General features: G+C 45.6%; 1 protein-coding gene across 1 annotated transcript; it reads left to right on the top strand.

Moving 5' to 3' along the window:
- Positions 1–4093: 4093 nt before the first annotated feature.
- Positions 4094–31785, top strand: LOC311236295 (P2Y purinoceptor 14-like). The gene is made up of 4 exons (XM_084323980.1): positions 4094–4187; positions 26070–26233; positions 26862–27121; positions 30326–31785. Exons 2-4 carry the CDS (start codon positions 26090–26092, stop codon positions 31041–31043), a joined length of 1122 nt encoding a protein of 373 aa, XP_084180106.1. The 5' UTR covers positions 4094–4187; positions 26070–26089; the 3' UTR covers positions 31044–31785.
- The last annotated feature ends 28215 nt before the right edge of the window (positions 31786–60000 follow it).

The raw sequence follows: 60000 nt of genomic DNA, 5'->3' as shown, positions 1-60000 counted from the left end.
ACTCATTCCATCATGGGCCAAGTTTAAATTTTAACTACACATTGCACCAGGTGAGTTAGTTGAAGAGGTGAGCCAATTAGTGAAATCATCAGCTGGTCTTTAGGCAAGGCTGGAATGAAACCAAACATACACTAACACAAGGACCAATCAGCATTGGTATGGGCGGGTTCATTTTCCATTGATGAGGATTTGATTGGCTGTTTTTAAATAAAGCGCGGCCGCAGGATTAATAACTAATAACGTTAGTTCGGCCAGAGAAACAAATATACTAATTAAAATGGTTGGACATGCAAGATTTGTACTTTGTAGGTCTGCATTTTAAATGTAAGGAGTAAAAAGTATGTTTTTTTTCTCTGAAATGCAATTGAGTAAAAGTACAAGTATACAAACATAATAATACTCGAGTAAAGTACAAATCCGGTAGGCCGATAACATCGGACATCTCTAATAAAGGCAGCATTGATCCTGTAAGGGGAGGGTAAAGGACAAACGTATTCAAGAAAATTATTAATGTATTATGATTACACAATGTCATTATGCTGTTCTTCATACCGGACCCCCACAGCTCCGTCGGTCTGTAAAGGCCCTGAAATGAAGGCTACCCCACGTGTGACTAACTGTGTGAGGGGATGTCATGTCTGGTCAAAGCGCTGCTGTCAAAGGAGCAAAGGATCATTTGATTTAACATTATGTAAACCTGGGCGGCTGATTGGCGAAGTGGGCAAGGCGCTCGCCACTAACGCAGGAGACGCTGGGTTCGAGCCCAGCTCTCTGCATTGCTACCGGCTGGCCGGTTGTTCATACTAACACAATTGGCAAGTGTTAGAGGGTGGGAAAGCCGGTGGGTGGGGATCGGACGTTGTGGACAGCGACTCCTACAGGTCGGTTTGGTGACGCCGGTGCGGCGGAAGCAGGAAGTAGCAGGGGCAGCGTGAGCCTCCCACGCGTTACTCCTCGCCACTGAGAGTTCGAGCTGCTGCGGTGAAAAGATGCGACAGCTGCCTCCTCGTGTACCGGAGGGGACGCGTGATGCAAGGCTTCTGTCCTCACTACAACCGACCAGTGGGAGGCATAGTCTAGCAACGTTCAAGACAGTGGGGGGAAGAATTGGACAATACGAAATTGGGATGGGAGAAAAATTGAAAAATGGGGAGAAAAAGTGGATAAAAAAAACCATTATGTAAACCTGTTACATATTCAGACAAGATGACACACTGCTTCCCTGGAGAGCGCTGACAACATATCATCTTATATCAACAGGTCGGGCTTTGGTTTGACTTGCAAATACTAGAAGAGTTGCACCAACGACATGGTTCATTCTACATTTACATATAGTCATTTAGCTGACGCTTTCATCCAAAACGACTTACAAGTTCTATACAACAAGCAGGAAGGGTACAACTCTGGCAGTTAAGGGTACGTGTGTTTCTTCGTCAAACAGTGTTGAACTTGAGTGCATAGTAGTAAAGACCTATTAGCATAGTAGGTAGTACTATAGGCAAGGTAGATTCCTAAGTAGCAGAGTGCAGTACTAGTAAAATACTTTTTGGTAAATTTGTTCTTCTTCTTCTGTTTTTCATTAGTACAGAACAATGATGGGCACAACCTTTTCAAAGTCGGTTAGTTGGTGGGAGTTCTGAATGAATAACCAAATAGTTGCCGTCTCCCCACGTTCACAGGGGCTAGAACAGACAACTCACCGCAGCGCTCAAACATGCGCTCATCATGCTAGGCTAATTTGACTAGCTAGGTCCAGCTAGTCAAATTAGACGAGTCAGCCTTGTGGATGTGGTGCCACGGTAGAACAACTCTGGTCCACATGTCCCACACTAGACAAGAGTATCGTAACATTTTCTTGAAGTTTGCCACAGTGCTAATGCTACGTTGCAGCCAACTAGCTACTGAGCCAAAGAAGAAGAATAACAACAGTGCATGCAGGTGGCCATATTCAAACTAATTTACTATCAATAACTGTCAAACTAAATGCATGTGTGCAAAACTTTTTTTTCTTTTGTGTGAGATTATGTGCACCATTGTTTTTTGGTGAAGTACCCCTTTAAGTTAAGAGTCGGCATACTGGCAGGGGCAAATTCTAACGTAATTTATTATTTCTAGCAGGCGGAGCCGGCCTGGAGATCATGTTTTTGGTAGTGTTTGTGAGTCTGTGGATCTGCCAGCAGCTAATCTAGTGTACTACTTGGCTAATCAGCCTAATGTTTTCTGTGCACACTCCCACCCGCCTGTGTGTGCTGTGAGCTGCTTCATTTGTTGCGGGGCAGAGTCTGAATTATCTTTCTCGGCCAGTGATGCAGTGTTGGTGTTCCAGGAGAGGTCCTCTGTGATGTGCACACCCAGGAATTTGGTGCTGCTCACTCTCTCCACCACTGCACCGTTGATGGTCAGTGGAGGGTGCTGGGTGTGCGCTCTCCGGAAGTCGACAACAACCTCCTTTGTTTTATCCACATTGAGAATGAGGTTGTTGTTCCCGCACCACGTGATCAGTTGGCTCACCTCGTCCCTGTAGTGAGACTCGTCATTGTTTTTAATGAGCCCCACCACAGTTGTGTCGTCCGCAACAACGAGAGGTTGGTGTTGTGTATTGGTGTGCAGTCGTGGGTCAGTAGTGTGAAGAGTAGGGGGCTGAGCATGCATCTTTGGGGGGCCCATGGATGTTCAGGATGATGGTGCTGGATGTGTTGTTGCCAACCCAAACTGCCTGTGGTCTCCCGGTCAGGAAGTCCAGCAGCCAGTTGCACATTGAGGTGCTCAACCCCAGCAGGTCCAGTTTCACTATCAGCTGTTGTGGGATGATAGTGTTGAATGCTGAACTAAAGTCTATGAACAGCATCCTGGCGTATGAGTCCTTAGTGTCCAGATGGGTGAGAGTTGAGTGGAGGGCAGTGGAGAGTGCATCATCAGTGGACCGGTTGACCTGATATGCAAACTGGAAGGGGTCCAGGGAGGGAGGGAGGGTGGATTTAATGTGTTGCATGACTAGCCGTTCAAAGCACTTCATGATGATGGGTGTCAGAGCAACGGGACGGTAGTCATTGTAGCAGGCTGGACCGGGGATGGGATGATGATAGTGTCTTTGAAGCATGTGGGGACAGCGGCTTGGCTCAGGGAGGTGTTAAAGATATCTGCACAGTCTTTCAGCACCCGCCCGGGTATGTTGTCTGCGCCCCCAGCTTTGCGAGCGTTGATCCTGGAGAGGGATTGTCTCACATTGGCTGGGGACAGGGACAGCACCTGGTCGCCTGGGGGGGGTCTTATGTGCAGGAGTGCTGTTGAGGGCTTCAAAGTGAGCATAGAAGTCATTCAGGTTGTTCAGCAGAGTGGTGTCACTGTCGCAGGTCTGTGGTCGGGGTTTGTAGTCCGTGATGGTCTGAATCCCCTGCCACAGGCTCCTGGTGTCTCTGCTGTCACTGAATCGGTGCTCTATCCTCTTTGTGTATTGCATTTTTTATGCCAAAAGGCCACGGTATGGTGCTAGTAGGTGCTATAGATAACATTCAGCCACTAGATGTCACACTAGAGCACCAGCATGTCATTCATCCAATCAGGTGCATTCCACATGGGAACATGGGAAGTATGGAGTAAACATGTCAACAACAACAACAACAACAGGGCTTTCCCTAAACACTATGACAATGTGCCAACGCCACCATGTGTTTAAATCTTTTTTTAATACATATATATAATAATCTTTTAAAAATATATATAATATATAAAAAATTGCCTCCCACACGGGGGGGGGGTACAACCCCCCTCTGGACCACCCCTTGTTGCAACTCAGCACCACCTTGTTTGAAAATCCTGGGGAGAGCCCTGAACATACATTTTGGACCCGCAGAAAATCATTAAATGATAAATTCATGAATCAATATTTTTCTGGGGGGTGGTGTAGTCCTCTGCCATGTTTCATAAAGTTATTTATCTTCTGACAGCAAGCGTATAATCTCTCTGCCACATCTCTATGTGTGTCTGAGAGCAAGCAAGCGAGGTTTTGTTCTTCCTTGTATAACCACTCTGCAGCAGGAAGTTGTTGTGAGGTAGAGATATAACAAGCTTCTATCACGGAACACACAGAGTTCCTCACGCAGTGGCAGGTGAGTTCTGACTCTCCAAAGGTTCTGCAAAGTAGAGCCTGGGCACAAGTCTTAACCATGACCACAGCAGCCTGAAAGGTAAGATTTTAACACACCCAAGTCCTTATGTTGATGATAATGTAGCATGCTCTTAAGTTTCTCCTTTCAAGTGCCTAAACCAGCGTTTCTTAAATTATAGGTTCGGACCCATAATGGGTCACCAGTCTTTTTGTGGTGGGTCACCACATACTATAGCAGGCATTGTCCCTAATGTGGTGACAGCAATGCGAAACACAATGGCACAATCCTTGCAAATTATGTGATGCAATGTAATGTAATGTAAATGTAAATGTAAATGTAAATGTAGTGTGCTGTTCCTGGCTCGGATCGTCTCACAACCAGCATAGAACTCATATTGATAGAAAAGGTTACTCAGTTGTATTCTTATATTATATAAGTTATATTCTTGAACGGTCATTTTCCTGGTACGCCTTAAAACGCCTGGCTGTCAAAGACTTTGATTTAATATTATAAGACAAAATGAGGATTGGTTTGGAGTTAGAAAGCTCGTGTGTAACCATTACAAATGGAGATTACCATTTTGTTTAGTTTAGCTCATTTGACAATTATTGAAATACATGTTACAACAAGTCATGCATCCTACAATTATCAAGGATAGCACAAAAGTCACAGAGTTATTTCCATTGTGGTTCTTGGTCTCAGCAGCACATAGTATTTACATAAACATTATCAGCCTATAGTATATTGTTAAAAGTTAAATTAAATAAAGACAAGTTGATGTGAAAACATTACAAAAGGAGATTACTATGATACACTGGGAAGTATGAGAAAGTTGATGTGAAACCATTACAAAGGGAGATTACTATGATACATTCAGAAGAATTAGAAAGTTGATGTGAAACCATTACAAAGGGAGATTACTATGATACATTCAGAAGAATTAGAAAGTTGATGTGAAACCATTACAAAGGGAGATTACTATGATACACTTTCTATTTACTCCAGTTCTAAGACAGTTCAGTTTGGTGTGGTTAATTATATATATAACACTTTTATAGAGTGCTAGTCCAGTTACAATGTGCTGTAAGGGTCAATATCACCATAGAGTGCCTTTCAACCCTCACAATACTCAGAAATGTTTATCTTAATTTCCCATTCCCTTTATGTCTTATCATAAATAGTAGATACTCAAGTTGTAGAAATATATATAAGCTGAGCTCCCACACATATTTTCAGATAATTATGGGCATATATTCGCAGAATAAACCATGAGATATGTGAATGTCCACCCTGTCATGGACATAATACATTACTGTTAAATATGTTTTCATTGCAATATTAAGATGGAAATTACTTTTTCAGAAAGGTATGATGTCCCTTTCCTGAACAGGGTTATTTGTTTGCTTTAAATTATAAATAAATAAAAGATTTTATGTAAACCATCTGTTTTTAAAAGACACACATACAATTCGCACATATATATTTTATAATTAGGAGAAAACTGTGATATTTGGATGCAGTTTTTTATTTGCATATTATTGCCCCCCACTTAGCTATTGAACACACTAGATTATTTAAACATATCTCACAGTATGATTGAATTATTATTAAAAAATATCAAGATGACAGGGTGGACCAGCACATGACGGGGTGGACACATAAAGCAGAACACACAAAGCATCACAAAATATGAAAATGAAACATTTATTCAACTTTGAAAATGGGTACATTCTCAATCTATTTGAAATAAATAATTTACCATAGAACATACCACACACCATAGAACATACCATAGAACATATCACATACCATAGAACATACCACACACCATAGAACATACCACATACCATAGAACATAGCACATACCATAGAACATACCACACACCATAGAACATACCATAGAACATATCACATACCATAGAACATACCACACACCATAGAACATACCACATACCATAGAACATAGCACATACCATAGAACATACCACACACCATAGAACATACCATAGAACATATCACATACCATAGAACATACCACATACCATAGAACATAGCACATACCATAGAACATACCACACACCATAGAATATACCACATACCATAGAACAGGGGCGGCCAACCAGTCAGAGACTAAGAGCCACAAAAATTACTGTGGTACCACAAAGAGCCACACCATATACCAGCGTTTCTCAACCTTTTGTTTCAGTCACGGCACCCTTCATGTGTTTATAGGTGAGGGGCGTATCTCGACCCAGCACTTCAGTAGGGCACAGAAGGGCACCAAAAACAATGAAGAGCGTAGCGTAGCGCGACCGCAAAAAAAATTTGGCCGGTTTGTGGGCGAAAATGGGTGGATTTTGTAACTATTTTTTTAAAACTTTATTTCGGTTTTAGGGTTAGGTTAGGGTTATGTTATTTAATTATTTGGGGGAGCCAGCCCCCCAAACTCCTGAAATGCATAGAAATCTATGAAATAAATAAAACAATCTGACATTTATATTAAAAAGAGCTAGCCCCCCAAACCCCTAAAATACATAGAAATCTATGCATTTTGGAACAGTTACTATATATATAGTCAAGAAAGCATTTAGTCATACTTTAAAGTGCTTTACTTGCATTGAACATTGCATTGAACATTGAACATTGAGGAGACATCATTAGAAAGCACAATGTATGTTTCCATAGTTACGCAGATTACACACAATTGTACATCTCCGCTGAACCAAATGATCACACAGCTATAAACTCCATTTCCGCCTGTCTCTTAGCAATAAACAAATGGATGACGAACAACTTCCTAAAATTAAATGAGGGCAAAACTGAAATCCTACTAGTCGGTCCTATAACAAAAAGAGAAATGTTACAGAGCAATATGGGGCAACTTACTCCTTGGATCAAACCCAAAGTTACAAGTAAATAACCTACACTGGCTTCCGGTAACATTTAGAATTGATTTCAAGGTCCTCCTCCTTATATACAAAGTATAAACATTGCGATCATCTACTATTGAAGGTTCCAAGCCACAGTCTAAAGAAAATCGGGGATGCAGCCTTTGCTAACTATGCACCAAAGTTATGGAACACACTACCTATGGACATTAGGGAAGCTAGATCTCTTAATATTTTCAGAAATAAGCTAAAAACGTACCTCTTCACCATAGCCTTCTAATACACCCCGCTGTTGATTGTACTGTAGCACTATTTTACTCTGGCCATTCTATTGCATAATTTTACTATCTATTCTACTATTCTATTATTGCACTGTATTATTGGTGTGCAAACCAGTCAACTTACAAAAAAGAGCCTGTTGGAGGATTTCAACAAGATAAATGCGACAACATTGCAAAATATTTCACTATAATATTTCAAAGTGAAGTAAAAAATATTATAATAATTATTTGATCATGTTAAATGATAATTTGATCATGTTAAAAAAGGGGAAATAAAAAACATTTGTAAAAAAAAAAATCAGTGGGGCACAGATGATCATCAGTAGGGCACGTGCCCTACTGATAGTGGTCTAAATACGCCGATGGCCACCTCTGGCCTCTGAAGTTGCTAATGTCTTTTTTATTTGGGCCTCACAGTGTTAAAAGTACCCTGTGAGACCCACGGTTGCAAAATTACAAAATCACTTTTAGCCATTTAAAAAAAGAATGTTTATTTAAAAAATGTTAAAGGGGAACTATTTGACTATTTCTTTCACTATTTGGGCACTTTTACACAATTCCTGTGAGTCTATGGAACACCTAGGTTTTTTTCAAATGGTGAGGTAAGTACCACGTCCTTCCTTCCTCTAGATTTAACGTACGGTTTGTATTTCTAATCAAGTACTCAAAAACCGCATTTTTCTATCTCAAGATCTTAAGCCGTTTTGACTCAGGCTGGGCTCCAACCACTGTGTGGCCTGGTGCCAACTGCCACATCAACTGCCACATTATTATGCAGCTGAGAAATCTCTGACATCACAGATATGCAAATTTTCAGATGACTCAGTTCAGTGAGGGTGAATATTGTGAGAGGAGAATTGGAAGAATATGAGAATTAGAGACATAGATCATATTAATATAAGTCCACATAGCTAGGAAACAATGCTAAACGCTGAAAAGGCCATTTATAAGATAGTTCCCATTTAAGCACATGTATAGTCAATTGGTCCTGTTGTTCAGCCTCACAATGCTATTTGATAGTAAATGTGTTTATTATGTCCCACCCTCTGGCCTCTGAAGTTGCTAATGTCTTTTTAATTTGGGCCTCACAGGGTTAACCTCTTAAGCCCGAGATATACAGTAAAAGTGTATATTTTCAGCATTACGTTTGTTTACCAATTATTTTAACTGTTATTAGTGAAATATAAGATTATAGAAATCTCAGGGCATTGAGTCGGAAACCGGCGCATATTGACAGGAGGAAGTGGCACATCCGAAAGTGAGTGTAGTCTTTTGAAGGAAGAGACGCAGGGCTTTCAAATTTTGAAAAACGACCCTACCCAGCTCACACCAGCCCGTCAATCATCTGACTTCTGGATTAACTTTTTTATTTCTCTTATTTTTTGGGATTATCTCCCACAAACCTGAACGTTATTGCCATAAAACAGAACGCAGTTAGTTTCTCTACCTTTCTGTGAACGTCTTGCAAAAAACGGTGTTGCAATATGATGAAAAATGGTGGAGAAATTCCCTAGATTCAGATACCAAGAACATGCAAATGGACCATTTAAAAAAGAAATTAAATGTTTATTCTACGTCCTTGTCGAATGAGTGACATAAAAAAAAAAAAGTAAAAAAAGAAAATTATAATATTTTTTATTTTTATTTTTTTTTATGGATGGAAGAGCCGCACATTGACGGGCAAAGAGCCGCATGCGGCTCGCGAGCCACGGGTTGGCCACCCCTGCCATAGAACATACCACATACCATAGAATATACCACATACCATAGAACATACCACATACCATAGAACATACCACATACCATAGAATATACCACATACCATAGAACATACCACATACCATAGAATATACCACATACCATAGAACATACCACATACCATAGAATATACCACATACCATAGAACATACCACATGCCATAGAATATACCACACACATACCATAGAACATACCACATACCATAGAACATACCACATACCATAGAATATACCACATACCATAGAATATACCACATACCATAGAACATACCACATACCATAGAACATACCACATACCATAGAATATACCACATACCATAGAACATACCACATACCATAGAATATACCACATACCATAGAACATACCACATACCATAGAATATACCACATACCATAGAACATACCACATGCCATAGAATATACCACACACATACCATAGAACATACCACATACCATAGAACATACCATAGAATATACCATAGAATATACCACTCTCTGAAGGATCTCTCCTCTCATCGGTCTCGACATGACCAATGTCCCTCTTAGGACAAGTCCATTTCGCTCTGACAGCTCTGATTTCACTGGGACATAGGATCTCGCCTCGATAGGCACCTCGGCTAGGTGTTCAGGCCATCCCTTTTTGATGAGTCTGGCGACTGACAGCAGTTCGGCCTCAGCTGCTGTGGCCGCTCTGATCTCGTCCATCTTGCTTGCGGATGCTGGGATCCCCTCCATTACACTAACCACATAGCATGCCACCTCACGCTGTGTGTCCAAGTCTGCACCTATGTTGGCCATTGGGCTGCATGACAGAGTATCTGCGACAACCAGAGTCTTTCCAGGAGCATACTCTGCCACCGCATTGAACCTCATGAGCCTCATGAGGAGTCGCTGGCATCGGAGAGGCACATTGTCCAGGCTGCGAGTGTTAATGAGAGGTACAAGGGGCCTGTGGTCAGTTATTAGCTTGAACTGGTCCAGGCTACTGAGGTACCGGTCGAACCTCTTGCACGCCCACACGCCCGCCAGACCTTCTTTTTCAATCTGGGCGTAGCGCGTTTCTGCTTCGGTGAGGCATCTTGAGCAGTACGCCACAGGTTTCCACTGCTCACCATGAAGTTGAAGTAGCACGCCCCCTAACCTGTAACTGCTTGCGTCTGCAGACACGACGGTGGGCTTGCTCACGTCGTAGAAGGCGAGTACTGGTGCTGTGGTCAACATCTCTTTGATCCTCTGAAAAGCTGTTTGCTGGGCATAATTCCATGCCCATGCATTCTTGTGCTTCAGGAGCTCATACAGCGGCTGTCCTACTGTTGAGAGGTCTGGGACGTACCTGCCGAGATAATTCACCATTCCCAGCACCCTCCTCAGCTCCTGCATATCTGTTGGCGGCGCCAGCTGCCGGATAGCCTCCACTTTCCCTGGGTCAGGCCGGATCCCGGACTGGTCGATGATGTGCCAGAGAAACCGTAGCTGACTTTGCTTGATGGAGCACTTTTCTCGATTCAGCTTCAGCCGTCTCTATGCGCTGCATCACCTCCAGGCGACTGTCATGCTCCTTTTCTGTGGCCCCATAGACGAGAATGTCTTCCATAAAGATCTCGACGCCCTCTAACCTGTCCAGGGTCTCCATCATCTTCCTCTGGAAGATTTCAGGCGCGCTTGTGATCCCGAATGGCAGTCGCTTGAAGTTGAACCTGCCAAACGGCGTGATGAAGGTGGTGAGTTTACAGCTGTCTGGGTGCAACGGGATTTGGAAGAATCCACTGGCGGCATCGAGTGACGTGAAGACTGTGGCCCCGCTTAGCTTTGCTGTGATCTCGTCGGTAGTGGGCAGGGTGTACTGTTCTCTTTTAACAGCCTCGTTCAGCCTCTTGAGATCCACACAGATGCAGGCTTTGCCTGTGCTCTTCAGGACCGGCACCATGGGTGCACACCAATCGGTAGGCTGTGTCACCCTCTCGATGATGTCGTTCCCCTCCATCCTCTGGAGCTCTTCCATGACCTTCTGCAGCATAGGGAGAGGTACACGTTGCGCTGTGTATACAGCGTACGGCTGGGCGCCACCTTTCATCAGTATTCTTACTGGTTCAGTTTGTAATGTCCCATGCCTGCCTGCAAATGTAAATTTTTCCCGCTGCTGCTCACCATTTCCTCCACTCTTCTCACTAGATTCATTTTCACTGATATTGGCCTGCTGAGTAGGTTGTTTACTGTAGGCCCCCGGATGACATAAGCTGTAAGTGGGTGTGTCTTACCCTTGTAGGTCACAGTGCTCTGGATCTGTCCTATGCACTGCAGCTCGCCACCTGGGCTGTCCAGTGGTATTTCCGCAGGCTCCAGCGGTCTGTTTGGTAGGTCTCCTCACGAATGATGCTCACATCCGCCCCAGTGTCGATTTTGAACTTGACCGGTGTGGAACCCATCAACATCTTGACGGCCCACTTCTTTGGTGACCCACCTGCTTTACTCACTTCCCACATGTAGTACCCATCTTCTGACCCGGAGTCTGACCTGTTGTTGCTGCACTTCTTTTTGTTCTCTGACCTCACGTACTGCTTTCCTATTCCTACACACTTTGCTCCAGTGCCCTACTTTGTCGCAGGTATTACATGTGGACTTTTTAGCTGGACAGTTCTCATCTCTACTGTGCCACGCTTTCCCACATTGTCTACATTGTCCTCTGTCGCCCCCTTGTGGCTTACCCTGGCTGCCATTGCCTTTGTAGCGCTTGTTGTGAGTGACCTTGTGTATCGACCGGCCTCCAGCTGTCTCTCCTTGCATGCTGATCTGCGAAGCAACCTCTTCAGACTGCCTGACCGTCTCTATGGTCAGCGCGAGTGTCAAGTCCCTTGTCAGCTGCAACTTACGGGAGACTTATTCTCCGACTCGCTTCCCATAGCATATATCAGACTGCTAACCTGCACGGCACCATCTTTCTTATCCAACTTGGTAGCCGTTCTGAATCTCACAAAACGTTGCTTCCAATCGGGCCATTCTCCTGGTTTGTCGAAAGGAAAACTCGCCGGTGGGTGAAATTTTTCCAGGAAATTAAAAACATGTTGATTTCATGGGGCCTTTAACTCAATCAGCGCCAGACCCGAGGATAGTCGGGTTATCTCGTCAACCGTTCAGCGCCAGACCCAGAGTATAGTCGGGTTTTCATCGTTATTTATTTTATTCAATGTTTCTATTCATTTCAGGCACGGACCTCTGGATTAACATGGGGAATCATCCTGAGATCGCCAAAGTGCAATACCGGCCGCATCCTGCCAGGTGGCAGTATAGAGCACCCTTTGAAAACCTTATATCTTGGCCTGTGTTACGCTCAAATCCCTCCGGGCACAGTTTTTTTTGTCAGGCTTTGATCCAACCATGATTTCACATCGATCGCAACGTGTGTGTAATGTTACTCCACAACGTATGCCGTTGGTGGTGAGCAAAGCATCAAAAAAGCATCTTTTTTTATTTATATTCAGATTTGTGTTATACCACGCTCATTTCTTTCATTTGTAGCACCTCCTAGTGGTTGATTTGAATGCAACTTTCAGGATATGTGTACTTATGGGGACATATCCTGCACGTTTTGTGATGATTGGCCCAACGGTTGTTGACTTAGGTCTGTTTATGCTAAGCCACAACCTTTTCTTACACACACACACACACACACACACACACACACACACACACACACACACACACACACACACACACACACACACACACACACACACACACACACACACACACACACACACACACACACACACACACACACACACACACACACACACACACACACACACACACACACACACACACTGAACTAATAGGTGAAGCTAAAGCCCCCTGTTGGCCCCAAAAGACCAAACGGAGATAGGAGACAGATTCGGCTCAAACAAGGGACTAAACACGTTTCGCAATTATGCCACATCAATGTGGAACGCCCTACCCAAAGCTGTAAAGGAATGTGAATCACTACCCACTTTCAAAACCACTCTCAAAGAACACCTACGGGAGACTGCAATTCGAAACTGGCCCCTGTAAATGCCCTAACCCAACCCCCTCCAATGTACAGTAAATGACCAAGTATGGTTTTGTCAATATTCCAATGCACAGTTTTGCTTGTACAGTTGTACAGTGTTCCCCACCCACCCCTCCTACCCAACAACCCCCCACCCACCCAACCACCTCCAATGTACAGCCCCCCCCACCCACCCACCCCCCCCCACCTACCCAACATCCTCTAATGTACAGTTTTTAGGTCAAATGCATATACTCTCTTTTTTAGACTCTTTTTGTATCAAAAAAAGTACTGTATTTGTAAATCTGGTATGTCATAAATGTATAGATGTAGCAGTACTGTCTATCTGTATGTCATGTATGTCATATATGTCCTGATGAATTGAAAATGGGGGACCCTGATGTAAACAAGACGAAAGTCTTTCTCTGGTCTGCATCCCCTTAACAATTGTGTGTATTGAGCTGTACTGTATTGTACCCATTCTGCAATCTGTTAATAAAGTTTTCAATCAATCAATCAGACAAAACTTGTGCCCCTGCCAAAACCTGAGGGTAGGAGCAGGCTAGTATACAACCTCAGGTTACGCACTGTAACAGAGAAAGGGTAGAAGACCCGCTCATCTCATGCATAAAGGCATTGGGTCTCATTCTCGAACGAAGTTACGACAAAATAACTTGACAGACTGTGTTCTCATAGTGATTCCTTCACGTCAACGCTACAGGCCTCCTTGGAATTAATTACTTAATCATAATTAAAATAAATATGACAATATTTGTACGATAAGAAATTACGAATTTGATGTTGGAAAAATAAATAATATGGATTAATCTGATCACAGGGCAGCTGGATTAACCATATCTGAACCAGCTATTTTGGACAAATAATTACTCAGATATTCAAACACAATTATGCAATTATTGTGAAATGATTGAAAATAATAATAATTTAATGCCTTCTGTGGAATTTGTATTTCTTATTTGTTACACATCTGTTTTAATGATTAATTATATACATTTGAAAGAATGCAGGTCAACATGCAATGTATCCCATTGATTGGTATACAATGGGACAGACCTTTGTTTGATTGATTGATTGAAAACTTTATTAACAGATTGCAGAATGGGTACAGTACAGTACAGCTCAATTACATAAGGGGATGCAGACCAGAGAAAGAATTTCGTCTTGTTTACATCAGGGTCCCCCATTTTCATTTCAATTCATCATAACATATATGACACACATGACACAGATAGACAGTACTGCTACATCTATACATTTATGACATACCAGATTTGCAAATACAGTACTGTTTGTGATACAAAAAGAGTCCAGAAAAGAGAGTACATTTGACGTAGAAACTGTTGGAGGAGGTTGGGTAGGGATGGGTGGGGGATAGACTTACACTGTACAAGCAAAACTGTACATTGGAATATTGACAAAACCATACTTGGTCATTTACTGTACATTGGAGGGGGTTGATATAGCTATAAACCTGCATTCCTTCGAATATATCATTAATCAATTAAACTTATATTGAAATACACTATATAGCCTATACACCAACACTGAAATGACAGTGGATAAATAAATAAGAACTAAAGCTAATTGGTGGAAATAGACTGCATTAATATTCCATAACAAGTCTTGTGTGCGCCTACGAATGAACAGTAGCTATAGGCTTATGGAATAATAAGCCATCCTACTGCGTTCATTCATTACGCCCGCCGTGTATGTCATTCATTCATTCATATACAGTACTGTGCGCGCGCGCGCGCGCGCGTGTGTGTCTGTGTGTGCGCGCGCTGCGGCAGGTGTGTACCGCAAGCTGTATATGATGCAAATACATTAATCTAATCTAGTTTTGATGGGTGCAAGCGTGATAACGAAACCTAGCCGCATTTCTCGGAGACGCTCTCTGATTGGCACTGACTGACGCTAGGTTTCGTAATCACGCGGCTCGCAAAGCACTTCCGCCATTCCATTTCACACAGATGCGTCACTAGTTGCCTTATAAGGAACTATGGAGGCGTGTTTTGTATGCAAATGAGCTGAACGGGAACGCGCTTTGGAGTTTACGACAGAATGCCATTCTCCAAGCAGATATCAGATCATATAATTTTTGCGACCGTTTCAGCCACTTAAGACATATTACCAGCACGTTCAGGACTCAGAGTGTACTTGTCATAGATTATGTCTCAGTGGTTCCAAGATAAGTCTTCCAGAATATATCTTTGGAAAATTTTCGGGAATGAGACCCATTGATCGCTGAGAAGAAGAAATGCTCTCAGTCTGCTACTCAGGATGTCCTCTTGACACTGAGGAGAGAGAAGGCATCATGGAGGCCGAGTTCAGAACAACACCCAAGTATGTATTCTGGTGGCAGGGGAAATGTGTGCTCTTTTTCCAGTTGATGGCAAACCCCAACAGGGACAGATGCTCCACTAGAAGTAAATGGTAAATGGTTTTTAAGTCTGGTGTGAAGCTTTGCTGTCTCCTCTGTCTGACTGAGAACCAGAATGTCATCCAGGTAGAATAAGGTGTTCATGCCCTGGTGGTCTCCACACACAGAGAAAGTGTGAAGCGCCACAAAGTATCCAAACAAATCCTCTGGTATTCGTATGCTGTCCCTTGGAAGGAGAAACAGAGGCATTTCCTGTGGGGTGGAAAGATAAGGGGGCAAGTAAGTAGGCAACAGTGGCTCAGGAAGTAGAGCGGTCATAGAATTGGAAAGTTCTCGGTTCGATTGCTGGTTCGATTCCTACTCCTCCAGGGCAGCATGTCGAAGTGTCTTTGAGCAAGACAATTAACGATAGGTTATGACTATAACCAAGTTCTGTTAGTTAGGGGCGATGCTTGGCATCACACTGCACTATCTCGCGTACGTGCACGCGTACTGAATAAACCACAAATGTACCTCTAATACCAGTATTAGTCTGACCACACCCCTCATCAGCTTACCTTCATAAGCAGGTGTGTGGTCACCTGCTCTCCTCCTTCCCAAGCTTTCACCACAAGGTGAGGACAAGGGCTGCAGCGGCCGTCTGATGCCAAGCATCGCCCCTAACTAACAGAACTTGGTTATAGTCATAACCTATCGTTCTGTATCGTTAGTGGCTTAGCTTGGCATCACACTGCACAAGGGAGGCCAAGCGGAGCCACTGGCTGACAAATACACCCCGCTGACAGCCCCCCCACAACCATCAGAACAGGGAGGGCCGAGCCCCCCCGACCCCCCCTAATGGCGGGTAGCCCCCCTATTAGGGACGTCACGGGAGGGCGACGGACCCGACCGTGCGAAGAGGCACTCAAGCAACTCAACGCACAGGGTGAGCAGACCGTGGCTTGACCCCACGACTACACACACGCACAACCCGCATGCCACCCGGGAACGAACGGAGGAACAACCTCGTTACTGCCCCCAGAATCACGGGGTCAAGGGCAAACCCAACCCCGTGGCAAGGCCGTAGCAGCGGAGCACGAAGGAAGACCCAGACCCACCAAAAGGACTGGACTCCCTAGAATGGGGGCCCGGAGAAGTCCATGATGCCAGCATCAAGACCCCACCAGGTGGGCACGCAGTGCCCCGCCCCCCACATCGCCAGCGTATTCGGACAAAGGCCCCTCAGTTACTGCACCTGGTATTCCCAGGCGGAATCCCATCCAAGTACTAACCAGGCCAGAACCTGCTTAGCTTCCGAGATCGGACGAGATCGGGCGTGTTCAGGTCGGTATGGCCGTAAGCCGAGCGGGCCCCGTCCCCCCAATAGTACACCGCCTGGCACACTGACCCTGCAGAACAGGCAGTCAGCATGGCCGTAAGCACACAAAAAAGGTTAACCAACGGAAGCAGGCAGCGCACCGGGGAAAAACCAGGCAACAGGCTGTTAACCCTAGCCTGGAGACTGCGGACGAGACAGGCGCCAGAGGGGACAGCTGAACACAGCCGCCCCGGCGGAAGGAGCGTAAGCTGGCGGTGTTGCATGACCAAGCCTCCATTTAACAACCCCCACCCAGAGGGGTCGAGGCAGAGAAGGCTGACACGATTGGCAGACGTCATGAACGTGCAGGGGCACCCTCAAACGGTGAACCCGGGAGTTGACACTGCTCCAACACACCAGGGAATCAACCACCTCGGTGTTACCCAATGCGGTGGTTGTTCCTATAACCCCTCAAGAAAAAACTCCAAAACACACCTGCGGGTATACACCGGCTATACCGCAGTACAAGTGTTTCAGTTTCCAAAAAGGGTTAACCCAGGCCTACGGGTCGCAAACATCACTTCGGACCGGGCCTGGCGGTACGGGAAGCACAGGGTCACCAGAGGAGGTCAAAAAACCACCCCCACAGGCCCCTCTTCGCCATGCGTGAGAGAGGAGCGAAAAATAATGGAGAACCAGCCCCTAAGCACACCGTACCTGGTATTCCCCGGCGGTCTCCCAACCAAGTACTAACCAGGACCAACCTGTGTAGCGGCCGAGATCCGACGAGATCGAGCGCGTACAGAATGGCATGGCTGTAAGCCATGACGACAGTGCTGAGTAAAAACATACCCAACCAGGGTCTCCATAGCGCTTAACCCTGTGACACCCAGACCGACCTGGCATTTTTCCCCCTGAAAAAAGCCCAAGTCCCTCAGGGTACCAGAACAGCAGATCTGCATCCCCGGCGGACAACGGGTTCAACTGATCTGGACCAGCGTGACCAGAACCAGTCCCGTGCCCTAACCACGCCGACATGCCTACTCCAGGAGAAGGGCAGATATGCGTGTTGATCTTAACATGAAAAGAAGGCGCCACCCAGACGTTCGGACGAACCGCGCCTGGTGGCCCACCCCAAGGGCGTGAGACCCCACTACATATGTTCAGATCCATCCCGTCATCATCCCCCAGACATGAACGAGAATCCGTCGACAACCCACCCAGGTCATGGGATGTGGTCGTCGGAAGAGGAAAAACCCCCATCTCAGTTGCTTTATAAAAACGCTGTTTCAACCACAAGCAACCAAGGCGTGCCAGTCAATCGCCTGTTTACAGCGAGCTAGCACTATACGTGCGTCGGGACACACCCCCATCAATGAACAGGCTATTTAGACCTGTCATTGAATCCCCAAGGCGCCCAGGGGAACGACAAGAGGGGTGTGACACTCCCTAACTCCAACACTTCTGGAATAGAAAGAAGGAAGCATCAACAGTATGTATCCCAGTCTACATAGCCGGGGTAAAAAATGTCCACATTTTTACATCCCACCACCCTCCCATAGGAAAGAGACGGGGATCCCCAGAGAGACTTCCCACGCGAGCTGTACAGATTGAAAAGAATATATTGCACCTTGAGCCATGTAAAAAACTGGTTTTAGGGCCTCCGGGGAAGAGGCACTGAACCCATACACACTCAATAAACGAATTGAATCGAATATACATACAATAGAAAAGGACCCTTCTAGAGGGTCCACTCACTTTGACAATCTGAGGAGGAAGGCTCTGTACTCTGATGGAGGCTTCCTCACATGGAAGAAGGAGTCCGAACTCACAGAAGGCCTGAATAGGCGCTTGGTGAGGAGGAGCCCTGACCACCCCCCCTGAAAACAGATCCATCACATGGACCTGAACAGCACACGGAAGTCCTACCAACAGAGACGCGCACGGTGACGTACTCTATGGCGGGGGAATTCCTGCGGTGCACACGCCCAATATACCAGGCCGTGGGACCAGGAACTCCCTCCCCCCCCCCCCCCCCCCCCCCCCCCCCCCCCGTAACGTGCCGAACCGCCACGTGACGGGAACCTTGAAGGACAGGGGGTGTACCCCTGACCGACAGAACAATGGGGAGAGGAAAGGTTACCAGTTCACCCCTTTACGACCCCACACCCATGATACGACGTAACGACAAAAAGAGAATATGACACAGTCATAGTCAGCTCTATGAAGCGTTTCACAGCTCCACACAGCGCATGAGCTAACCTGCTATCTGATTTTTACTAAGGAAAAACACAGAATAGAGAGGGCTCTAAGAACCCCGGTCCAACATACACATGTGCTTCTGTGGCCAGTACAACCCAGTTGTAGGTCACATGACACACACAACCCATCATCACCTACAAAAAATGGCAAAAACACTCAACAGAGGAACGCCGTTTTTTTTCACAATGAGAGAATACATCATTCTTGATTAGTATCGACCACAGGCCTTGCTAAGCACACATGACAGCAACCAAACCAATTTCCCTTTAGGAAATAAGTTTCTCCAGCAGATTTAGCACAACCTCAGCAATCAAGCTAAGAGTTACATCGTATCCCTACCACACAAAAGACACAATTAATGCACAACATGTCTGATAGGAGGTGATAAAGTCCCCAGGGAACCGGGGGGGAAAACACAATCCTCCTATTTTACCCTCAATACGGCCAGTTAAAACAGGAAAACCTGTTAATGTGTGAACACACTGTTCATTGTCATTACAGTCTGAGAAAGAACATTCTTTTACTCACTTGTCACCAAGCATAGCTTCATAGGTTAGTTGCCTTAGTAGTGAGTACACGGTACACATAAACACCATGATGTTTCTCACACAACAACCAGATCAATACATCACGATCTGCACGGAGAAGCTAACTGCCAGTGACAAAAACAGCTCACACATAACCCGCAACGTATCCTAAATGCATTGCAACAACACACGTTTTGGGAAAAAACACCGTTATTCACAATACATCTAGCAAAGTAAAACCAGAAGACGTGTTATGAGGTCTGGTCAACCCCGTTCCTACCCGGAACGCAGATCAGCGAAGTGCAGTCACAAGACACCGTAGAACACAGCCGTCCTGTGTTGTTCGATCCGGGCAGCGTCGCCGCTCCAACCAGTCGCTACAGTCCTCTTTGTTGACGCAATCCCCGTCCAGGCTCAGGGCAGGGTCGACGAAACATCCCCTGTCAAGGATGACGTCGCGGTCAAGAGTGTAAAACATGTTAAAATCAAAGCACGTTCAACAGAATAGCATCAAGCTAACGGCGATCAGAAGCGAGCTCCCGGCGGCGCGCGAGAAGCTAAGCTACCCCGCGCCAGCCATGGCCATAGCAGCAAGCTAACGTTACCTAGCGACCACGACATGCTAGCCCCGCAGCTAACAGCTGACTGGCTAATAGTAGGCCTTAAGCAGGCCATGCAGCGATCCAGCAGGCTAACGCAGCAGTTAACAGCTGACTGGCTAACCGTAAGCTATGAACATGTAAACAATGACATAACACTCACCCAGACAGGCCGCCGTTCTGAACCTCTCCTCACTTTTTAAGAGAAAAGAGAAAACAAGATGTCAACACCGCTTCACAACGGTGACTTTACCACATCCGGCGGAATCAGCACAGTACCAACTGGCCTGTGTGGCTGACTTTGAACATGAATCTGCCGCTATCGCACATTACATGCACATATCCCCTCGTGAAGGAATACTCTCATTTGGATATGAAAGATGGGGCCTTAACACGGTGACAGAGAGAATCCACTCGTCCAGAACACACAGGGATCACCAGTGTCAATGGTCGCGGCCCACTAGTTAAAACTATAATGGTCTCCAGACCAAGGCCTTCTGTCGCCTAGGCGGCTAAACAAAGGACCCTAGCCTGGGGCCGGTTTCCATAAACTTTGTCAAGTAGCCCCCATAGCACTAACAGACAAGTGGAGCCCGCCAGCAAACACTACTCACCCAACCTGGAACGCACCGCTTCTCACAACAGCGGCATGTCCGACAGTTCAGCTGTGGCCTGACAGGTTTCACCCCAACAAACACAGCAAGGAACTGCAGTTGAGAAGCATGCAGCGGCGTGCTCCCAATACGAAAACCGGTGGAGGGTTTTTAGAATGATCATCATCTTCTAGACACTCCAGTACGAAGACAATATCGCCGTATTTTCTCGAAAATAGTGAGAGAGAAAATAAAGATATGATGTCAACGTATCCTTGTTTCCCAAGCTGTTCCTAATCCAATTTCTTCCATCATGGTGTCAAGTGTGGGGATCTACCGAGGCACTTCTTCCTTGTGGTGAAAGCGAGAAGGAGGAGAGCAGGTGACCACACACCTGCTTATGAAGGTAAGCTGATGAGGGGTGTGGTCAGACTAATACTGGTATTAGAGGTACATTTGTGGTTTATTCAGTACGCGTGCACGTACGCGAGATAGTGCAGTGTGATGCCAAGCTAAGCCACTAACGATACAGAACCCCTTATTGCTCCCGATGAGCAGGTTGGCACCTTGCATGGTCGCCTCCGCCATCAGTGAGTGAATGGGTGAATGTGAGGAACAAAAGGGATAAAGCCCTATATAAATGCACCATCAACCATTTACCATTTACTATAGAAGTGTTAGATTATCATGTTTTCAGCCTTTTGTTGATTAGTATCAGCCTTCATCTGCCCTTCCATGAAGTCTCTGCGTTGAGTTTATTTATTTATTGTTGAGGCCTTCGTTCTGTGGAATTCTGTCCTCCCACGGACTGACTGAAACACTGGTCTCTCCCCCGTTACTGCATCCAGACAAAAATTGTATGGAGCCGTCATCTCATATCAAAAGAAGGATGTTTATTTGCATAAACCAAGGTTCTCGTACAGAATTAACAAATTGAAAGTCTTTAGAGGTAAGCTAAGAAAATATCCATCTGTCCCTAGGTGCTATCTCTCCTACTGTAGCTTCCCGCTAGCGGCCTATCTCCTCATGCTCCTGTCTAGCTCCTCCAACCCTCGTTCAGAGGGCTGATTCCCTGCTTGATGTTGGTCTCGCTCGCTTTCCAAACTATTCTGCTCCCGCTCTTGCTCTCGCTCTCTGAACATGAAGTCTCCTGTTATCTCTTAAAGGAATGTTGGCTTGTTCCTCCCTGAGATGCGCTACTAAGCGAAGGCTCTCCCTCTGTGGCTGACCTTGGCTGCTAGGCCCTGATCTCGTCACCCTAGCAACCGCTTTTGACCCATATATCTCCTCCTCCCAGGCCCAGCTATCAACATGTGAAATGTCTCTCTAATACAAATATTGTCTAAAAGACTAAACACAATTAATAGGTGTTTACCTATGTACATTATAACCAATGAAAAACACCCAAATCCTTCAGAAGTGAACTAGTCTCCCTGTTTGACAGAGTGCAACAGGGTGTTGGTAATGGGAGCGTTCTAAATGATTTCACTGCAATCAGCCACTAAGAATGTGTGCAATGGGGAGGTCTAGAATCGATCTTACACCCCTGGTTTTTTTGGGAACCAGAACATTCCGGGATGAAGATGCCCTTCATCATAAACCGTAGAGGGATGATGAAAATGACTTGTTTGGAATAGCAGCGTCTGACTGTCCGTAGTGAGGGCTGACGGCGCTGATGCCATGTTTTCTAGTACAGATGGTGGGGGAGTGCAAGTTGCATGTTGTGCCCCAGCCTCAGCGTTCTGTTGAGCTGTTCTGATGGGTGGAACGTTTGTCGCCATACTGTGTAGAATTTTGATAGCGGTCAAGCTTCTCATTGAAGTAGGCCGGCTGTGAACTCATAGTAAAATGCGTGAGTCCCTACGACCATGCAGTGTTGCCAACTTAGCGACTTTGTCTCTATATCTAGCGAGTATTCAGACCCCTCTAGTGAAAAAAGCGACTAGCAACAAATCTAGTGACTTTTTCTGGTGTTATTGGAGACTTTCGGAGACTCTGATGTGAAAGCACGTATCGTTCTTACTCTTCTCAACAAGCAGTGGGTGCTGCCATGGGCCCCTCCCCCGTCCCAAAGCACTCACAGTCCTCACGCAGCAGTCCCTCCCAGCAGCAGTTCCTCCCAGCAGCAGTTCTCCCAGCAGCAGTTCTCCCAGCAACAGTCCCTCCCAGCAGCAGTTCTCCCAGCAGCAGTTCTCCCAGCAGCAGTCCCTCCCAGCAGCAGTTCCTCCCAGCGACAGTTCCTCCCAGCAAGAGTTCCCCCAGCAGCAGTTCTCCCAGCAACAGTCCCTCCCAGCAAGAGTTCCTCCCAGCAACAGTTCCTCCCAGCAGCAGTTCCCCCAGCAGCAGTTCTCCCAGCAGCAGTTCTCCCAGCAGCAATTCCTCCCAGCAGCAATTCTCCCAGCAGCAGTTCTCCCAGCAGCAGTTCTCCCAGCAGCAGTTCTCCAAGCAACAGTTCTCCCAGCAGCAGTTCTCCCAGCAGCAGTTCTCCCAGCAGCAGTCCCTCCCAGCAGCAGTCCCTCCCAGCAGCAGTTCTCCCAGCAGCAGTTCCTCCCAGCAGCAGTTCTCCCAGCAGCAGTCCCTCCCAGCAGCAGTTCCTCCCAGCAGCAGTTCTCCCAGCAGCAGTTCCTCCCAGCAGCAGTTCTCCCAGCAGCAGTTCTCCCAGCAGCAGTTCTCCCAGCAGCAGTTCCTCCCAGCAGCAGTCCTCCCAGCAGCAGTTCCTCCCAGCAGCAGTCCTCCCAGCAGCAGTTCTCCCAGCAGCAGTCCCTCCCAGCAGCAGTTCCTCCCAGCAGCAGTTCCTCCCAGCAGCAGTTCCTCCCAGCAGCAGTCCTCCCAGCAGCAGTTCTCCCAGCAGCAGTCCCTCCCAGCAGCAGTTCTCCCAGCAGCAGCAGTTCCTCCCAGCAGCAGTTCCTCCCAGCAGCAGTTCTCCCAGCAGCAGTCCCTCCCAGCAGCAGTTCCTCCCAGCAGCAGTCCCTCCCAGCAGCAGTTCCTCCCAGCAGCAGTTCCTCCCAGCAGCAGTTCCTCCCAGCAGCAGTCCCTCCCAGCAGCAGTTCCTCCCAGCAGCAGTTCTCCCAGCAGCAGTTCCTCCCAGCAGCAGTCCCTCCCAGCAGCAGTCAGAGCAGTAGATGTTCACCCATTCGCGTCCAGACTGCAAATTAATCGCACATATGCCAAGCCGCAGCGGGAAGACTTGTCGGCAAGTTCAGAGAGATGCCAGATGACATCAGGCGAGACCAGAGCACTGTCCCGATGAGGGATGCCAGAGGTTTGGTGCTGTACAGGATGTGCCCCTCCACCTGCGAGTAAGACAAGTGGGGGGAAGCGAGAGCCTTAATCCCAGCCATGTCTTTTCCAGCCCAAGCGATGTAAGGGTCAATGGGCGGGTATCTGGGGCATAGAAACAGCTGCTGATTGGAATGGTTTAAGGTGAAAATATTCGCCCACCATACCATTGGGTTCAGGGAGGGGGAAACCCCTAGTCACTGCCACAGCCTGAATGAGCCTGGGGAAAACTCTGCCCGCCTCCCTCAAAGATATGAGAGGAATGTGCTTTTTCTGAACTGTTACTGTACTCCTCGATATCGACCTCCGAGTCTGGGTATCCCACTCAGCCGGCAAAGGGAAGCCTGTTGTCAGAGGCATCCAAGGTCAGGAGAGGGAGTGTACCAGGGTCCACCTCATCACAGTGGCTCTTGAAGGTGACAAAGTGGGCCAGGAACTCTTCCAGAACCAGAGCAGCGCAGCTGGAGCACTGGACATTTATAACTGACTTGCTCAGGCACCAGAAGCAGACGACGTGGGCGTCCATGGCATCCAACTTGGCCGGGCAGGAGTGGCAGGTGCAGGAAGTTGGGAGCAGTGGTATTGGCGTTGCTTGAAGCATCTCTATAGCATCTGGAAGGAAGAACATTCCTCAGCTGAAAAAAATGGAAGAGAGAATGTATGCTACAGCCTCCACTTATATAAGATCAGGGAGATCTGGCTCTGGCCAGTGATATGTGCATTGGTGAAATTCTTTCAGCAGGTGATTGATTGATTGAACATTTTATTAACAGATTGCAGAATGGGTACAATACAGTACGGCTTAATACACACAATTGTTAAGGGGATGCAGACCAGAGAAAGACTTTCGTGTTGTTTACATCAGGGTCCCCCATTTTCAATTAACACTATGATCGCCGCGGACGAGTTTTCACGTCATTCCGAGCCATGCTCATTCTGCCGAAGACGCCGTAACTCGTCTTTGATGTCAATATTTCAAAAATCTGTCATCGAAATCATATTTCCTTTCCGGAGCCCTGAGACACACTGCTGATCTCCTCTCAACTCTCTAGCGGTTCAAGAGCGCCATCTGGTGGCCGATCGGCAGATCGCCAACCGGATATTAACCTTTGAACCGGTAGTGCTCATCCATATGTGGTCCGGCCACTCGCTATAGCTCCCGCGACTCCATCTTGAAACACTGGATAATAGATCGCTCACCCTAACTCAATAAACAACGTTATTTGGACGTATATACTATTATACAACCTGGAAATGGATTGGGCATTTCTACATCCCATAATAGAAAAAAATCTGTTCCACGCTCATCTGCCAGCGGCGCGAGGAAGCCACGGTAAGATTCAGCGTTATTTTCGAACGTCTTCTATACTAACTGATCTGATGAACATATGACCCACTCTGGATGAATCATCTAACGCTGCCCACGGAATTATAAACGATCCCCCGCCCATCCGGTCATCATCAGATGATGCGTAGAAACTTCTAGAACCACGTCCAGTTGAAACTTTTTATCTCGCACAGATTCCTACCAAACTGTATTTGATCATCAATATAATGCATTTAGGGCTATAAATCACGTTCTGAAGAAAGCTGCAGAAAACGATAAAAACATACCATAGACCATATTTTAGTATGAATATGTGAATGAAAAAGTTTAACGTTGCTACACCCTGAACAATACATATAGGACATTGAATGGGCCATAATAATGGCAATTTAGCAATAGAATTTAAAAAGTTATAGCCCTGCAAAGAAGGGGAACTTCTCCATAGACAAATAGAGCTGGCGAGGGATGGTAAATTATGAATTTAACCCATGGCGATTAAAGTGTTAATCTGTAATGGTGCACTGTTGACGCACAGAGCAGTCCAATCGGAGAAGCAAGATGCAGAGCTAGCATGACATATAACATGACTGTCTGTCTCAGAACCTCTTGCAGGAGGTGATTCTTTCATTGCTTTTTAATTTCAAATGCTTATATACACTGTATATACACACACAACTATCCAATTCATTTTGATACATGCATGGCAAATAAACCTGTATTCACAGCGACAGCTCAACCCGGAATAATGGACCACATGGGAGGGGTGGGACTGAACAACTCCCTCAACCAAACTCCAACGCAAACAAACAACAACACTTCTTCCTACTGCGGTGAGATCTCCACCTCAGCCAACAACTTCTTCATGGTGGTCTGCGGTGTGATCTTCCTGGTGGGTTTCTTCCCAACATGCAGCTCCTCAACTATTCTCTGTATCTGAGCTGCACAAAATAGCATTAGCCACAAATCAAATAATGTAAATTTATCCAAGCTTATGAAGTCAACATAACAGGAAATGTATATTAAGGTAAATTTGTTATTATACAGTACTGTTACCCATAGATCCTGACAGAGAGTATATACATATGATGGGGAGGGGACTGTACATTAGGAGGGGGTGGGTGGGTGGGAGAGAAGTATACATACGGTGGGGAGAGAATATATACATATGGTGGGGAGGAGACTGTACAATAGCGATCATATGCATTTTGATTTTAAACATATTCATCATGCTATAAAATGGAAATGTATTGATGAAAAAAATATTTTGTGTGGTGATTTTTGGCTGGTGAAAATGCTGAGTGGCTAAAGACTTTGGAAAACCACTAGCCACAGTGGCTAGTGAGCCAAAAAATGCATGTCAAGCCCTGGTCTTATACCTTGGTTATGAAACGAAACAAAGAGAGTATCCCTTGTTGTATTCCTTTGTTGTTTAGCCTAATCCCTTTGCCTGCTTTTCCATATCTCTGTACCCTGGTTATTGATGTTCCTTCTCTCTCCTAATACAATGCTCGTTCTAGGTGGGCTTGGTCCTCAACGGCTTCACGCTGAAAGTCTACTTCTGCCGAGTGCGGCAGTCCACCTCCAGCAGCGTGACGGTCTACCTGAAGAACCTGGCAGCCTCGGACTTATTCCTCAGCCTGTGTCTCCCTTTCCGCATCGCCCACTATGCCAGCGACTCGCACCACATCCAGATGTTCTACTGCACTTTTGGGGCCTCTGCCTTCTACCTCAACATGTATGCCAGCATCATATTTATGGAATATGTCGCCGCTAACAGGTGAGCTTGAATCTGCAAAACTGTTCAGCCAGTGAGACACATTGACATTGCTATCTTTCATAGGCTGTAGTGGGCTCAATTCATGTCACTGTTCGGGAACGGAGATAAATAGGCACCATGTTGTTTAGGGTAAATATTATGCAGTTATGCAGGTTTATATATTATATATATACTGTGGCAAATATCACACCCCGTACCAATGCGTCCCATGGCTATGTGAAGGATGGGAGATACTACTGCCACGGGAGGAGTGGTAGCAATTAGACAGCTGATTAGGACTGATAGAACACACCTGTGCACCATTAGATCACCCACATCCCACCAATGCAAGAGACTCTCCTATCGAATCCCAGTCTCAGCATTGCCTTCGGCTTGGGCCGGCCGTCGTACTGGCTCATTGGCAGAGTCAGCGGGTGGAAGACGATGGGTGGGGATTGGACGTTGTGGACAGCGACCCCTACAGGTCGGTTGGGAGACACCTGCACAGCAGAGACAGGAAATGGCGGGGGTAGTGTGAGCCTCCCATGCGTTACACCTCGCCAATGAGAGTCCACGCTGTCTGGTGAAAAGATGCGACAGGCTGCCTCCTGGTGTGCCGGAGGGAACACGTGATGCAAGGCTTCTATCCTCTCTACAACCGACCAGTGTTGAGCAACGTTCAAGACAGGGGAGGGGAGAATTGGATACACGAAATTGGGATGGGAGAAAAAATTTAAAAATAAGGAGAAAAAGTGGATTAAACAAAATAAGTGTTCAAGGTATCTTTTGGAGGGATTTGGGACTTTTAATTAATTAATTATTTTTAAAGTTCATTGAGTGGTCAAAGACGGTTCGGTAATGCACCAAATCTGTGTAATTGTTACAATTATACGGTATCACTTTAAGAGTGTTGCATTATGGGAGACAGTGTTTTGTTTTGGGTTGCTTGAGGGGAGGCAGTTCGTGGCTGGGAGAGAGAGTATAGACCACTGCACTTCCGTGTTACATTGAGCTCATGGGAGAGAGAGCGGGGGGAAAAAATGAATGAATGTGGATGAGAGCCTACTCCCGAACTCCGCATGCACAGATTGCCCACGGAGTCTGTGGATTGTTCTAGGTTTATCAATTGACTATAGCTCGGCCGAGAAAGTACCGATCGACTTGGGATTGGTCTCTCCGTGTTCAGGGGACCCAGGTGTATAAAAGTATATTGGATCATGTCTTCAGCACCCCACAGCCGTAGCTACAACCACTTAATGTCAAGGCTCTCATCCACATTCATTAATTTTCTCCCCCCGCTCTCTCTCCCATGATTTCAGAATACCGGAAGTGTTGCGGTGGTCTATCCCGTCATTTGCGCTGTTTCCAGTTAGAGAGGGAAAGACAATTAATGCAAGTACACAAGTTTGTGAGATATATTGAGAAATCAGATTGACAAATAAAGTCCACCTGCCCAGGAGAGAAGTTGTCCTGTGAATGTGATTATGTCCACGGAGCTGAGCAGCAGTAAAAGAAGTGTGACAGTAGATAGTGAAAGTCTGGACTATCTCCACCACAGTTAGCTGGAACCATGGAAACTATAAAAGAAAGAAGGGTCCTCACGTCAGAATACCAGTGTGCTATGCACTGCTTGGTGCCAGACTTTGGTGCCAGTTCTATTGAAGCCTGTATTAAAATTCCAAATATACAAGCTATCTGAGGAAATATACATCAACCAATATATCAAACGTTAGATACACTTCATTTGTATAGCACCTTACATACAAGAATTGCAGCCCAAAGTGCTTCACAGCAGCAATGTAGACATAAAATAGACATAGGCATAAAATAAAATAAAAACACTTATTGATTATGATAGATTTCTGACATTAAAATCTTTAATAGAATATTAGCAGGTTTCTCACTTTAAATGGTTTAACTCAGAGGAGATGGCTGATCCAATTCAACTCAATGTCGGTTGAACAGAAAGGTTCCACACTTGGCATCAATGTGCGTTCACTCGCTACACAGTGACATGATGACCCTTCCTTCCTTTATAGTTTCCTCGGCTGGAACCAGGAACAGTAACATAATGTATCAATGCAAAACTTGCTGCAGCAAGGTATTACACATAATTGGTATTGGGAAGGGCCATCATGTTTCCCTCATAATGTGCCTACTAGCCCACACTCTAAACTCCTTGAATAGGTACAAACGTGAGTTCCTAAAGGATGGATAATCTTCAGATACCTGCATGGGGACAGGAGAGGTGTGGGTTATCATGCTCCCACCTGGGACGAGGGTGGAAAGGAACCCAACCTGAGCATGACACAATGGCAAAATGGCTGCCGCTTGAACATGGTCTATAGACCTGTTCGCCGTATACGCCAGACTCGGTCTGCACGTGCCTCACTAGGGCAGAAAGGAACGTAATCCTGGCATCAAATATATAACTCTTAAACCTCTGGATCAATCTATCATTCTGCCCAGATATCTATTACTGGTGACAGATATGATACCCACCACTGTGGCCGTTATGACAAGGTTGGATGGCCTTCTCTCATTAAAAGACATAACTAACTATCGTTGTTTATCGTTGCTAGGTTACAAGTGCATTATGAGATGTTGGCACTCAATGTACTGTAGCTCAGCTCAATGTTGCAATGTCTGAATTAACTGTGGCATAATATATTAGATTAGATTCAAATGTATTGTCATTATACAGCAAAGGTACAGTACAACAAAAAGAAGCTTGGGATCCAACCAGAGTGCAAATGTAACAGTAAAGTGCAATAGTAATATACAATGTACAGGTGATTAAACTGGGTATAAAATATATAAATTAGTACTACTGAGTTAATCAGATGTACTGTACAGAGTTGTAGTATTTATATGTACAGTGATACAGGTATAAAAACTCTATGGTAGTAGTCATACTGGCTAGCAGCATAACTAGTAAGAGTAGGTAAGGGATATATTATGTACAGATATAGATATAGTATCTACAGATACAGGATTATATGCAGGTATATACAGATAGATGTATAGATATACTGTATATACGGTAGGAATACAAAATAAATATATATATATATACGGTATATACAGCATTATTGTACATGCTATCATACAGAGTTATACGTGTTATATTTATACATGTTATAATCATTATTGGTGCTGATTCTCATGGGTATCTGGTTACACAGCTCGCTCATGATAACCCACGCCTCTCCTGTCCCCATGCAGGTACCTGAAGATCGTCCATCCTTTAGGAACTCACGTCCTGCAGAGGATGCGGGCTGCACACATCATCTCCATAGTAACATGGGTGTTCCTCCTGGCCACAACGGCGCTGTACATCACCCTGTCTCTGGTCACCAGCCGGCACGGCGCCACCGCGGCCCACAGGGCCCTGGGCTGCGAGGCCCTGCACAGCACCCAGGTCAGCCTGGTCTACAAATGCCTCCACAGTGTCTCGGCGGCCATCTTCCTGCTGGTCCTCGTCTCGCTCGTCTACTTTTACTACGCCACCACCCAGAGGCTGAGGCAGGCGCAGGGAAGCCAGCCACGGGGCACCCCGGGCTGCAGGAAGCTCAGCAGGTCTTGCAGGAACATGCTGGTGCTGGTGAGCGTCTTCTGCGTGTGCTTCGTGCCGTACCACCTGGTGCGCCTGCCCTACTCCTTCATCGGGGACAAGTGCGCCTCCGGGGGCCAGACGTTCTACTACCTGAAGGAGCTGTCGGTCATGCTGTCGATCCTCAACACGTGTCTGGATCCGCTCATCTATTTCATCTTCTGTAAGGCATTCAGGGCCCAGCTGGGTCTGAGGAGTAGCGTCAGAGCGACCCACGGCACCACCGCTCAGCCCCCGGCAGAGAGGAAGGCCAACGAAGAGCAAATGTGTCTCACCAGATCGGACAGGAAGACGTCGCCTAGCACATTCCGACGAGGCAGTGTTTCGTAACTCAAGACAGGGTCCCCCCCCCCCCCCCCCCATCTGGATATTCAGTCGTTGAAAAGTTGAGTCTTGCCCAGAGATGGTGGAGTGATTTGGGGCCGCCCGCCCCTGGAGCCAAGGGAACCCCCGCTGGCTTTGGACCGGTCCCTCCAGTGCCTTCTTTACTGTGTCTCCCCTACTCTGACTCCCTTTCAGTCACACCTTTCTCAATAGCGAAACATGACCACACAGCGTCATAGATGCATCATCTGAACAAGTGCCATGCCTGTGAACTGCCACCAGGGGCAGAGTGAGCGAGAGACTGAGTGACTGACTTACTAGGCTGGATAAGATATGCCTCCTAAACGGAAGTACAGGAAGTACTGGCTACAGGCGTTCCGGTTTCGACAAAACAATTATAGAAACATGTGAAGTGCACAATATTTCCTCGTTTAAGCCACTGCAACGGCTTTGCCTGAAGAATTTCCTACATGACCGGGACGTTCTAGCTTGTTTTCCGACAGGATTCGGGAAAAGTTTGGTCCGTTCGGAGGCAGCTTCCAGGGGAAGTACATACACCGGAAATTCTACCCCATAGACACTTTCGGCAGTAGTTCTTTACCAGGCTTTATCTCACGGAGAAAAAACTGGGAACGAGGTTACTGACTTACTGACATTGCTGGTCTATGCTTTGCATTATAAAATAATTAAGGGGAGTGGACTGAAAAAAGAAAAAAGAAAAGTTGTGTCTTTGCAGCTACATAATATAAACTGGATCATCTGTCATTACAATTGAATCTCTAAATAATTAAATGTTTTATACAGATTAAAATAATTTAGTGATTCTTAAAATGTATCTGATGTTTTGCTACTTTGCTAGTTCTGCATATCATGAAATGATGAAACCTTTGTACTTTCTCCATAGATTTTCAAGAAAATAAAAACGATTTATATTGTTCAGCTTGCATGCTCACACACACACACACACACACACACACACACACACACACACACACACACACACACACACACACACACACACACACACACACACACACACACACACACACACACACACACACACACACACACATACATACAAACACACACACACACACTGGTATCCACTGCCATTATCGTCGCTTGAATGAATACAGTCACTCAATCGAGAGGGAAACAAAATATCACACCCCTCACCAAATGTCTGACAATCATGACATTATATGCTGGGAAGGGTTAGCATGCGCCGACCCGCATATGGGACGTTTTTAGGACGATTTGCCCACCGGCACTTTGGCAACCCCTAGTGGCTCGGGTGTGCATATTTTGTAATACAATATATATATCGAATTGAAGGCTTATTTGTTGCCTGTCGATAGCGACAAAATCCAACTAAATCCATTCAGCGGTTCTCGAGTTACATGCCGGTATTTGAGGCTTGTGCAAAGTACACGGTATTGCGCAAAATACCACTCCCGACTCTTGGCGCATTATTTCCGTCAATCTAGATCCGATCTCGAAGATTATTGTGGATCGTTGTAACCAATGAGTGTGGCTTACCAATGAAACACCACGTGGGGATGTATGAATATAAAAAACAAAAAAAACTAACGAGCGAAAACAGGAAGAGAAAAACAGCCGAATGAATTAAAGTCTATGAGAAAACTCAGTTTTTCTTTTGTACACAGTTTACCGAAATCACTCATAATCACTCATTTCTGAATGGATCTTTATGAAATTTGGACATGTACTACATAAGGCTTCAGGCTATGGGTCCGTATGAATTTGTAAGCCATACCACCTTCTGGGAAAATACTACCTCTGGACTACTAACTACTACAGAAAAACTTGAGTAACAAGTTTTTCTACAACTCAAGTTCAGACCTATGGTACTCTATTACGTTAGCACTAAATGTCATAATCACGGCGAGAGCCTTCCTCTTTCCTCCTGCTTCCACACCCTTATATGGGCAGCATCCGACCCCAGCATTCCCACGCTGCCAGAGGGACATCAATCAGCGCGGCTGTGAGGGATTCCCTCATCAACAGCCCCTACATCAACCCATGGATCCTATCGTCCCTCGTCGCAATGTTATCCTAACAACCTAGGTACAAGGACGTACTCACTCTTGCCTGCCTTGCTCTAAACTATGTTCTCCCTATATGCCCAGGACCATCACTCCCGGCTCGCCCCGTCTCCTGATACGCCGCCCGCTCGGACGTCGCTGGGAACCTCAAGCGAGCGCCCCTGCTCGCCCAAAGCAGCACATTTCTGCATATACATTGTTGTCCTGTCTGCTTGGTACTCAAGGAATTAAAGCTAACCTAAAACGCTCCATTCTCTCTCTCCCTGTGTTCTGCTATTGGGCTCAGCCACCGCTGCCGTAACACTAAAAGTGACTGGAATCAGAAACCTCAGAATGTCATCTTTCAAAAGAGACCAGGCTCATGCATGTGCTATAAGTATAAAGTATAGTATTTTGGTTTGCAAAAAAAGTATACAGTCCTCAAGTTCAAGTTAAGAAATGGCCACTTTTCTGCCCACTTGTTAAGAGGTTGAAAACAACCAAGTTTCAGATGAACGGCAGGGAGTGGCTTGTTGACATGCAGACTGTTACATGTTTAGCACCTCAAACACAAGTCCAGGAAGAGTTGGTCTCTTATGTCGCGGCATCTTCTTGTTATTTAAAATACCATAAATCATCAACCACGGTACAGAACTCAACTTAATAACAAAAGCTTCAGAGCAACTTCTTAGCCTGTCCAGGCGTTTGATTTACCAACCCTTGAGAAGCCCCTCCAAGATGAGGACATGCTCTCTCTCTCTCTGTCTCTCTCTCTCTTCTCTCTCTCTCTCTCTCTCTCTCTCTCTCTCTCTCTCTCTCTCTCTCTCTCTCTCTCTCTCTCTCTCTCTCTCTCTCTCTCTCTCTCTCTCTCTCTTCTCTCTCTCTCTCTCTCTCTCTCTCTCTCTCTCTCTCTCTCTCTCTCTCTCTCTCTCTCTCTCTCTCTCTCTCTCTCTCTCTCTCTCTCTCTCTCGGGTCATGTTAAGACAAGGACAACAGATACGACAGATAAGGTATGCTCTCTCTCTCTCTCTCTCTCTCTCTCTCTCTCTCTCTCTCTCTCTCTCTCTCTCTCTCTCTCTCTCTCTCTCTCTCTCTCTCTCTCTCGTCATGTCAAGATGAGGACAACAGATAAGGTATGCTCTCTCTCTCTTCAGGTCATGTGATATTGCCTGGAACTCCCTTCTGACAGATGCATTGGCAGTTGAATAGATTTTAATGTGATGTTCGTTTGCAGGAGCATCAAAAGCTTTGAGGAAGTGTTAATACCACATCTCATCAGTTCCTGTAGCACAAAACTATCACTGCAATTGTCTCACATCCTCTCATGTCTGTCTCTATAAATACTACTATGATGGCCTAGTTTTGTTCTTTTCTTCTCTCTCTTGCAATGCTGCATGTTAACCATTAGCTAACTTGAACATGTGAATACAGTATTTTCTGTTTACCAACCGTAGTAGACATAAAGGAACCCAACCTGAGCATGACATAAGAGCCAAATGGCCGCCGTGTGAATATGGTTGATTACTTTCAAAATAAATGGATGTCTGTCCATCTGGAAATGAGGTTGTTTTGTCTTTTTGTAAATACAGTTTTCACCCATAATGGTATCGTGGCATTTCCAGTATCACAGTATTTCAATCACCATTTTATTAATATTGGTATCATGCTTTAAATTGAATTATATCATGGTAGTATTTAAAGTGGCACTTTATACAATTCTGATTTATTTTTCCATAATCTCATACATAACCCTCTCGCCCATGCTGCTATGATGCCCGGATTTCCCCAAGGGTATCAATAAAGTAATATCTTATCTTGGGCGGCTGATTAGGCGCAGTGGGCAAGGCGCTCGCCACTAACGCAGGAGACGCTGGGTTCGAGCCCAGCTCTCGGCGTTGCAACCGGCTGGCCGGTCGTTCATACTAACACAATTGGCAAGTGTTAGAGGGTGGGGTCAGCCGGTGGGTGGGGATTGGACGTTGTGGACAGCGACTCCTACAGGTCGGTTTGGTGACGCCGGTGCGGCGGAAGCAGGAAGTAGCGGGGGCAGCGTGAGCCTCCCACGCGTTACTCCTCGCCACTGAGAGTTTGAGCTGCTGCGGTGAAAAGATGCGACAGGCTGCCTCCTCATGTACCGGAGGGGACACGTGATGCAAGGCTTCTGTCCTCACTACAACCGACCAGTGGGAGGCATAGTCTAGCAACGTTCAAAGACAGGGGAGGGAAGAATTGGATAATACGAAATTGGGGATGGGAGAAAAATAGAAAGTGGGGAGAAAAAGTGGATAAAAAAAAAGGAATATCTTATCTTATCTGATCTTATCTACTTTCTGATTGACGTCAGACTTGATGAGAACTTGAGAGCTTGCTTCATGGTCTGTACAAACCTTTCATCGAGCCCATTAGTAGCAGGGTGATAGGGTGCAGACTTGATGTGCTGAATACCATTCTCCTACATGAATGTCTTGAACTCTTCAGACACTAGTTGTGGGCCGTTACGTTATCACTAACCAGCTGTTGTGGTAGACCAAAGCGGCTGAAGATAGACCTTAGCTCTTCGATGGTCCTCATAGAGGAGGTGCCCGTCATGACGACAACCTCAGGCCATTTGCTATGAGCGTCGACTACGATTAAGAACATGTGGTTCTCCAATGGTCCAGCAAAGTCTATGTGGACTCTCTGCCATGGTTCTTCAGGCCAGTCCCACGGATGTAATGGAGCCAGCTGTGGGAGGTTTCTCACTCTCTGGCAGGCAGAACATGACTTTGCTTTCTCCTCTATAGCTGCATCCAGGCCTGGCCACCAGAAATAGCTGCGTGCAATTTCCTTCATACGCACGACCCCACAGTGTCCAGAGTGGAGCTCGTCAAGCACTTTTCCTCTCACTGGTGGGGGAATAATGACACGATAGCCCCACAATAGGCATCCAGACTGGACCGACAACTCGTTTCGTCTCACCAGGTAAGGCTTCAAGCTTGGTGTCATCTCCCCTCCCCGTCCACGAGTGACGATGTCCATAACCTCAGACATGCCCGGGTCCGTGTGTGTGTGTTTCTTCACATGAGCTGAGGTCACTGGAGCAGCGGTCACTTCCTTGAAGTAGAAGATCTCCGCTTGTGGTGTCCGATTATGTGACAGGCAACGGGAGCCTCGAGAGCCCGTCAGCATTCCCGTGCTGATCCGACTTCCTATACCTAATGTCATACCGGTGGGCAGACAGCAACAAAGCCCATCGCTGCATACGACTGGCCGCAAACGATGGAATGCCTGTATGAGGACCGAAGATAGAGGTGAGAGGTCGATGGTCTGTCAGTAGCGTGAATTTCCTGCCGTAGAGATATTGATGACATTTCTTTATTCCAAACACTATAGACAGTGCTTCACGCTCAATCTGCGCATAATTGCCTTCCGCTTTGCTCAGCGTCCGTGATGCAAAGGCGATAGGTCTCTCTTCCCCTGATGGCATGATGTGTGATACTACTGCACCCACACCATAAGGTGAGGCGTCACACGCCAGCTGAAGTGACAAGGCGGGGTCAAAGTGGGTGAGGGCTTCAGACTTAGAGAGGGCTGTCTTTGCTTCTGTGAAAGCTGCCTCACATTTGTCTGTCCAATTCCATGTTTGGGCTTTGTGTAGCAGCTCATGGAGCGGTTTCAGCCTATTGGCAAGGTCAGGCACAAACTTCGCATAGTATGTCAGCAGGCCAAGGAATGATCTCAACTGACTCACATTCGTCGGAGATGGAGCCTCCACAATAGCTTTCACCTTTGACGGTGCTTTGTGGAGTCCAGTGCTGTCAATCACGTGCCCCAGGTACTCGACAGAAGGTTGGAAAAACTCGCATTTGTCTTCCCGGACTCTAAGACCATATTCCTCCAGTCTTTGTAGTGTGGCCCCCAGGTTCCTTAAGTGCGACTGCTCATCCGGTCCTGTGATAAGCAGGTCATCCAGGTAACACTGGACCCCTCGTAGCCCACTTAGGATCTGGTCCATTGCTCTTTGGAAAAGTGCCGGAGCAGAAGTAATCCCAAAAGGAAGCCTCTGGTACCTGAATAGCCCCTTGTGTGTCACTATGGTCAACAGTTCCTGTGACTCTGGATCTACATGCATCTGGAGATATGCCTGACACATGTCTATCTTACTAAACTTCTGTCCCCCAGCTAAACCAGAAAAGAGTTCATCAATGAGGGGTAGTGGATACTGTTCTGCAATCAAGACAGGGTTCATAGTGACTTTAAAATCACCACAGAGTCTTAGACCCCCATCCTTCTTCATGACTGGAACAATCGGCGTGGCCCATTCACTGGTGCTCACTGGCGCCAACACCCCACTCTCCACCAATCTGTCTAGTTCTGCATCTACCCTGGGTTTGATGGCATACGGAACAGGTCTAGCCTTTAAACACCTCGTTGTGCTTCCTGGTTTGACTGTCAGCTTAACAGTAATGTCCTTCATGCTACCAAGGTCTCCACCAAAAACTTTGGAGTGCTTCTTCAAAATCTCCTGTAGGGGGCCTGTGTCTCCATCCTTAACCATGAACACTTCTTGCCAGTTCAGTCTGAGTTTCTCAAGCCATCGCCATCTTAGCAGAGCTGGACGGTTTCCACGAATGATGTACAGTGGAAGAGTCTTCTTCCGCTTGTTGTGTTCCACTGTCACATTCACAACTCCTAACACTGGAACAGCCTCTCCAGTGTAGGTCCTTAACTTCAATTTGCTCACTCGAAGAGTCAGGTGCTGCAGCTTCTCTCTGAAAACAGCCTCTGATACCATGGACACACGTGTGCCGGTGTCCACTTGCATCCGTACTGCTTTATTGTCCAACAGTGGTGTGACCCAGTATCCATCATCACTGTCCAGCACAGATAACACATGTACCATCATCATCATCATCAGACTCACAGTCACTCTGCTCGTCCTGTTCGTGCTCCATCTTATTCACACGTTTCTTCTTGTTTCTGTAGAAACCACCTTTCTTCATCTCAGTGTGCTGTTTGTATGTCTGGGTCTTTCTATTACCACAAGCACGTTCGATATGGCCTTTTATACCACAGTTTCTGCAGTCTACGTCTTTACACCAACACTCTGATGGCTGATGCCCCATTCTCCCACAGCGGTGGCATGGCTTGCCAGCTGTTGTCTTCTGGTCCTCAAAAGACAACTTGTGCACTTGGGCTGATAGACTTAGCTGCTGTGCTTCTCGGGCAGCCATTTCCATTGACGTACTTATCTCTATGGCCTTTTCCAGTCTCAGGTTAGCTTCACTCAGTAGTCGTTTCTGAATAGACTCACTGCGTAGACCACACACCAGTCTGTCACGTATGGTGTCATTGAGTGAAATACCAAATTCACAATATTCAGACAGGCGTTTAAGTACAGCTACAAACTGTGAAACAGATTCACCCTCTTCTTGGTTCCTTTTATGGAACCTGAAACGCTCTGCAATGACCAGTGGCTTAGGAGAGTAGTGATCTTTTAATATTCCCACTATGTTTTCATAGGACTTGTCCCCTGGCTTCTCCGGTTGCACCAGACTGCGCAGTAGGTTATATGTTTTTGCTCCCATAACACTCAAGAATGTAGGTACTATGATATCCTCTTCAATCTTATTAGCAAGTGCAAAATACTCAAACCTCTCGGTGTAAGAACTCCATTGTTCCGTCTCCTCGAATGGTCCAATATGTCCAAACAGTGCAGCCATCTTCTTGCAATTAGTCCTTTCCTTGTTTCGTTTGAGTTACTGTCTTTGGATCTGGCACCATCCGCCCCTCCTCAATTACTCAGTCTCCTTCCCATCGCGGAGATTTCACCTTTTCTCTGTCTCTATACTCCGCCCGCAACAGTGTCAACACAGCAGTATGCACTGTTGCCAAGTTACCGCAGCCCCAAGTTACCGCTGCACACTCGCGAAAACAAACAAACACGTCAGATGCGGACTATTGCCGACAATAACAAACACAACGTGAGATCCGTATTATCCTCGTCGCCAGTTTTGTTGTATACTCATCTGGTTATTTAGTATAACATATAATAATGAGGAGACACGAGACACGGGTAAATTCCAGTTGACAGCTCTTTAGTGGAAAAACTCAACACAGGTGATTACAATGACGGCAGTACTTATTAGCAGGGGGCGTGACGGTATCTAATAAGGGGCAACTTAGAATGTCAATACACAACAGGTTCCATCCTAGAGGCAAATCTTTCCTGTGACAAAATGGCATCCAATGTAATAAAAAAAAGTCAACCAACGAACTAGATTCTTGTACCGGATCTCCTCTCTGGTAAACAAGAATACCCTGAAGACTCTGGCAGGAGCACTCATTCAAGGGTACTACAACTATGCTTGCACCTCATGGTACCAAAGCACCTCAAAGGCGCTAAAAACAAGATTACAAACATCACAAAACAAACTGGTCAGACTACTACACAGTACATTTCGCTGAGTAAATTTTACTCAAACTGAGTACAATTTTACTCACTTGGGCTCAAATGGACTCAGTTTGAGTAAAATTTACTCTGCGAAATGTACTGTGTACTTGACCTTACCCCCAGAACCCACCTCACCCCTGCCCACTTTGACAACCTAGGATGGCTTAGAGTAGACGACAGAGTACAGAAACTTGCAATGGGCCTGGTCTACAAGATACACTATACGACTAAGGTACCCATGTACATGTCGAAATACTTCCCAAAGGTCAGTGAATACCACAACCACTAGACCAGAGGAAGCTCAACAAATCATGTTAAACCCAGATTCGGCTCAAACAAGGGACTAAACACGTTTCGCAATTATGCCACATCAATGTGGAACGCCCTACCCAAAGCTGTAAAGGAATGTGAATCCCTACCCACATTCAAAACCGCTCTCAAAGAGCACCTACGGGAGGCTGCAATTCGAAACTGGCCACCGTAAATTCCCAAACCCCCCACCACCTCCTAATAGACAGTCTCCTCCCCACCGCATGTATATATTCTCTCCCCGCCGTATGTATATTTCTCTCCCACCCACCCACCCCCTCCAAATGTACAGTCTCCTCCCCACCGTATGTATATTTCTCTCCCACCCACCCACCCCTTCCTTTTTTTTTTTTTTGTCTTTTTCCCCCTCTATTTTCCTCCGATTTTCTCCCATCCCAATGTTAGTCGTATGCCAATTCCCAGTCCCTTCCTGATCGCCTCGCACTTACCCCCCACAGTCAGATCATCTGGGAGAGTGGAGGCTACCACGTGCTTCCTCCGACACACGTCCAGCCAATCACCGCTTCTTTTCACCTGGCAGCGCGGATTCTCATTGAGAGGGCGTAGCGTGTGGGAGGACCACACTATCCCCCTCACGTCCAATCCGCGCTTAGCAGGCGCCCCGACCGAACTGTAGGAGTCGCTGTTTACAACGACCCGGACCCACCCCGCCAGCTTCTCCCACCCTCTGATACAGCCAATTGTATCAGTGCAGACGGCCAGCCAAGCTGGTGACAACCCCGGAGCTGTGAGCTGGATTCGAACAGGCGAATCGAGCTCACAGCTCCGGGGCTGGTGACGAACGCAATCTCCGCTCGGCCACCTATCCGCCCCACCCACCCCTTCCTAATGTACAGTCCCCTCCCCATCATATGTATATACTCTGTCAGGATCTATGGGTAACAGCGCTGTATATTTGAATACTGTTTTTTTTTTTGACCAAATCTTTTTATTTTCATATTTTCAAACAAGAAACAACACAGCACAATAATGACAATATTACATAACAGACATCCAAGAACACAAACTAACACAACAATGACTAGACAATAAATTAGACCTATTATATATCGGATACACAACCAGTCAATACAAGTTGTCACAAAGAAAAAGGATAACAAAATAAAATCTTTACTATAAAAAGTGCTTACCGAGCCCCCTCCACCTCCAGGTCCAGCAACCGCAAGCCACAGTCCCGGAGGACCCACAGTACTAAATACCTGTATGTCCCTATGCCATAAATGTCATGTATGTTGTGTATGTCATAAATGTCGATATGAATTGAAAATGGGGTACCCTGATGTAAACAAGACAAACGTCTTTCTCTGGTCTGCATCCCCTGTGTATTGAGCCGTACTGTATTGTACCCATTCTGCAATCTGTTAAATAAAGTTTCCATTCATTCATTCATTCATTCATTCATTCATTCATTCATTCATTCATTCATTCATTCATTCATTCATTCATTCATTCATTCATTCATTCATTCATACAAAATAACAACAATATACAGAATAGCAATACACAAATAACAATCACAGTGTCAGATGGTAGTGGGTGGGTATTGCACTGTGGATATTGCACATCAGGATGTTGCACAGTGTGGGAGGAGGGGGAAAGGTGAATTACCCTAGACCAGTCTACCTTTGATGGTCTTAGCAAATATGTGTGCCACCTGTATGGCCAGCCATCAGCTAAGAATGTGAATGATGCCAGATATAAAGCATTCTGCATGGCATCATCGGCTTTGCCAGAACTCTCTATGCCCCCGACAAGTGGCGCATTGTACCAACGCTGCAAAAGGGCAAATTACCAAGCAGCTATAATGAGACATTCATTGAAAGCTATAATGTGTGCCCCTTTACCTGTTGGCAATCGGTGGCATGTCGAGGATGGGGAGTTAACAGTGACTATGACGGATGACTACAAATCCGGCCTCTGATAGTGTGTTGCAGGTAGTCCACTAAGGTTGCAAACAAGGCCAATTTGGGACAGGAAGATGTTCATGTGTGTCTGCAAAACTGCCATGTACAGATCTTTGTCAATGTCAAAACTGTGCAAATGTTTCTAAGGAAACCGAAGATAGGGCTACATGGGATGATGACTCCGATGATAGTGGTGAGGATGATTAACATCAGTGTTGCCTGGGAAGTGTGGTGGTGGATGAGGGTGTGGACTGGGTTGGGATGTACAGTATAGGGCGAGGGGATTAGGATTATACAGTAGTAGTGTGATTTGTTTGTATTTGTTGAGATCAAGTTTGACACTGATCTCTCCACACACCTCACTGTTTACTCATTTTACTCTGTATTGTATATTGTATATTGAATATTCCTCTTTACTTACTTACTTTTTTTCACTGTATGAAGCACACTCTCAGGGGCTCATACAGAAACAAGCATTTCATCGTAAAGTACCTGTATTTTATTGTGATAAATAATAAACAAACTTGAAACTTGTGTTAGTTGTGTATGTATGTGACGAATAAACCTCTGGTCAGTTCTTCATACCAGCGGCCATCAGGCTCCACAACAGTGGGCAGGGACTGCTGCCAGACATCCAGCTACAACTACTAGGAACCTAAAAAGGACAATAACACTACCTTATGCATACTGCACCTTATGTGATACTGTGAATACTGTATATTTCAGTTAGTTAGTTAGTTAGTTAATTATATTGACTTGTTATATTGTTTACACTGCTTGTTTTTACTACCTGTACCTCCCCTCCCCCATGCTGCTATGATGCCTGAATTTCCCCAATGGGACCAATAAAGGAATATCTTATCTTGATTGATTGAAAACTTTATTAACAGATTGCAGAATGAGTACAATACAGAACGGCTCAATACACACAATTGTTAAGGGGATGCAGACCAGAGAAAGACTTTCGTCTTGTTTACACCAGGGTCCCCCATTTTCAATTCATCATGACATTTATGACATACACGACATACAGATATACAAATATATATCATGACATTTATGACACAAATCAATCTCTAAACAATGTTTGTATGTCTCCACAATGGTATGATTCTGGCCTGGTAGGCTATGGTAACCCTGAGGTCCGTGTGAGAGAAATTAATACAAATATTGAATAAAAGAAATAACGATGAAAACCCGACTATACTCGGGTTTTCGGGGGTCCTGGTGCTCAACGCATGACGAGATAACCCGACTATTTGTGGGTCTGGCGCTGATTGAGTTAAGCCCTAGCCATATTTTCAGAAAATGCACCTAAAAGTACATACCCAAGTAAATGGAAGATTGCTCCACTTCAAAAAGGTCCATTAGCATGTTCTTGGTATCTAGGGACATCTATGGACCTCAGGGAATGTATTCCCAGTGCCAGGAATATTGTGCCTGTTACTATGCTTGAGTAAATTGTAATGAACCAAAGGAGAATATAAATGATTATTAGTATCCCCCCCCCATCTTTGACGGTGAATAACACCCTGCTAACATTGACCAAAAGTGATTTCTTTTTATTTTGCCATCTTGACACATGCTATTTTAAATATGAATATAGAATATCAGGCCTATAAATTACCTTATTATGGCCAAGTCATACATCTATGGATCAGGCCAAATCTCCTCTTTCCAATGGCAGAGTTAAATTTGGATTTAGTACCACTAGGCACCACCCGTTACAGGGCAGCAAATACTGTGAATGAAATCTACTGTAAGTACAGTTACTTTTGTATAATGTCCATAGCTCCGCCATTTTTTACCGGATTGCGACACGTTTTTTCCTAGACGTTCACAGAAAGGTAAAGAAACAATATACGTTGTATTTTATGGCAATAACGTTGAGGTTTGTTCGACCCATGATATATAAACATGAAAATCATGTCAATATTTCTAAGAGAAAAATGGTTGGACTTCCGTTGTCGGCGGCTTGTGTGAGTAGTGTAGTTTTATGAAAAGTAGACGAATAAAAGCCCTCGCTCTCCTCTTTCTTAGGACTACAACGATTTCATGACGGCTTCCTTTATTTGCGTCTAAATTGTCTGTTTTCCAGTGAAATGTGCAGAGATTTTTATAAGCTCATATTTCGTTAATAACACTAGTAAACAAACATAGTGCTGAAAATATACACTTTGACTGCTGTTTTGATAGGGTTAGAGTCTTTACTGTGAAATAATCACAACGGGCCGTCAACAAATTTACATGTATATCTGACTATATTCAATATCCAAATTGTCCAATTGTTAACAGAATTCGACTATAGGGCGACAATAATGTGGTCAAGAGGCATGGTTTCTATCTTGAGCCTTAACGATAGGTTATGTATATAACCTAGTTATATGAGTACTGGCTGAGCGTCCCGCTCTTAAAGCCTATCGAGATACCCCTTATCTCCTGTACCTATTGTACTCCATCACGAAAAAAACTTGTACACCCACACCTGACCGGGTCCCGCCTCTATGGAGGCGCAGCCTATAAGACCGTAACCATGGTCACCAACACACCCTTCCTTGCCAAAATCCCGTTCCAGTAAAAGATCCCTCAAAAGGGAACTCAGGGCCGCTTAAGAGCGGGACGCTCAGCCAGTACTCATATAACTAGGTTATATACATATATACATATACACATCGTTATATATTCGTACTTGGCTTATCGCGTCCCGCTCTTAAAGCCTATTGAGATATGGGTTAGAGCGGACGCGAGGCCCGACAGATGTACCCCCTGAGGACCCGTAAGCCCACATCAAGGGGTTTGGGGAGCCCTGTCACCCCATCCTTCCTAATGAAGGGGGGGCGCAGTCAACTCCACCGGAGTGCGAGCAAGGAGGAACTAGAACCCCTTGAACACACAGCACAGGCGGAACCACGTGTGACCTAACACACTGTGGCCCATACCCACACACTCCTGCTACCCTACCAATGGACGGGAAGCAGGAAAGGCCACAGACCCCAGAACCGCCTGGGAGACAGAACCCCCGGTCATGTCCATGAGGTAAAACCTTACAAAGGGGCCCGGGGAGGATCATGAAGCTGCAGCACAGATGTCCTCCACCGAGGCCCCACCCAGCAGAGCGGCAGAGGCAGCCACCCCACGAGTGGAGTGCGCCCTGACGCCCCCAGGGGGATCCAGCCCGGCCAATGTGTAGCAGAGGGCAATGCCCTCGCACAACCAATGGGACAGGCGTTTTTCGATAGTGCCTTACCAGCCTGAGAACCACCGTAACAGACAAAAAGCTGATCGGTGACCCCGAGGTCCTGAGTACGGCTGAGGTAATTCCCAAGCACGGACCGGACATGACAGGTGAAGGCCCGCATCTAACTCACTAGCGTGAGGAGGCGGATGAAAACACCTGAACCACAATATCCCTGGAGCGGAAGAACTCCGGATATTTACAGGCACGAAGGCAGGATTAGGCCGCAGAGTGGCACCGCAATCGGAACGAAAGATAGGCACTCTGGTCGTACCGAGAGAGCACAAAGCACACCCACGCATTCAGCGGAGGTGACGGCCAGCAAGAACGCAGTCTTGAACGACAGCTGTTCCAACGGCGCTTGCTCAAGAGGCTCAGACGGGGCCAAGGACAACCGACCGAGGACCAATTGAAGATCCCAACTCGGAGCCAAAGAGCGTTGCACCGGCTTAACGTGTCGAGCGCCAAGCAGGAAACGCTTCACAAGAGGGTGGCTGAACAAGACATCCCCCTCAAATCCCTCATGATAGGAGGATATAGCTACTGCATATACCCTCACCGTCGAAGCCGACAGTCTATCAAGGAGAGACTGGAGGTAACTAAGGACAGCATCCAGGGGGCAGGAGACCCTGATCAACACCGTTTGAGGACCAGAAGGACCGCTTTCAATACCAACACATTGAACGTAGCGCAGACCGGGCAGCATGGTTTGCCAGCTGCCCCCTACTGCGTTGGCCCGACGCGTCACTAGCGAGGGAGGCGTCGGTGAAAAACGTGACGTGAGACAGCGCCGTAACCGTCCTAGGACGGAACCTCCCGAGCGTGTTGACAACACGCTCTGAGAGGGATGCCCATAGCCCTCCAACCGTTGACTGGGAAGAGGAGTACTCTACTTCCAGTCTACAGCAAACGCCAGGCTGGTAGGGACCTGCCTGGTACGAGACCTGACGATCCACCTTGACCGCGAAGGACCAGAACGTCGTCAGGGCAGAATACACTCCGTAACCCCTGACGACGCAGAGGCCCCAGTGCGGCCTCCACGCACTTGGTGAAGATGCGGGGAGCCAGAGAAAACCGAACGGCAGCCTCTGGTACTCATAAGCTAACCCTGCAAAGGAAGCGTAGGTAAGCCCTAGGATGGAAGATCGGAGATGCGCATACGCATCCTACAGGTCTATGGAGGAGAACCAGACCCCCACCTGACAGTGTTCAACAGGTAGGAGACGATCCAAAAAATGCTGAACCTTCCCATGGGACAGGTCCAGCCTGGGTCTGACACCCCCCCCTCCCGATTCCTCAGGCACCAGAGAACACCGGGAGGAGAACGCCACGACGATGGCTTGCTTCGTCCACAGAGATTGGATCTCGTTGACCAGAGCTGTCACTGCTGGAGACCCTGACAATAGGGTCTGTACCAAACCCGAAAACGGGTGGGGTTGTGTAAACACAAGTCCCCGCCACAGCGTTCTCTCCATCCACCTCGACATATGGTACTGCCGTAGTCATATGTGATGACACTCCCAACGCACCCGCCGCCATGAACATGCTGAGGAGTTGTTCTGCAGCCGGACATGCAAGGTGTGAGGACCCCATGGGTTCCTACACACCGTAGCCCTGCAGTGATATTACTACCACCCAAATCACACGTGCCTGCGAGACCAATGCCAATCTTTCAGGAGTGGGAGGCACCAACATGATACCTGGCCTGGCGAAGGCGAGGCCGGGGAAGCCCGCACTGTGTGCCTCAAAAGGTTTCGAGCCCCCCTGCTGACAACACTTATAGTTGACAGACGTAACACCAGGCTCAACCAACACAACTTATGGTGTGGGAGCCGCTTGACAGCACAACATTCTCACGGACAGACCCAGGCTCAGCCATCAACTGGGTGTCAGCCCCTGTCCCCATGAGAAGCGAAAAGTGGGGCCGCCCGCGCTTCAACGAAGGCATGCGGCCCGCAGCCAAAGGAAACAATCAGAGCCCACTTTTTCCGCTGGTGTTGGGGGAGGGAGTGATCGGAGAGCGGGCTGCTCGCGGCAGAACGGTGACGGCTTGTTGTTCAAGCCGAACCCATCCAACATGGCCGATCCCTCAGCCGCCAAGGCTGTCGGCCTTGTGGACACCTGTCGATTTAACGCCCAGGATACCTCTGGCGGGGGAAAAACATGGCCGCCTGTCGAGGACCTCGTCATCGCCGCTGACGAGGCCGTGCACTCTCTTCTTCTGGCTGCACGGTGTGAGGCGGTGTGGGGCCTAGGACAATACCGCCCGCGCTCCAGCAGAAGATCAAAATCCCCTGCGGAGAGGGGAACCCTGAGCGGTTATAGCTTGCGGCTGGGTCAAAGCTAATAACGTCAACAACCTCGCTCGATGTGTCGACGTCGGCTGGCCCTCAAGGCCCTGCCACCAGACACAATTTTTTTGATAGAAAAAACAGCAATTCGAACACAGTTCTAATCTCTGCCAATTCCATACCGTGGCGGTACAGGCTTTAGCAGCCCACCAGCCACTCGCCAGGCCGACCCAGCCATGGCGTCGGCCGGGCGGGGCACTGTTTCAATATGTCAAAAGCAAAGGACTGATGTTAACACGGAGCACCATTGGTGGTTGCAAACAGCAACCTCCACTGTGGTGTGCACCATGAAGGGGTTAAATGAATAAAAGAACTAAACCACAAAATACTGTAGAATGAGCAAGCCCATGCTAATGGTCACAGACCTTTGAGTGTGTGTGTGAAGGACCTGAGTGTATTAGTACTGCGGATGTGTGATGGGATGGTGTTCCAGAACGCTGCAGCTTGTCTGTGTAATATAAAGATATGTCATATAAAATGATATTACCTAGTTATTAGTACTAGTACTTGACTTCTATTTTATACTTGCTATACTTATTTTATACTTATCTATTTTTGTCTAGCACAGTCTCTGGAGCGTAACAGAAAGAAGCATTTTGTATAAAAGTATTCTGTACTTCTGTATGACAACTAATAAAGAAACTTGAAACTTATTATGAATGTCATTTTAATTATAATATGGATGGTGTTTTGCTTTGTACAGGAAATAATGAAGAAGTTCAACTTCTTCCCTGGAAGGATGGATGTCTCTTTCAGGAAGGGTCCACCGGGCCATCTACAGCAGGACCCCTCTGAGGAGGCAAGGAGGATCAAAGACAATCCCTCCTTGCAAGACAAGTCTGCAGAACTGACGGAGGAGATGGTGATAGCTAATCAAATACCCAGCGCTCCACCTCTCTGTCAGGGACACGGGGGAGAGGTTTGGACTGCAGTACCTTGAACCAGGCTGTGGTCCAGTTCCACCGGACTGGGACCAACACAAGTCCCTAAAGTCAACCCCTCCTCCTCTTCCTCCTCCTCCCCCTGTAAAAGCAGAGCAGCCCTCTGTCCAGCCACGGTCTATCCCTCCTGTGGTGTTTCACTTCCCCCATGCCCACCACACATCAGATGATAGAAAGGGAGACACCTCACAGGTAATCTTCATTCAACTTGATTTTTACACATTCCTGTTGTCTAACAGTGTTGTCCAGCTGTTTACCAGTTAATCACGAATAGCAATTTGGCATGTTTTCCAGGAGAACTGTGACATCAGTGAGCTCTTCCCTGCTTTGGCCCCGGCAGCAGCACAAGCTGGCCTGCAAAGTGATGTTGGCTCTTTTATGGACACAGGTCATTCTAATTATACTGAAGTCAGACATATGTCTACAAATAACTGTTAGTTAGTAGTTGACATCTCTCCCACACATCACTTGTTGTCTAACTGTTAGTTAGTAGTTGATATCTCTCCCACACATCACTTGTTGTCTAACTGTTAGTTAGTAGTTGACATCTCTCCCACACATCACTTGTTGTCTAACTGTTAGTTAGTAGTTGACATCTCCCCCACACATCACTTGTTGTCTTAACTGTTACATTAGTAGTTGACATCTCCCCCACACATCACTTACAAGGTAAACAGCGCCCCCTTGGCGTCCATTGAGTTAAGGTAGGCATATGTAAGCTATTTGTGTGTTGGTGCGTGTGTGTGTGATGTGTGTGTGGTTATGAGTGTGTGTGTGTTCCTGTGGGTCGCCCATCGTGTGTGTGTTAATCTGCATGACAATTAAAGACTTCTTCTTCTTCTTATATCAGACAACTGTGTGCTTCCCAAAACGTTCATTGTGAATTGGCGAACTGGCATGAGAGTTAGGTTGCCCGGAAGATAACAGGACTTTACCAGGTTAAAAGTAGTTTAAAATAAAAAGTTTAATTGATCTCAATCCCTGCCCTCTTTTATTGATTATGTTGGTTTCCTCAACATGTGACAGAAATTAAATTAATCCTTTAATGCTGTGAAAATAGGTCTGCTTCCAGAGTTTAGGTTTGTCCTATGTTGTTCCAGATTCTTCGTGAGAATCTCACCAGGTGATTGATCAGGAGGCAAGTGTGTGTGACACGTTCTAAACGAGCTGCAGGAGCTGTTGTTTGTTTCCCTCGCAGGGAGTTGGAGGCCGCCTGCCATTGTTAAGGTTACGCCGTGTTTACAGAGAAATGCTGACAGCTGTCAGATTAACAGAAGAGGAGGTTGATCAACACTTAATCGCTGCAGACAGACACGCTTTCAATGATGTGTAGAGGAGCCTCGCTAATCATCGGGAGGGGGGGGGGGGGGGGGGATTGATCGCTCGGCTCTTGTGATTAATCACTGTTCCTGAAGTGTTTGCGTCTGTGTGTGTGGATGTGTGTGTGCATTGTTTTGTCCTTGTAGGAGTGAAACTTTTTGGAGTTAGCCCAACACTTCTGGAGGTGCTTATTTGTGTGCATATGGGAGTGTGTTTTCAGTAGAGATGACAATGACCAACTGGAACAGGGTCAATGCGGATAAGAGATAAGGAATGAAAGTATGCTGGACGTCGGTCCTAATTGTTGTCTCTGTAATATCAGGGATAGCTTTTCTTTTCTCATGTTCTGCTGAAACGTGTAGTGTCAAATCTGACCAGCAGAGGGAGACAATAGATCATTCACTGATGTGTTTTCTGTTCAGTCTCACCCTTTTCCAACATGAATAATCCCCCTTCCAGGCTAGGAAATCATCTGAGTTGGACCTGGGATGACTGTCAGTGCAGAGTAAAATTATGGAACGGTCTGATTGTCAAAGCAATGTCAAAACATAAAACAGTTTAAAATAAAATACAGTCAAATGGTTTTCCAGAGGTCAAAACATAAAACAGTTTAAAATAAAATACAGTCAAATGGTTTTCCAGAGGTACAGAGATGAAGAAGCGGTTTGATAACTGGCAGTATTGTATGTGTATGTATGTATTAAGGCTGTCAATCGATTAACATATTTAATCTGATTAATCACATGATTGTCCATAGTTAACTCATAGTTCAATTAATCGCATATTTTGTATCTGTTCTAAATCTACCTTAACACTTTGACTGCCGGGACCCGTCTTTAGACGTCTTTGCTGGCCATGCTAAAGTTGCCAGAGGACGCGTTACGTCGTCCTTATATCAATATTTCAAAAATCTGCGATCGGATTCATATGTCCCCTCCGCTGGCCTGAGATCCACCAGCAGGACCCACTGAGCTCTCTGGCGGTTCAGGAGCGCCATCTGGTGGCCGATCGGCGCAATTGCCAAACAGGATGTTGAAGAGAGGTTGTCCTAGACGACCGTAGTACTTCCGGGCGCTCGCTATAGGTCATGGGACTCTGGCTCGTCACGCTACATGGTGATCGATTGGCAATAACTCGATAAACAACATGATTTGGACGTATATACCATTATACAAGCTGGAGATGGACCGGGTAAAAATATATCCCATAATGATAAGATTTCTACTCGACGATGATCGCCCAACGGCACGCGGAGACTGGGGTGAGTTTCAGCGTGTAACGTTACCGTCTTCGATACTAACTGCTATTATCAACATTTGACCCACATTAGATGATTGGTATAACGCTGCCCACGGAATTATAAACGCCCCCTCGCCCATCCGGTCAACATCAGATGACGTGTAGTAACTTCTAGAAGTACGTCTATTTTTTATATCGCGCTGATTGCCATCAAACTGTATTTCATCATCAATATAATGCATTTGGGGCTATATATCACGTTCTGGAGAAAGCTGCAGAAAGAGATGAAAACATACTTATACATTAGACCAGTGATTCCCAACCTGGGGTCCGCGGACCCCCTGGGGTCCGCCAGGGGGCGCAGGGGGTCCGCCAGACCACAGATGATTTGAGGTCTTTTTTTTTTTTTTTTTTTTTTTTATCATCAGAAGCATGAATAGTCTCTCCACTACAATAAAAAATAAAGATAAATAAATAAACATCTAGACATGATTTTTGAACGTTAACAGTAGGCTACCGGGTAGCCGCTAAAACGCGAATCAGTTGACTGTATCACTTTCTGTAGCTAGCCTAGCACGCTAGTTAACTTTCTCGGCTCGTCTGCAGTCAGCCGCCAGAGGCGAAAATGTGTGACAAACGAAAAGGAGATGACGGCAGCTCATCTGCAAAAAAAGTTAGGACCTACAGCAATCGCGAAAATTACATCACCATGGGCTTCACTGAGGGACCAGACAAACGACCTGAGTGTGTGATTTGTGGAGAAAAGTTGGCAAACTCGAGCCTGAAGCCCAGCAAGCTGAAGAGACATCAGGCGTCTAAGCACCCAGAAACCGTTGGGAAGGATCCAGACTTTTTTCGGAGGAAAGAACAGTCTCTCAAGGCAAACAAGCCTGTTGATGTTAGAGTAGCGTGGAGCAGGGGTGGCAGTGATTTACAGAAGGCTACCGAAGCCTCCTTTGAGTGTTCGCTTTTAATTGCAAAAGCAAAGAAACCACACAATATTGGCGAGCAGCTCATCAAACCAGCCTGCATCAAAATGGTTTAGAAACTGTGCGGCCCACAGGTGGCGGATAAACTAAAATCAGTACCACTCTCGAACAATGTAGTGAAAGACCGAATTGATAAGATGTCAAGTGATTGCGAGCAGCAGCTGTCAGAAAAGCTTAGAAAGGGTCCATTTGCCATACAACTTGATGAAACTACAACTGTCGCAGACGAGGCTGTGCTCATCGTTTATGTGCAATATATTGAAAATGAGGATCTGAAGCAGGACATTCTCATGTCAGTCAACCTTACTACCAGGATATTTTTACTGCAGTGGATTCTTACTTCATTCAACATAAATGCAAACCGTTCACCATTAGGGCCTGATTTGAGAGGATGAATACAGGATTTGAATATTGGCCAAAATTTTGAAATACATATGGTGCAAGATTAGATTTGTTGATTGAAGGCACAAGTCAAAGAAGCATAGTGGGTCTAATTATGATGCATATGCCTGTGTATAAGCAGTTTGTTATTAAAATGACAAAAAAAAGGTATTAAACCCAGCTAGGACAGATTCTCTCTGCTACTGATTGGAATTTCCTGTCTCATATTTAGTTTAATTTGTTGCATTGATTTGTTCCATAAATGCAAACCGTTCACCATTAGGGACTGATTTGAGAGGATGAATACAGGATTTGAATATTGGCCAAACATTTTGAAATGCATATGGTGCAAGATGAGATTTGTTGATTGAAGGCACAAGTTAAAGAAGCATAGTGGGTCTAATTGTGATGCATATGCCTGTGTATAAGCAGTTTGTTATTAAAATGACAAAAAAAAGGTATTAAACCCAGCTAGGACAGATTCTCTCTGCTACTGATTGGAATTTCCTGTCTCATATTTAGTTTAATTTGTTGCATTGATTTGTTCCATAAATGCAAACCGTTCACCATTAGGGCCTGATTTGAGAGGATGAATACAGCATTTGAATATTGGCCAAACATTTTGAAATGCATATGGTGCAAGATGAGATTTGTTGATTGAAGGCACAAGTCAAAGAAGCATAGTGGGTCTAATTGTGATGCATATGCCTGTGTATAAGCAGTTTGTTATTAAAATGAAAAAAAAGGTATTTTATGGTATCTTATTAGGAGGGGGTCCGCGAATTTCATCAGAGATGTTTGGGGGTCCCTGGGGGGAAAAAGGTTGGGAACCACTGCATTAGACCATACTTTACTATGAATACTACACAATGAACAATACATATAGGACTTTGAATGGGCCCTAATAATGGCAATGTAGCAATATAATTTAAAAAGTTATAGCCCTGCAAAGAAGGGGACTTTCTCCATAGACAAATAGCACTGGCAATCTATGGTATATCATGAATTTAACCTTAGGCAGCCAAAGTGTTAAACTGATATTTTTAAAGTTTTAATACTCTTATCAACATGAGAGTCAACAAATGCTTGCTTTATGCAGCCATTTAACAGAAAAGGATGACCCTCATGCATCGCAAATAGGGCTGCAACAATTAGTCGACATAATCGACCGATGTCGATTATGAAAAATCGTCGACGAGATATTGTTGCGTCGATTAGTCATTAAAAAAATATATATATATATATATTATAATTTTTTTTTTTTTTTTTTGCACTACCTATCTTTGTGAAAGTGGCTTCTCAGCTCTGGTCCAGCCAGCTGAAGACTTCTTAGCCAGTGTTTCTCAAAGTGGGGGGCGCGGGGCGCAGAGGCATGACAGGGGGGACCTTGAGATTTATTAAAAAAAAAAATTGGATTACAGAAAATGATCACTAAAGTGCTATCTGTTGCAGCTGCACAGTTCTCCATGAAAATACCATTTCTCAAAATCTGAAAATCATTATTTAATAAAACACAGAAAAGGATCACCAAGTTACTCTGGATAAAAAAAACCTTTACAGACAACATTGAGACAAAGCTTCCTGACACATCTCCATCCAAACACTTGGAAGAACTCTTTGAAATCTCATCTGATACCACCTAGAGAGCACGTTTCAGAGTGTGGTGCTGAGTACCAAGTATCTCATCTCATGGCCCACCAAGTATCTCATGATGCAGCAGTTAAGGTGTTGATACCATTCAGCACCACATACCGTATCTGTGTGAAGCTGGCTTTTCATCCATGACAGCTCTGAAAACAAAATATAGGGCCAATTTGAAAGGTCACGATATAAATTTCAATACATTTAAACATGGCCCATTTCATGACTATTTTGTTAGGGCGAGGGGGGGGCCCAAAATATTTTGGTCCGCCAAAGGGGGGCCTGACAGAAACGGTTTGAGAAGCACTGGCTTAACATAACAGACCGACAGTAAGTTTGGGGGAACTAATGGGATAACTGGGGATGTTGTTTGGTCCTGACAAGAGTCTCAAAGCAACTCTGAGGTCATGCTCAATGTCCAATCTGTTCCTCTGCTCTGTCTTCAGCTGGACCAGAGCTGAGAAGCCACTTTCACAAAGATAGGTAGTTTTTTTTTTAATATAATTGTTTTTCGATTAATCGACTAATCGAAAAAATAATCGACAGATTAGTCGACTACCAAAATAGTCATTAGTTGCAGCCCTAATTGCAAATGTGCATCAAATTCAAAACAGAGTGATGCACAAAATAACTTAAAAGAAAATAATAATTTAAAACAATGAATAAAGTGTGCATGAAATAATAGGGGAAAGAAAACGTTAGGAACTTGTTACATTCACCCACACAATAATAATAATAATAATAATAATAATGGTTAGACTAGAAGTCTTTATTTGTCATGCAGTTTAACACACACACGCGAGATGGGCAACCCACAGAAACACAGACATGCACTGAGTCGCCAAGGGCTGATGACTCACACCCCGCCCCCCTCTCTCACACACACTTTCCCAGCTCTTTCTCTCTTGCCCCTTCCTCATCTCTCTCACCCCCCCCACTCTCTCTCTCTCTCTCTTTCTCTCTCTCTCTCTCTCTCTCTCTCTCTCTCTCTCTCTCTCTCTCTCTCTCTCTCTCTCTCTCTCTCTCTCTCTCTCTCTCTCTCTCTCTCTCTCTCACACACACACTTTGAGTCAGAAACAAACATAATATCAATGAGAGTATCAATAATACACCTGAGTGAAGTCTAGTAAACAATTATTATTTTTCTTTTAACACTAATCTTGCATTAAAAAAAATAGTGCTGTTCAAATAATTGTGCGTTACCGCGTTAATAACGCATTAACTTTGACAGCCTTATATGTGCATACCGGTATGTAGGTATATAGTTGTATATATGTATAAATTGCTAGAGGAACTAAACAGGGTAACCGACAGTTTTTGCAAATATTAATAAGGTATTATTAAAAAATGTATTGTTAACTAAAATTTCAATATAAGTCTAATAATTTATGAATTAGTAAATATAATATAGTATGTTCTGATAAGTAAAAAGGGGTGGGATTAAATAAGTGTATGCTTCTTCCCACTCCTTTTCAAATATGTATGACAAAAAAAGAATTGTTAGACTTTATGTTTGTTCTTTGTTATTTTTTATTTCTTATTTTCTATATACTGTGACGAATCCGGTGAGGACCGGACTCGTCACGGTTCAAATACAAACAAATCCAAAAGGTCCACACAAGAGCAATATCAATCAATAAGAATATTTATTGAATTAAGGCAAACATCCAGTTTGATAAGCAAGAGAATGGTCAAAAGCAGTCCGGTGGTCAAAAACACAAAACAGGCTCGCAGACAGAAAAACGGATTGTTCAATACTCAGGGTAGTCGTCCGGTCCGGGGTCAGTACACAAGGGAGAATCTCAGCCAGTCCAGGGTCCAGTACACAAAGAACACCTAATCACTTTCCTCTCACCTCTCACTACCTCTCACGTCACAACTCTGAATATTTAATTTCTCTCTTTCTCAACAACACAACTCCAACTCCTTACTCCGGTCAACTTACTCCTGACTAACCAAGTGACTTTGTAGTGTGTGTGTCTGGGGTGTGTGCACGTGAGATGTGTGTGAACTAATTATGTGCAGGTGTACTATAACAGTACTAATCAGCTAGTGTGTGTGTGTCGGGAGTGTGTGCATGTGAGATGGGTGTGACTAAATGCTGTGCAGGTGTGTTCTATCAGTACTTATCAGCTACCTAAGTGACGGATATATCTCCCATCCTTCACGTATCCAAAGGAGGGGGGAGGAGATCTGTCACAATACATTTATTATTTGAACGGATCTGTACTTGATGTTTGTTTGTTGTGTTGCATATTTGAAATAAACTTCAATCAATCAATCAAAAAAAGTGTGAGAGGGTCAACATGCGCAAATTGACCCTCGAAAACCTGCTTCTCTGGGCTTGGTGTGAAAGTTCAGTAGTAATAAAAATGCTGTGTATACTGTCTTTATTCTTACCATAATCCACATATGTATGTACATACCTGCACATAATCCTTTTACATATCTGTAGATACTTTATCTATATCTGTACATATCCCTTATCGGTAACACTTTATAATAACACTCAGTTATAAGACCTTTATAAGGTATTTGTAGATAATTAACTAATCATGAACAAATCATTTATATACATTCATAAATTATTATTAAATCATTTATAACTATATTTGTATAACATTTACAAATTAGTTCTACGTTATTTATAACTCATTATCAACATTGTTTGTACTTGATTTGTTCTTAAATAATGTTGTTTAATGTGTAGTAACACATTTGTAGATGCTTTGAGAAATGGATATGAAAAAACGACTATACTGTATCTCCATTTATTTGTTCATGTTCAACAAATGATTTGTTAAGACATTCATAAAACATCTATAAATCATTTGCAGATGCTATTGTGTGCCCTAATCTAAAGTGAAGCCTATTCATCATTAACAAATGTCTAATACAGTTAATTATTTGTTTACTTTTTCATCACCTGTTACAAGGGGAGTTGAGAAGGTCCGAAACCTGGACCAGCCGAACCGGGAGGAGGGTTGCCGTCTGGTCCCGCAGGACCGGAGGAAGCGTTACAGTAAGGGGCCTACTCTTATGTACCAGGACCTGATTACTCCTGTGTCACGGGGCATGCAGGTGAGGGCTGCCAATTAGCCAATTAGTGCTGATTGGTTACCTGCTGGGAGCTTTAAAGTCAGCCCTAGTAACACACATGCAGAGTCGGTGCTTAGAGGAAGAGCTGTCATTCTTCCAGTCCGTGTCCGTTGGGTTTACCTTAGTACTTTAGTTTACATTTACATTAATAGTTCCTTGATTTAGTAGCATTTTGAGTTAGAGCACGGGGTTTTGGTGTTGGTTACACATAGGTTGCGTACCCATGAGCCAGGGTCGTAACAGTTGGGCGCTCGTCCGGGATCTTTACCCCTAGAAATTTGTTTGGTGTTTTTTTTTTTTGTGTTACACGGGGTGTCATGGTATTATGGTTTGGGTGGTGTTCGAATCGTTACATATGGTGTAGCGTGGGGGCTTGAGCCATTTCATCAAACAGGTGAGTATGCCGTATTTGTTTGTAATTTGATGTGACTACTTATGCTGTTAAAATATATAGTTTAGTGGGCACCACATGTAGATAGGGACATTCTTTTCTGGTTGTTGGTTAGCGTCCTGTGCACCACGTACTCCTGGGGCAGTCAGAGAAGGGATTAGCACCATCTGCTTGTCTGGTACCGTATCACGTACTGGACGGGTGGATGGTCAAGTATGATCTTTGACTGGTAGCAGGTGTGGTTGAAGATGGTTAGGTCTACAGGGCATTAGTTTAAGGGTAGGTAGATTAGGGCGGCCAGAAAACACAGGTAGTGTGGTAGGGCTTGATTTAGTGTTTCTTAGGTTAGACATGTGGTGGGCCGGTTTTGACTGCAGTTTAGACGTAGAAGCATATGTAGTCACATCAGGTTAGAAGGCGCACCTGTTTGGGATTGTTTGTTGGATTTATTTTGTTTGTTTGAGTGTTTGGTGAGCATACCTGGTAGCACCTAACACCCTGCGTGTATGACACGTCTATTTAGGGTGGGTGTGTTTTCTTTTTCTTTTTCTTTTTTTTCCTTTTGCAACCTAGAAAGGTGCGCTCCGTAGAGCTCACATTTCCACCGCGTTCCCTTCTGGTTGTTATTATTGGCATTTAGCATTCTTCAGTGGTTCTTCAGTGGTTCTTCATGGTTCTTCAGTGGTTCTTCGTGGTTCTTCAGTGGTTCGTTGGGGGGGTCTTTGTGGTTCGTTAGTGGTTCTTTGTGACTGTGAGGTAGCTTGGGGTGGCTGGTTCAGTGACAATGGCTTCCATCAGGGACTTTGTTGATCGCCCGTCTCATGACTTGTTAGAGAAGTTTTCCAAAGAACAACTGCTAGAACTTGCTGTACACTACAGGGTGGAGCTTTCTGCAGGGGAGAAACGTTTGAAGCCGTCTGCCTTGAGTGCGTTAAGGGTGTTACTCGTTAGGGAGCAGGTGCTTGAGGAGAGGGTGGAGGAGCCTCCTTCGTCTGGCGCGTCTCCGCTATTACCTGGTGTAGAAGGTGAGTGGAGGATAAGGGAGTTGGAGTTTAAGGAAAGGCAGCTAGAGCGAGAGCGTGAGGAGAGGAGAGGAGAGAGGAGCGTGAGCTTAAAGAGAGGAAAGAGGAGCGTGAGTTTAAGGAGAAACAAATGTTGTTGGAGCACGAGCGTGCACAGAAGGAGCTTGAATATAAGCATGCTGCCTTGCAGGCGGGTGCTCTGCATCCAGAGTCACGTTCAGGTTTTGATGTAGTCAGGAATATTAGGATGGTGCCACCATATTTTGAGAAAGACGTGGAAAGATATTTTCCCCTTTTTGAACGGGTGGCAACCACATTGAAGTGGCCTGATACCGCCTGGACACTGCTGCTGCAATGTGTTTTAGTTGGTAGGGCACAGGAAGCCTATACCGCTCTGTCCCTTGAACAAAGCGCTGATTATGAGCTTGTTAAAGCTTCCATATTGAGGGCTTATGAGTTGGTCCCCGAGGCCTATCGTCAGCGTTTTAGAGGTTATCGCAGGTCGGAGGGGCAGTCTTATGTTGAATTTGGAAGGGAGAAGGAGAACCTGTTTGACAGGTGGTGCACTTCTCAGAAGGCAGAGTCAAGAGTGCAGCTTAGGCAGTTGATTCTCCTAGAGGAGTTTAAAAGATGTGTTCCTGATATCGTTTCCACACATCTAAATGAGCGTAAGGTATCGAAGATAGGCGACGCCGCTGTCTTCGCTGATGAGTTTGTGTTGACACACAAGTCCATGTTTTTGGAGGACTACCGTGTTGAGTCCGGGGATAGGCGTCCTGTTCAGGGGGGCTGTTTCCCAAAACCTGTGTCTGCTGGTCAGTTGACTTCACCTCCTAGGCGGGGTGGTTCTGCTGGTGCATTCCCAGAAGGGATTATCTGTTTCTACTGTAAAGAACCTAGTCATATCGTTGCTGGGTGCCCGGTGCTTGAGCAGAAAAATTTCAGAACCGTGGCTCTGGTAGAAACCATATGCAGAACGCCTATGCCAACGTTAGGTGGTGATGGGGGAAGTATCAAAAGGGTGGACAAAGGGCTCGAGGGTTCCTCAAGATTTATGATGGATGGATTTGTTTCCCTGACTAATGCACTAGAGTCCAAACAGGCTATAACAATTTGGAGAGATACCGGTGCTTTTCAGTCCCTCATTCTGGAGGGGGTTTTGCAGTTTTCAGAAAACTCTTCTTTGCATTCCGGTGTCATTGTTCGGGGCTTTGGGGGTGGATTTGTGGATGCACCTTTGCATGAGGTCACGCTCAATTCTCCCTTAGTATCAGGCAATGTTGTTGTTGGGGTATGTTCTCACATTCCCATAAAGGGGGTCTCCTTCATTCTAGGGAATGATTTGGCTGGGGACAAAGTGTTGGCTACTCCGGTTGTAACTCCCATTCCTGTGGTTTCTGAGGTCCCTAATGAGCTGGCACAGAAACATCCAGGAGTGTTCCCTGTGTGTGCTGTGGCACGGGAAATGTCAAAGGACAAAAGTGATGTTGTTGATACTTCGACTTGGGACATTACACTTAGTGACACATTGTTTGTTGAATTAAAATGTGTACCTGTTGAGAATTTTGGAAATCACACTGTGGATGTACCTCTGCATAATGATTCTCTTGATTGTGGCTTTGTGTTAGGCCCGGTGGTGAAA

The sequence above is a fragment of the Notolepis coatsorum genome (assembly GCF_963971535.1).
Source record: "Notolepis coatsorum genome assembly, chromosome: 1".
Classification (NCBI taxonomy): Eukaryota; Metazoa; Chordata; class Actinopteri; order Aulopiformes; family Paralepididae; genus Notolepis; species Notolepis coatsorum.
The sequence above is the reverse complement of the archived record's forward strand: the minus strand, read 5'-3'. Positions and strand labels throughout refer to the sequence as shown.

What these genes read in the sequence shown, in the direction of transcription:
- LOC311236295 (XM_084323980.1), top strand. Translation starts at nt 26,090, where the DNA reads ATGGACCACATGGGAGGGGTGGGACTGAACAACTCCCTCAACCAAACT. An exon ending in TCTGCGGTGTGATCTTCCTG is followed by an intron (nt 26,234 to 26,861) that starts GTGGGTTTCTTC and finishes TGCTCGTTCTAG; the next exon opens with GTGGGCTTGGTCCTCAACGG. An exon ending in GAATATGTCGCCGCTAACAG is followed by an intron (nt 27,122 to 30,325) that starts GTGAGCTTGAAT and finishes GTCCCCATGCAG; the next exon opens with GTACCTGAAGATCGTCCATC.